The sequence below is a fragment of the Drosophila virilis genome, unplaced genomic scaffold, assembly GCF_030788295.1.
Source record: "Drosophila virilis strain 15010-1051.87 unplaced genomic scaffold, Dvir_AGI_RSII-ME tig00001568, whole genome shotgun sequence".
NCBI classification, from domain to species: Eukaryota; Metazoa; Arthropoda; class Insecta; order Diptera; family Drosophilidae; genus Drosophila; species Drosophila virilis.
This window is the reverse complement of record NW_027212845.1, coordinates 559,578-631,666: the sequence shown is the minus strand read 5'-3', so window position 1 is coordinate 631,666 and position 72,089 is coordinate 559,578. Positions and strand designations below refer to the sequence as shown.

General features: G+C 34.5%; 2 long non-coding RNA genes across 2 annotated transcripts; both read right to left on the bottom strand.

Moving 5' to 3' along the window:
• Positions 1–15,528: 15,528 nt before the first annotated feature.
• On the bottom strand, positions 15,529–22,625 carry LOC116649969 (uncharacterized). Its single transcript, XR_004302939.2, has 2 exons — positions 16,552–22,625; positions 15,529–16,500 (listed from the first exon to the last, which is right to left on the bottom strand). It is a non-coding gene; the product is annotated as an uncharacterized lncRNA (long non-coding RNA).
• Positions 22,626–23,156: 531 nt separating this feature from the next.
• Positions 23,157–24,656, bottom strand: LOC116649968 (uncharacterized). The gene is made up of 2 exons (XR_004302938.2): positions 24,180–24,656; positions 23,157–24,128 (listed from the first exon to the last, which is right to left on the bottom strand). It is a non-coding gene; the product is annotated as an uncharacterized lncRNA (long non-coding RNA).
• Between the last annotated feature and the right edge of the window lie 47,433 nt (positions 24,657–72,089).

The following is a 72,089-nucleotide window of genomic DNA, read 5'->3' as shown; positions in this document are numbered from 1 at the left end:
GCCGAGTTTGGTCAAGATATCTTGATAAACAAAATGTTTTATCATACAAAAACTTAATTTTCGACCGATCGTTCCTATGGCAGCTATATGATATAGTGCTCCGATCTTAATAGTATTTTGCATTTATATGAACAGCATAGTACAGCTAATAAATGTCGAGTTTGATCAAGATATCTTGCAGAACCAAATTTTTTCGCATACAACTTAATTTTCGAACGATAGTCCATATGACAGCTATATGATTTAGTGGTCCGATCTTAATAGAGTTTTGCCTATACATGAAGAGTATAGTAAAACCAATTAATGCCGAGTTTGGTCAAGATATCTTTAAAAACAAAAAGTTTTTTCATTCAACTTGATTTTCGGCCGATCGTTCCTATGGCAGCTCTAATATATAGTGGTCCGATATTAATAAGACTTTGTATACATATGAGGAGTATAGTAAAACTAATAAATGCCAAGTTTGGTCAATATATCTCGAAAAACGAAATGTTTTCTCAAACAACAACTTGATTTTCGATCGATCGTTTCTATGGCAGCTATTTGATATAGTCGTCCGATATTAATAAGATTTTGCATATATGAGGAGTATAGTAAAACTAATAAATGCCGAGTTTCGTCAAGATATCTTGAAAAACCAAATTATTTTTCATAGAACAACTTAATTTTCGACCAATCGTTCCTATGGTAGCTATATGATATAGTGGTCCCATATTAATAAGATTTTGCATATATGAGGAGTATAGTAAAACTAATAAATGCCAAGTTTGGTCAAGTTATCTGGAAAAACAAAATATTTTTTCATAGAATAGCTTAATTTTCGACCAATCGTTCCTATGGTAGCTATATGATATAGTGCTCCGATCTTAATAGGATTTTGCATTTATATGAACAGAATAGTACAGCTAATAAATGTCGAGTTTGATCAAGATATCTTGAAGAACCAAATTTTTTCGCATACAACTTAATTTTCGAACGATAGTCCATATATAGTTTAGTGGTCCGATCTTAATAGGGTTTTGCCTATACATGAAGAGTATAGTAAAACTAATAAATGCCAAGTTTGGTCAAGATATCTTAAAAAACGAAATGTTTTCTCAAACAACAACTTGATTTTCGATCGATCGTTTCTATGGCAGCTATTTGTTATAGTCGTCCGATATTAATAAGATTTTGCATATATGAGGAGTATAGTAAAACTAATAAATGCCGAGTCTGGTCAAGATATCTTGAAAACCCAAATGTTTTTTCGTAAAATAAGTTAACTTTCGACCGATCGTTCCTATGGTAACTATAAGATATAGTGGTGCGATTCTAATAGGATTTTGACTATATATAAGGAGTATAGTTAAAGTAATAAATGCCGTGTTTGGTCAAGATATCTTGAAAAACCAATCGTTTTTTTAAACAACAACTTGATTTTCGATCGATCGTTCCCATGGCAGCTATTTGATATGGTCGTGCGATATTAATAAGATTTAGCATATATGAGGAGTATAGTAAAACTAATAAATGCCGAGTCTGGTCAAGATATCTTGAAAAACCAAATGTTTTTTCATAGAACAACTTAATTTTTGACCAATCGTTCCTATGGTAGCTATATGATATAGTGGTCCGATATTAATAAGATTTTGCATATATGAGGAGTATAGTCTAACTAATAAATGCCGAGTTTGGTCAAGATATCTTGAAAAACAAAATCTTTTTTCATACAAAAACTTAATTTTCGGCCGATCGATCCTATGGCAGCTATATGATATAGTGGTCCGATCTTAATAGGATTTTGCATATATATGAGGAGCTTAGTAAAACTAATAAATGCCGAGTTTGGTCAAGACATCTTGAAAAACAAAATGTTTTTCATACAAAAACTTAATTTTTGACCGATCGTTCCTATGGCAGATATATGATATAGTGGTCCGATCTTTATAGGACTTTGCACATATATGGGGAGTAAATTAAACGTAATAAATGCCGAGTTCCGTCAAGATATCTTGAAAAACAAAATGTTTTTTCATACAAAAACTTAATTTTCGACCGATCGTTCCCATGGCAGCTATATGATATAGTGGTCCGATCTTAATAGGATTTTGAATATATATGAGGAGTAAAGTAAAACTAATTAATGACGAGTTTGGTCAAGATATATTGATAAACAAAATGTTTTTTCATACAAAAGCTTAATTTTTGACCGATCGTTCCTATGGCAGCTATATGATATAGTGGTCCGATCCAGCTTTTCACATATGTGCTGCGTGCAACAGAAAGAGGGAGTTCTGCAAAGTTTCTGTCTGGTTACGCAGCCAAAACATCTGGAGCGACCTCGCAACTGATAAGAGCAGCATCTTAATTTTATCTTATAATACTCGCTCTGCAAAGCAAGTGCCTAAATTTCGCTCTTAAGAATTCATTAACATAGAGCGGCCGCTCTTCGCTGTAACGATCGTTTTATTGCCCTAGCTTTACTTATGCGAAGGGCTCGATGCTGCGCATCGAATTTAGTTAAGTTCGTTCGCTTCATGCATTTGGTACGCATCGGCCACTTGCATTACTCAAAATTATAACTTATAATTGTTTCTCCGCTAAAATTGGCACGTTCTAATTCGGGTTCGCTTGCCTATATACAAACTATTGTTCTTAAATAATAAGCACAGACCAATTCGGGTCTGTCTGCTTTTCGTAACTTTGAGAAATATAAAACAATTTTGAACACAAAAAATAAATAGTTAATTATTTCTATTTGTGAAAGCTATTGAAAAAGCTCAATAGCGCAACATTTGGTGACCCCGACGTGAACTTTATTTTTGTTGTCGTAAGATTATTTGCTTTACATTAAAGCAATAATCTTAAAAGACAACACCTGGCATTTCGTTTTGTGCACTTTATATACATACATACTTATCGCCGTCGCTTTGCCTACTCTCTCGGTCGCTTAAAGTCTCTGCTCATTCGTACGGTACTTATGTAAAAGCTATTGCCGTTGCTTCATTACATAGCTTGACACTTGCGTTCGCCGAAGTTCTTATTGGACAACTATTGTTTTTTGAACGGTTTGCATGTACTAGCGATCACCGTTGTTAGTTACTCAGCTAGTTTCGCACACGCTTTCTGTCTCGCTTCTAATGGCAACCGAAAATAATGCCTCTAGTGCAGTGCCCTCTGCAAACAGGGTGACCTTTCTGAAGCGCAAAGCCATTTCAATTTATGACAGTTTGCAAACACTTCGAAATGCTCTAACTAATTCGCCACTTAGTGCAATTGATGAGTGCGGTCTTAGTGTTAGGCTGAAGCAAATCGACCGGCTTCAGACCTCATTTGATATTCCTCACACTAGCCTCGAAGAACTAGACTTTGATGAAATTGGTAACCAATTGCGTGAGGACTTCGACGAGTTAGCAGTTTTTATGGAAATTTCGGTTCGGAGTGAAATTGCGAAACGTGTCTCAATATTGCCCTGCTCAACATTTCGCGAGCAATCTGTGCTGCCCTCGCAGACAGTTAGAGCTAAGGCACCGCCAACACTACCCTCAATAAAGTTGCCTACGTTCAGTGGTGGTTACACAGAATGGGCCGACTTTTATTCTATGTTCACAACCGTCATAGAAAATCATCCTGATCTAGCAGATATCGAAAAGCTGCAGCATCTTCGATCGTGCCTGAAGGATACAGCGCTGAACGCGATTCGATCATTGGAAATAACAAACGATAATTATGCCATAGCACTTAATTTATTGGAGAAAAGGTTTAATAATAGACGTTTGGTTTTTCAGGCACACATACTTGAGATATTGGGGCTCAAGAGGGTGGCAGGTGGATCGGCCGTGTCGCTAAGGGAGTTATCCGACCAATTCAACGCACATTTTCGCGCGTTAAAGAGCATGGGCAACTCCGAACAAATCGCTGGATGCATCATTGTGCAGATTATTTTACAAAAGCTGGACCCAATATCTGAAGCCAAATGGGAAGAAAGGCTAGAGGATTCGTCGTTCGTTAATTTAATACCATCGTGGGAGCATATGGCTACGTTTCTGGAGCAGAGATGCCGAACAATGGTAACCGTAAATTTTGCGATGGTAAGCTATGCCCCTAGCCAAGAGGTGGGAAAAACTAGAGCAATTAACACCGGTCGCCACTAACCACGACGCCCCTGTCTGCGTCTTTTTGACAGCCCTGGTCATAGTATATATAATTGTTCTCGATTTGGAAATTACGGCTTAGGGAGGCAAAACGAGTTGGATTGTGCTTGAATTGCCTAAAGAAAGGTCATCAATTGCGATCATGCAGCTCTGGATGCTGTCGGACCTGCGTATTTAAACAATTCCGTATCTCCGTCTGGTCAGCTGACTGAGCCTGCAAATTCATCGCCGATAGCCCATGCCTCTTTCGCTAAGTCATCGCCATCTACCTCCACATCTCTTGTTGACCGGTATTTCAGTAGTGATGTTGTCGTCTTGGCTACGGCTATGATCTTTTAAGAAATCGGTCCGGCACTTTGATACCTTGTCGTGCCCTTTTGGATTCTGGTTCTCAGCTTCACCTTATAACGTCGCGTCTTGCTCAACAGCTTCAGCTAAAGAAGCACAAGTCCTCAGCCATTGTCTCTGGTCTAGGAGATTCTCGTTTTGAAATAGAAGGAAACACGGTCACTATCACAATACAGTCTCAAGTATCTGAATACTCAACATGCCTTACAGCTCTGGTAGCGCCTAACATAACTGAAAGTCAACCGAGTTTTACTATCAACACGACGAATTGGAACATTCCCGCTAAATTAAAACTTGCAGATCCGTCTTTCTTTAAACCTCAACGCGTGGACTTGCTACTTGGAGCTAGCCTGGTCTCCCAGGAATACCGTGTTTTCAAAAAACACGGCTTGTTGGGTAGTTTCTGGAGGCGGACCCCGCTTGAGTGGTTCTATGTTAATGGCAAAGCATACTGCGGGCAAACTTGAGTCAAGTTCTGAAGAACGTGCTGATGAATTGGTTCGAAGATTTTGGGAGATAGAATCCTGCTTGGAAAGTACACCTACCACTTCAGAGTCTATAGGACTTTATCAATACTTTCTTCCTCATCACTGTGTCTTTAAAGAAGACAGTTCAACGACAAAATTGCGAGTCGTTTTCGACTGCTCAGCAGCTACCTCGTCAGGTTATTCATTAAATGAACTATTGATGGCTGGACTGGTTATTCAAAGCTCGCTGTTTCATATCCTTCATCGCTTTCGTAATTTCCCGATCACCCTAACAAGAGATATTGGAAAAATGTATCGCTGCGTACGCGTTTCAGCACCGGATGATTTTCTCCAATGCATTCTGTGGTGAGACTCGCCAGAACAGGATATAAAGATTTTTATGCTGGATACAGTTACATACGGAACAAAGCCAGCTTCATTCCTCTCTATCCGTGCTATGCATCAGCTGTCTATGGATGAGGAAACTAATTTTCCAATTGGATCTTGGATTTTGCGGCGTGACCTCTACGTTGATGACCTCATTTCAGGGGATGATTCAATTCAAGAAGCAAAGGAACTTCTTAATCAGACGGCTGGAACCTTGGCAAGTGGGGGCTTCAAGTTGCGAAAGTGGTGCTCAAACAATTCTGCTGTACTGAAAGGGATACCCGTAGAGGACAGAGAATCTTCCCTAAAGTTTGATGATGGTAGCGACATCACCAAAACTCTTGGACTCGCTTGGGACTCAGCGTCGGATCGATTGTTGTTTTCGTTTTCGTCCATTCAGCAGAGATCTAAACCATCAAAAAGGTCAATACTATCGACCATAGCTCGCTTGTATGACCCGCTTGGACTCATAGGGCCGATAATTGCCAAGGCTAAAATCTTTATGCAGCAGATCTGGAAGGAGAAGCTTGAGTGGAACGAGAGCTTGCCATCATCACTGGCAACAGCTTGGCATGATCTTTGCTGCAGTTTTTCGTGTCAATACCTGCAGCAGAGTTAGAAGTTCACGGTTTCTGCGACGCCAGCATCGAAGCATATGGGGCCTGTGTCAACGTCCTTTCTCGACGAACATCAGCCAGTTGTCAGCTGTTATGTTCCAAATCGCGTGTAGCTCCTCTGAAAACAATCACAGTTCCAAAGCTAGACCTCTGTGGTGCCGTCTTATTATCTCATGCGTGAGATATCTAAAATGAATCTGTCTGGAAAATACTACTGTTGGTCGGATTCTTCTGTATGCCTTTCTTGGATAAGGACCGAGCCCTGCAAGCTCAATGTGTTTGTGACTAATCCCGTCACAGCAGTTCAAGAGCTAACTAATGGCATGGAATGGCGTTACGTGCCTACTTCACTCAACCCGGCAGATATACTCTCGAGAGGATCTACTCCCAGTGAATTAGATCAATCGTCACTGTGGTTCAACGGCCCAGAATTTCTAGTTAAAAACAAATTGGACTGGCCTGCTTATTGCTTGTCAGAAAGGTCAAACTCGAACTTAAAAAAAGGGTCCTTATTGCGTCATCTCCCTTCGTTGATATAACTGCCACTTGTAAATACGTCAACTCATTTGATACAATGCAGCGTATATTCGGATATATTTATAAATTCATACACAGAAGCAGGCATCCTGGACTAACAGTGTCTGATATACAACATGGGACCCAACTCTTACTAAGGCTCGTCCAGAGAGCACACCTGTGGGAAGAGATCAAATCATTGCAATCGAGAAGAGTTGTTAAACCGTCCAGTTGTATCGCATCACTTAACCCTTTTTTGGATGATTTCGGAATTCTGAGTTAATGGGCGCTTGAAAAACTCTTCGTTGGATTTCGACGCTCGCCATCCAATAATTCTCCCGTGTCACCACCCCATCACAAACTCGGTCATCACGCGGTTTCACAATCGGGACTTACACGCTGGTCCACAGGCACTTCTTGCTCATATTCGGTTGCAGTATTGGCCGATTGGTGGATGGAAGACCGTATCCAAGGTGGTTGGAAAATGTGTGAGATGCTTTCGTTACAATTCTCGATTAATAGAGCATATAATGGGTGATCTGCCCAAAGAACGTTTGACTGCTTGTCGAACCTTTAAAGTCTCTGGTGTTGACTATTGTGGACCATTTTTCTATAAGCCAGACGTACGAAATAAAGCTCCAGTCAAATGCTACCTGGCTGTCTTCGTATGCTTCGCGACTAAAGCGGTTCACCTGGAACTGGTCAAGGATCTGTCGACAGCTTCTTTCTTGAATGCGCTTAAGAGGTTTATATCGACTCGAGGCAGGCCATCCCAGATATGGTCGGATAACGCTACCAACTTTGTCGGCGCCAAAAACGAGCTTCTGGATCTCAAGCGTCTATTTACAAGTCGTAATCATATTGAGTCTGTGCATAATATTTGCATGGCTGATTCCATTGATTGGAAATTTATACCTCCTCGTTCACCGCATTTCAGCGGCCTTTGGGAAGCAGCAGTGAAGACAACGAAACATCATTTTTATCGTGCTGTTGGATCTCATCGTTCCTTGAACCTGATGTGACGCACCTTCAATTCAATCGTCTGGATGGTTGGCAACGCGTAACATACCTCCAACAACTGTTTTGGTCTCGCTGGCGTGAAGAATACTTTACACTGCTTCAGCAGCGCTCCAAGTGGCGTACTCCGAAACCAAGCCTATGCGTCAACGACATAGTCCTCGTAAAGGATGAAAATCTGGCTCCTCTAAGGTTGCCACTGGCGAGAATCACAGAGCTAATCGTGGGAAAGGATGAAGTCGCTCGAGTAGCCATTTTGCGCACCGCAACAGGGGAAACGAGGAGAGCTGCAAACAAGCTATGCCTATTGCCCATCAGGGAATCTGTTGAAAGCCCATGCCTTCCAACGGGGGGAGAATGTCTGGTTACGCAGCCAAAACAACTGGAGCGACCTCGCAACTGATAAGAGCAGCATCTTAATTTTATCTTATAATACTCGCTCTGCAAAGCAAGTGCCTAAATTTCGCTCTTAAGAATTCATTAACATAGAGCTGCCGCTCTTCGCTGTAACGATCGTTTTATTGCCCTAGCTTTACTTATGCGAAGGCCTCGATGCTGCGCTTCGAATTTAGTTAAGTTCGTTCGCTTCATGCATTTGGTACGCATCGGCCACTTGCATTACTCAAAATTATAACTAATAATTGTTTCTTCGCTAAAATTGGCACGTTCTAATTCGGGTTCGCTTGCCTATATACAAACAATTGTTCTTAAATAATAAGCACAGACTTTGAGAAATATAAAACAATTTTGAACACAAAAAATAAATAGTTAATTATTTCTATTTGTGAAAGCTATTGAAAAAGCTCAATAGCGCAACAGTTTCATTAAGATAGCTTTAAAACTGAGGGACTAGTTCGCATAGAAACAGACAGACGGTCAAGATATCTTGAAAAACAAAATGTTTTTTCATACAAAAACTTAATTTTCGACCGATCGATCCTATGGCAGCTATATGATATAGTGGTCCGATCTTAATAGGATTTTGCATATATATGAGGAGCTTAGTAAAACTAATAAATGCCGAGTTTGGTCAAGACATCTTGAAAAACAAAATGTTTTTTCATACAAAAACTTAATTTTCGACCGATCGTTCCTATGGCAGCTATATGATATAGTGGTCCGATCTTTATAGGATTTTGCACATATATGAGGAGTAAAGTAAACCTAATAAATGCCGAGTTTGGTCAAGATATCTTGAAAAACAAAATGTTTTTTCATACAAAAACTTAGTTTTCCACCGATCGTTCCCATGGCAGCTATATGTAATAGTGGTCCGATCTTAATAGGATTTTGAATATATATGAGGAGTAAAGTAAAACTAATTAATGACGAGTTTGGTCAAGATATCCTGAAAACCCAAATGTTTTTTCGTAAAATAAGTTAATTTTCGACCAATCGTTCCTATGATAGCTATATGATATAGTGGTCCGATATTACTAAGATTTTGCATATATGAGGAGTATAGTAAAACTAATAAATGCCGAGTTTGGTCAAAATATCTTTAAAAACCATATGTTTTTTTATAGAACAACTAAATTTTCGACCGATCGTTCCTATGGTAGCTATATGATATAGTGGTCCAATCTTTACATGATTTTGCATCTATATGAAGAGCATAGTAAAACTAGTAAATGTCGAGTTTGATCTAGATATCTTGAAGAACCAAATGTTTTAGCATACAATTTAATTTTTTGAACGATCGTCCTTATGACAGCTATATGATATAGTGAACCGATCTTAATAAGATTTTGCCTATACATGAAGAGTATAGTAAAACCTATTATTGCCGAGTTTGGTCAAGACATCTTAAAAAACAAAATGTTTTTTCATATAACTTGATTTTCGGCCGATCGTTCCTATGGCAGCTCTAATATATAGTGGTCCGATATTAATAGAATTTTGTATACATATGAGGAGTATAGTAAAACTAATAAGTGCCGTTTGCTCAATATATCTCGAAAAACGAAATGTTTTCTCAAACAACAACTTGATTTTCAATCGATCGTTTCTATGGCAGCTATTTGATATAGTCGTCCGATATTAATAAGATTTTGCATATATGAGGAGTATAGTAAAACTAATAAATGCCGAGTTTGGTCAAGATATCTTGAGAAACCAAATGTTTTTTCATAGAACTACTTAATTTTCGACCAATCGTTCCTATGGTAGCTATATGATATAGTGGTCCGATATTAATAAGATTTTGCATATATGAGGAGTATAGTAAAACTAATAAATGCCGAGTTTGGTCAAGATATCTTGAAAAACAAAATGTTTTTCATACAAAAACTTAATGTTCGACCGATCGATCCTATGGCAGCTATATGATATAGTGGACCGATCTTAATAGGACTTTGCATATATATGAGGAGCTTAGTATAACTAATAAATGTTGAGTTTGGTCAAGATATCTTGAAAAACAAAATGTTTTTCATACAAAAACTTAATGTTCGACCGATCGTTCCAATGGCTGCTATATGATATAGTTGTCCGAGATTTATAGGATTTTGCACATATATGAGGAGGAAAGTAAACCTTATAAGTGCCGAGTTTGGTCAAGATATCTTGAAAAACAAAATGTTTTTTCATAAAACTTAATGTTCGACCGATCGTTCCCATGGCAGCTATATGATATAGTGGTCCGATCCAGCTGGTTTTCACATATGTGCTGCGTGCAACAGAAAGAGGGAGTTCTGCAAAGTTTCATTAAAAATGCTTTAAAACTGAGGGACTAAGTCGCATAGAAACAGACAGACGGACAGACGAACATGGCTATATATACTATATACTTTATGGGGTCGGAGATGTCTCCTTCTATTCGTTACACATTTTACGACAAAATTATAATACCCTATGCAAGGGTATAAAAACCACATGTTTTTTCATAGAACAACTTAATTTTCTACCGATCGTTCCCATATAGGCTATATGATATATACATTAATAGGATTTTGGATACATATGGGGATTATAGTAAAACTAATAAATGCCACGTTTGGTCGATATCTGGAAAAACAAAATATTTTTTCATAAAATAACTTAATTTTCGACCAATCGTTCCTATGGTAGCTATGTGACATAAAGGTCCGATCTTAATAGGATTTTGCGTTTATATGAACAGCATAGTACAGCTAATAAATGTCGAGTTTGATCAAGATATCTTGAAGAACCAAATGTTTTCGCATACAACTTAATTTTCGAACGATAGTCCATATATAGTTTAGTGGTCCGATCTTAATAGGGTTTTGCCTATACATGAAGAGTTTAGTAAAACTAATAAATGCCGAGTTTGGTCAAAATATCTTGAAAAACCAATCGTTTTTTTAAACAACAACTTGATTTTTGATCGATCGTTCCCATGGCAGCTATTTGATATGGTCGTCCGATATTAATAAGATTTTGCATATATGAGGATTATAGTAAAACTAATAAATGCCGAGTCTGGTCAAGATATCTTGAAAACCCAAATGTTTTTTCAAAAAATAAGTTAATTTTCGACCAATCGTTCCTATGGTAGCTATATGATATAGTGGTCCGATATTAATAAGATTTTGCATATATGAGGAGTATAGTAAAACCAATAAATGCCGAGTTTGGTCAAAATATCTTTAAAAACCATATGTTTTTTCATAGAACAACTCAATTTTCGACCGATCGTTCCTATGGTAGCTATATGATATAGTGGTCCGATCTTAATATGATTTTGCATCTATATGAAGAGCATAGTAAAAACTAGTAAATGTCGAGTTTGATCAAGATATCTTGAAGAATTAAATGTTTTAGCATACAATTTAATTTTTTGAACGATCGTCCCTATGACAGCTATATGATATAGTGGACCGATCTTAATAAGATTTTGCCTATACATGAAGAGTATAGTAAAACCTATTAATGCCGAGTTTGGTCAAGATATCTTAAAAAACAAAATGTTTTTTTATACAAAAACTTGATTTTCGGCCGATCGTTCCTATGGCAGCTCTAATATATAGTGGTCCGATATTAATAGGATTTTGTATACATATGAGGAGTAAAGCAAAACTAATAAATGCCGAGTTTGGTCAAGACATCTTGAAAAACAAAATCTTTTTTCATACAAAAACTTAATTTTCGAACGATCGTTCCTATGGCAGCTATATGATATATTGGTCCGATCTTAATAAGATTTTGAATATATATGATGAGTAAAGTAAAACTAATAAATGCCGAGTTTGGTCAAGATATCTTGAAAAACAAAATGTTTTTTCATACAAAAACTTAATTTTCGACCGATCGTTCCCATGGTAGCTATATGATATAGTGGTCCGATATTAATAAGATTTTGCATATATGAGGAGTAAAGCAAAACTAATAAATGCCGAGTTTGGTCAAGATATCTTGATAAACAAAATGTTTTTTCATACAAAAACTTAATTTTCGACCGATCGTTCCTATGGCAGCTATATGATATAGTGGTCCGATCCAGCTGGTTTTCACATATGTGCTGCGTGCAACATAAAGAGGGAGTTCTGCAAAGTTTCATTAAGATAGCTTTAAAACGGAGGGACTAGTTCGCATAGAAACAGACAGACGGTCAAGATATCTTGAAAAACAAAATGTTTTTTAATACAAAAACTTAATTTTCGACCGATCGATCCTATGGCAGCAATATGATATAGTGGTCCGATCTTTATAGGATTTTGCACATATATGAGGAGCTTAGTAAAACTAATAAATGCGAGTTTGGTTTAGACATCTTGAAAAACAAAATGTTTTTTCATACAAAAACTTAATTTTCGATCGATCGTTCCTATGGCAGCTATATGATATAGTGGTCCGATCTTTATAGGATTTTGCACATATACGAGGAGTGAAGTAAACCTAATAAATGCCGAGTTTGGTCAAGATATCTTGAAAAACAAAATGTTTTTTCATAAAACTTAGTTTTCGACCGATCGTTCCCATGGCAGCTATATGTAATAGTGGTCCGATCTTAATAGGATTTTTAATATATATGAGGAGTAAAGTAGAACTAATTAATGACGAGTTTGGTCAAGATATCTTGATAAACAAAATGTCTTTTCATACAAAAACTTAATTTTCGACCGATCGTTCCTATGGCAGCTATATGATATAGTGGTCCGATCCAGCTGGTTTTCACATATGTGCTGCATGCAACAGAAAGAGGGAGTTCTGCAACGTTTCATGAAGATAGCCTTAAAACCGAGGGACTAGTTCGCATAGAAACAGACAGACGGACAGACGGACATGGCTATATCGACTCGGCTGTTGATGCTGATTAAGAATATATATAATTTATGGGGTCGGAGATGTCTCCTTCTATGCGTTACACATATCACGACAAAATTATAATACCCTCTGCAAGGGTATAAAAACCACATGTTTTTTCATAGAACAACTTAATTTTCTACCGATCGTTCCTATATAAGCTATATGATATAATAACGTAGTTATAAGTTTGGAAATAAAAAAACTATATTTCCCGACCGTGAATCTGTATCGGCTTATTATGTTGAATATCTGGAGTGAGACTGAGCTACCAAAAATTGGCTTACGCTATATTTAAAGCTAAATAATAATTGAAGTACGTGACTTTTTGCAAAGGGACAGCGGCTGCAGCTTGTTTATGCTAGCGCCTTTCTATTGATCAGTTTTTGTTTATAAATGATTGTTGACAATATGTGAGCTTGGCTGCAGAAGGCATTCTGCTCTTAGGATTTTTGCTGCTGTTAGCGTTATTTGAATTCGGATGCAGAAGGCATGTTATTGTTATGATTATTCAGTTTGTAAGCACACAATGGGTTATGCCATGCAATTAGCTTATGAATAACAGTGGTTCAAAATGCTGTTGTTGTGAATATGTCACTCCTCCCCACTAAAAATAAAGCGTGAAAAAGGTAAGTATAATAAAAAATATTCTTTAAATGCTATGATACAATTTTGGAAACATATTTGAATTTTCTTGTTCATTTTCAATTTCAAGTTCAACTGGGAGTTGTGCAGGTGGTTGATCAATAACATTTACTTTCTTAATAAATATTTGTTTGGGTATATTTTTAAACTTATATGCTAGATACATTATTATGATTAATATGATGATTACAAATACTGTAATTATTATAATTTGGAATATTTTCATTTTTTTAATATTTTCGAAATTTATTTCTTTTGTTTGAATGTACGAAAGTGGCTTTAATTTAGTAATATTATTTCGTACGTATATACTCTGTGTGTAGTCTGAGTTCAAATTGCTTATAGATATCTCATTAAGTATTGCTGAGAAATTATGAATTTTTATTATGTTATTTCCCTCATTTAATATATCATTTTTAATACAGTTTTGATTCAATGTGATTTTGGGTAAGTTCCATGTTATAAGTATATTTGGTTCGATATAGGTAGTTTGTGTTATTAGATGTGTTTTTGAAAATCTGCAACTAGTGTTAGTTTGTTTTATTATACCTAATATGCATTGGTTAATAGTTAATTTTTTCTTGTCCTTGTTGTATAAATTATTATTATGTGAGTAGTATTTGTATTGTGTTTCGTCTTGTAAAATATTTTTATCATCGTCTGGGTAGGGTAGAATTTCGTATAATGGGGTTTTATTTATTTCTCTAGGAATGTGTGAAATAATCAAAATTTCATTCGTATCTGATCTAAGCCAAGTAGATATTTTTATGTTAAGTAGCTATTCGGAATTAACGTTTGTGAGATAGTCGTGTTTTAATAATTTTGGATTAAAAATTGCCAATCTAGTTAGTTGCATTCCCATTTCTAAATCTTCAATATATTCTGTGAATTGTTGTAAGTTGAATGCAAGTAGTTCCAGTACTTTAAATTCTTCTCTTTCTTCTCTTTCTTTGTTTACTATTTCTATTCCTTGGTTGACCGCTTCAATAACATGGTTGAGTTCGTTTATTTGAATACTATTTTGAGCTATTGAATTCATTTTTTCTTCAAGTTCCTCCTTATCGTTGTTATCTAAAGTTCCAAACAAGTATTTGTATGTTGTTCCTACGAAATTAAGTAATCCTCTCTTACTTCTTTTTACTATTCGGATACCGTTTATTTCTCTTTGCAACTTTTCTGTCAAATATTGAATTTGTATTCTGTCCTTAAATTTGTTTGTTTGTAATATTAATTTGTTATATGTGTCTTCTGTCTTTGTTAAATTTATTGTGAGGCAGTGGTGCTCGTAATTATCGGGTATGTCTATCATGCCTATTTTAAAGAGTAAGTATCCATTATTTGATTAAATAGGGTTAATATCTATAAACTGGTTATTACTTCCTGGTAATAGTGTTGGCATCATTAGTGCCAGAAAAATGAATTTTATATATCCTGTTTTGGAACTTCGTCCTCCTGTAAATATTTGCTCTTATTTAATTTCTTTTGTTTTTGATAATTTGTTTTATAATGCTTAATTTTTCTACCTCTGTTAGTCTCCTCAAAATGATCTTCGTCAATTTGTTTTATTTTCCAGTGGGTTTGTACTGTAATGGTGGGGAGGTTCGGGTTCAGTTTTTCGCCTTTCGTTTGGCCATCTACCAAAAATAAAAACAAACGGCCGTGGCTGTTGCCTAACCGGGTGCATAGGGATTGGAGGTTCGCACTTCTTGCTAATACTCGGACAATAGCTCGTCGGACTGGTCGGGGTTTTTTCCTTTCCCTTTTGCACTTACCATAAACACATAGTTTAAGTGCGATCAAAAAAAAAAAAAAAAATAAAAAAAAACTTATTGATTTAAGTAAATCCATTGAAACAAAAAAAAAAAACCGGATTCTAGTATGGGCACCATTAATGTGTTCCGACCGAACACCCAAATTCAAACTATTCAATTTCGCGTAAGTGAGAGAACTAAGGTGTTGATCGCCTCTCTTTCTCTTTACCCTCCCTACCTTGACAAGCAAAAAAAAAAATGGAATGTGGATGCTTGTCCCTATTTCAGGTTCTTAAACCATCACTATAAATTGCAAGCGGCTAACATGGGTACTTGACAGATAAAACAATTAATTATGGAATTAGGATATCATATCATATAAGCTAATATAATTCGTTTATTCACGCATTGTTCAATTTTGTTGCCAATTAATAGCAAGGTGAGTATAACTCTATTTACAAGAAATAATATACAGTTTCCAAACAAAATTTGAATCCAAAGTTAATATGATGAATGTGCAATAACTAGTTTAAATCCCATAAAGAAATTAAGGGGAAGGAGAAATTCACCAACATTATCTTGAGACTTGACGGATAGTAATTAATTTACCGTCTTGCTAAATTAACTGCATTTAAATGTTCATGTGTGTATATAACTACATATATCTATAGGCATTGGTTTAAACTCTTACTCACGCGATATCCTTCGAAGCAGACGTTGGGCCCAATGTATACGACGATTATGATCGCTATTGCTAAATATTACAAAAGAAATTTATAAGTATATAAACACATGTATATATATATATATATATATATATATATATATGAGCAACGGTCAAGGTCGGTGGTGTAGGAATTTCCTCTCGCTTTAACTTATTTAGGCATATTCATTGCACATTTTGTTTTAAAGAAATTAGTAAAAGAAAAAAAAATTAAAGGAAATAAAAATTAAAACTAAGGATCTATTAGCCGTCCATCTGGGCAACGTTAAACAATTAATGGAATTATATGGCAATGCTGCTAAGCAAGCGAAAGGGGTACACCAAAAGTAATACAGACTCGGCTCCTTTGTTACTCTCTGCAGGTTACACTATATGCTTAGTGCATGCGGTCCCGATGGTGCTGCATAAATAGTAAGCGTTTCACCCGCTTGACGCCGTTTTCCGAGGCTATGCCAGATGTTGTTCTTCGCAAGACAGCGGCTGATAAGTAAAATAGCAACAAAATTGGTTCTGCTGGGTTGCTAAGTGCGACACGTGCTCTTGGTGTTGCCCTTGTCTGGTCCGATCTCCCCCTCTGGTAGTGCCGACTAGTACGTCTAAATCTAGTCAACTGAGCAGGCACGGAAACTGTGGAAGCCTTAATTAGTTCCAAGTCTCAACACTAGCACATATAAATACCTTTTCTTTAAGGGTCACCCCGAATCACAATTAGGTTAGTGGGTCGAGTTGTTATGAAGGTTTTTGGTTTCTATTAGCGTACCAAAAGAACACTTCCAAACTGTACCACAATTGCAGCCTTGGTCGTTGATGTCTTTGCAAAAATTATTTGCAAAGAAAGAAAAAATGTTATGAACTTAACTCGCACGCGCTTCAAATATATCTGACATGCTGAGCTGTACTTTTAACCTTTACTACTTCCCAACGACAAAAAAAAATAAGGAAGCTTTCAAAAGCTCTACATCACGCGATTATATTTTAAAACGGTACTATGGCCTGATCTTATCACCTTTTTCCTCTCTATTCGCCCTATTCGGTTGCGCATGCCCTCAGCTGTGCAATAAACGAAGAATTGGCTTCCAGCGCGGTCGGTAAAGCAGTAACTAAACTAGAGCAGCTGATCAACAAGCAGATTCGTTTGGGGAGTGCAAAGCAGCCACTACACCACAGTTTATGCAGCGCTACTTGCTAGCGGGACATAAACTGAAATAACTATAATAACTGTTGAGTTAGAACTTGTTACTAGTTTGTATATCTTTGAGATGAAAAGTACCGATGCATTTACCTGTTTCATTAGCTAGTTGATAGTAGGCTGGGCTGACTTTTTGTACAACAATCGCCGGAATGAAAACTGGTGCAAGCTTAGAACTAAACTTCTTTTGCGCGTTACTCTGACAAAAATTGCGGGCGAAGACTTTCGTACCGGCAGTAAGACTTATGTTTCGGCTGCGCAAATTATATATCTTAGCATTTCTATTATGTGACTGAGCTACATTGTCTTTAGCTATCTGACGGATTACTTGTAAGGCTGTGGGCCTCTCAATAGCAGTGTCTTCGGACAAGAGGTTAAGTCGCTTTAGCAAGTCATAGTCTTTACCGTTTAACATCATATTCTGTCCAAACGCTAAAAAATATGGAGAGTACCCTGTACTTTGGTGAACGCTGGCTCTCAAGGCAGCACAAATGGCGTACAGCTTTTTATCCCAATTTGAATGATCTTTTCCGATATAGGCTCTAATAGCCGCTAATACTGATCTATTTACTCGCTCACTCGCATTACTTTGTGGCGAGTATATTGCCGTTCGAATGTGGATGATTCCATACCGGGTAAGAAAAGCTTTAAAGACACTAGAAATGAACTGAGAGCCATTGTCGGTCAGAATAGTTTCTGGCACGCCGAAAGTGCAAAACAGTGTGTTTTCTAGATAGTCGATAATTTTGTTGGTAGTAAACGCGCGAAGAGGCCACATAAAATGAAATTTAGTATTGTGGTCTACAACCATCAGGAGACCTATATTGCCGTTCTTGGACCGAGGATATGGCCCTAGAAGATCCATGTAGAGCTTCTGAAATGGCCGTTCTGACGTCATAGGCTTGCCCATTGGAGGTCTCAACACTACATTGGGGCTTTTCGTTTGCCGACAAACTTTACAATTGACTATATATTCATGAATTTGGGCCGACATTTTTGGCCAAAACAAGTATCTCTTGAGTTTCTCTATTGTTTTTCCGATGCCACTGTGTGCAGCGTTAGGGGGATTGTGGGCTCTCTCTATCACTTGTAGGGTGAGAGACGAAGGTATCCAGAGTTTCCAGGATTGTTTCTCCTGAATGCTATATCCCGTCGCTGGCTCAGTACGTTTATATATAAAACCGTCGATTATCTGTAAATCCGGTAATCTGGATTGGTTAGAAGAAATACTGTCTATCAGATCCAGATAGTTTGGCGATTTGAATTCGGGTGAAGACAGGTCAACTATGGGACCTTGCTCCTCGAATTCCGCAAGCTCTGTCTCATTTTGACGCGATAGCGCATCAGCGACAACATTTTGTGTACCGCTACGATGCGAGACTTTAAACTTGAAGCCCTGTAATTTGATCACCCATCTACCTTGACGTCCTCTGAGATCCTTCTGTCTCATGAGCCATTGTAAGGAAGCATGATCAGTTATTACTTCGAAGTCCTGTCCTTCTATATACGCTCTAAATTTAAAAATACCTCTTATTACGGCTAAGCATTCCAGATCGGTCACACTATAATTCCGTTGGGCCTTTGACAGTTTCTCTGACATGTATGCTATTGGAGCCTCCTCTTCCTGTTCATTTAGTTGAGCTAGAACGCATCCTAAACCAGTTGTGCTAGCATCGCAAACTAATCTAAAAGGTTTTGAGAAGTCGGGTGTAGCCAATACAGGTGCAGAAGTTAAAAGTGTTTTTAAGGTGTTGGAAGCGGAATCAGCATCAGTGTTCCATTTCAATACTTTCGATTTCTTTAGCAACTCTGTAAGCGGAAAGCTAACTGTTGCATAATGATTAACGAAACGTCTATACCATCCAGCGAGTCCAAGAAAACGTCTCAGTTGTTTTACACTTTTTGGTACAGGGAATTCGTTAATAGCTTGTATTTTGCTAGGGTCCGTCTTTAGTTGACCATACCCAATTATAAAGCCCAAATATTTAATTTCCCGCATACAAAATTTTGATTTTGCGATGTTGATTGTCAAGTTCGCTTTACGCAAGTGCAGCGCTACTTCCTGCAAAAGCAACATATGCGAATCGAAGTCCTCTGATAGCAGAAGTAAATCATCTAAGTAGACAAATACGCGGGTCCGCAAATGGGCTGGTATCACGCGTTCCATTAGTCTACAAAGCGTTTGAGGAGCGTTACACAATCCAAACGGCATTACTTTGTATTGAAATAATGGACGATTAGGGACTGTAAAAGCGGTATACTGACGTGATTTTTCTTCTAGGGGTATCTGCCAGAATGCGTGCTTCATATCGAGGCCCGTTATATATTTAGCCGGCGGCAGACGACTAAGAATTCCGTCGATATGGGGTAGAGGGTACGCATCTTTACGAGTGTACTTATTTATGACTCGAGAATCTAGACACAGCCTGTTTTTATCCTTTCTTTGCACAAGGACGCAGTTGCTGCTCCAGGGGCTATGCGATACCTCTATTATATCTAAAGCTAGCATTTTCTCGATCTCGTCAAACATTAGCTTTTCAACGGCTGGCGAAATAGGCCAATGTCTTTGTTTGACGGGGGTCACATTATCTATTTCAATGCGATGTTCGATTAACTCAGTGCGTCCTAATCCTTCCTTTTCATAAGAATAGAAATTAGAAATGATCGAATTTAATCGTGACTTTTCTTCAGCGGTTAGCTGATGCATTTTCGCTGTTTCCTGGATATCCTGTTCGTTACTGTTGTCTAATTCATTTACGGACTCATCAGGACGAATTAAATTCGTTAACAGTCCAAAGTCCTGCCAAAAATTTATGCCTAAGTAAACATCTTGTTTCAAATCGGGTATAACATAAAAATCAACATTATGCACTTGTTTTCGAAATTCAACTTTAAGTGTCAGTTTGCCTACCACTGGGCAAATAGCGTTGTTAGCTGTTCGGATTGATCCAGAGCATTTGCGCGCTTTGGGATGTGACAACAGTGACTTAGCTGCAACATTACCGAGGCAACTAATCGTCGCTCCGGAATCTAATAATGCTACATATTTTTCTCCCTCTAGGCTTAACTCAGTGTACAAGCGGTTATCTGAGCTCATAAACACTGATTGAACGAGCTTCTTACGAAGACTTTTAATATTTTTCCAGAATTTCCTAAGTCGAACAGTAGAGCGTTTTGGCCGACTGAGAAATTCGATGGGTTCTATGCTGCTAAAAATTCGTCTTCGTGTGTCAAGATAGTGTTTTACTCTAATATGGTACGGTACGTACTTATTTTCAATATCAGTTTGAGTTGCAGTCTCGGCGACTGAACATGTATTTGCCATATAAGTTGTAAATATAGTATTTGGAGTTGATTGCTCCAAACTACCATATGACTGTATTTCTGGCAAGGACTTTATTCTTTTGTGGGATGCGTCAAACTGGTGTTGGTCTGCGCATCCCGCTTCCGGTTTCCCAAAAGATTGCATTTGCTACAATTGGGTTTAAAAGTATTTTTAGCACCGCAACCGTAGCAGAATATACGCCTTTCTCCCATGCAGTCATCGAATCGGTGTCCCACTTTATCGCAATTCCAGCACACTATTTTCTTGTTCTGTATTTCTGAAATATTATCTTCTATATCATTATTTTCCAGTAACTCAGAGACATTACCTCTACCGTATTTGGTTCGATTGGGAAACGAGCCAGTTTCTCTACAGAAACTTTCATGTTTCTTAACTTCCTCTCTTAATTCTGCTCGAGTTCTAATCTTCAAATGCAATAGTTCGTACCTGAGCGCTGTTCTCGCATTGCGTTTTAATAGGTCAACAAGCTTGTCTTCGCTTATTTCGTTAGATAATTGGCTAACCAGGCCTTCAATCGCTGATTGAAAATCATCAAATGTCTCCTGATCTTTCTGGCGTCTTTTCCTAATTAGTTCCCACAAGTCAAAGTCGTCTTTAACGTCCTCGAATCTAAGTCGGAAATCCGTACAGAAAGCCAACCAGGTATACTGTGGGTTTTTCTTGTGGAAGCTCCAAAACCAATCATTGGCTTTCCCGAAGAAAAGTAAATGAAGATTGTCACAAAGCAGCCTATAGTCGCCGTTCAAATTTTGAGCCGTTAATGAACGAATTCGATACAAGAATTCATCTATCTGCATAGAGTCTTTCGAACCGTCAAATTTAAGTCGCCAGGTTTGCATAATGCTAGCTGCTTTTTCTGAACTCAAACTTGAGTTTGATCGATTGCTACCTCTGGGGCTGTATGGTCCGCAGTCAAGGGGTATGTCAGAGTTCTGGGCACTATTAGGGAGAGTATCAGCACCTAATCCCCTTGGAGACTGAACTAATCTAGAGCGTGTTGATTCAGCTTGCTCACTTCGTACATTTAATGTTGCTAACTTCTCTTGCAGTGATTGTTCAACAGAAGCTTTAATAACGTTTTTGAGTTCTGCTATTAAAGTCCTTTGCTGAGATTGTAGAGCTTCGTTGATATAGGTAATTGTCTCTACATTTGGACCATTGTCCACTGACTTATTTCCGTTGCTGCCTAAAGACATGCAACTACCTAAATATTCTCTATGATTTCGATTCATAGACCTAGTTTGCATACTTCGCTTGGGCGTGGCTCCTCGCCCTTTTCCGAATCGCTGACCTCTCCTGATACCTGTAGTAGTCGAACCATCTTGGCAAGGTAGAGTATTTCGCGATAGAGTTTCGTCTGTTTCAGCATTACCAGCTGAGTGTAACTCCGCTGCCAGTGTATTGTTCATAAATATTAGTTGCCCTGGGTTGCAATCTGCCTCACATACTGGACATTTTGGGGTTGTCTTTAGTGTATTGCTTATGCAAACGTCGTGAAAACGGTGTTGACAAGGAGTAGTCGCAGATAGCTGTTCTGCTTGCAATTGCTCATGGCAAATGCCACAAAATGGATCTTGCGCGTTAATCGCTGCAACTATGCTCTCTGTGCTTCGTCTCACTGCCATAATGAATGCAAACTTTTGCTTGTTTCCAAACAACAAAAGGAAAACTAAATAGGACTTGTATTATTAAGTCTTGGTTATTTATTCTATCTGTCTTTTTCCCACACGTTATTGCTTACAATCCTTAAGCAAACCTGAGTAGTTGAATTTGTGCTATTTATTTTACTGGAGTCTATTTCTGATTTGGATTTTTACTGCTCATGGACTACTAGACAACATCCGAAATATTTCCAGTTTGTTGTAATTCCAAATAGTCCTTGAAACAATTAACCCAAATTTGATTATTATTCCCTCTTTTCCGATCTTACCCGCTGCTTAAAGTACTAGTAATTAATTGTGGTCGACTAATCCAGCAATGCCTGAATTACAATCGCAAATTCCTACAACTAACTACTGTCTGAACACAACGTATTTTCCCGAGAAAGGGGCCTAACAGGGTAATTAAAAAATAATAGGTAGTAATTGATATGGTATAACTTCGAGTTTCGATTGGGGATTGTTGTGCACTAGGTGTTAGTCGTGCTTACGCAAGAAGTAAAAGTTTTACGTTCTTGCTAGGGCCCCACGTTGGGCGCCATATATGTAATGGTGGGGAGGTTCGGGTTCAGTTTTTCGCCTTTCGTTTGGCCATCTACCAAAAATAAAAACAAACGGCCGTGGCTGTTGCCTAACCGGGTGCATAGGGATTGGAGGTTCGCACTTCTTGCTAATACTCGGACAATAGCTCGTCGGACTGGTCGGGGTTTTTTCCTTTCCCTTTTGCACTTACCATAAACACATAGTTTAAGTGCGATCAAAAAAAAAAAAAAAATAAAAAAAAACTTATTGATTTAAGTAAATCCATTGAAACAAAAAAAAAAAACCGGATTCTAGTATGGGCACCATTAATGTGTTCCGACCGAACACCCAAATTCAAACTATTCAATTTCGCGTAAGTGAGAGAACTAAGGTGTTGATCGCCTCTCTTTCTCTTTACCCTCCCTACCTTGACAAGCAAAAAAAAAAATGGAATGTGGATGCTTGTCCCTATTTCAGGTTCTTAAACCATCACTATAAATTGCAAGCGGCTAACATGGGTACTTGACAGATAAAACAATTAATTATGGAATTAGGATATCATATCATATAAGCTAATATAATTCGTTTATTCACGCATTGTTCAATTTTGTTGCCAATTAATAGCAAGGTGAGTATAACTCTATTTACAAGAAATAATATACAGTTTCCAAACAAAATTTGAATCCAAAGTTAATATGATGAATGTGCAATAACTAGTTTAAATCCCATAAAGAAATTAAGGGGAAGGAGAAATTCACCAACATTATCTTGAGACTTGACGGATAGTAATTAATTTACCGTCTTGCTAAATTAACTGCATTTAAATGTTCATGTGTGTATATAACTACATATATCTATAGGCATTGGTTTAAACTCTTACTCACGCGATATCCTTCGAAGCAGACGTTGGGCCCAATGTATACGACGATTATGATCGCTATTGCTAAATATTACAAAAGAAATTTATAAGTATATAAACACATGTATATATATATATATATATATATATATATATATGAGCAACGGTCAAGGTCGGTGGTGTAGGAATTTCCTCTCGCTTTAACTTATTTAGGCATATTCATTGCACATTTTGTTTTAAAGAAATTAGTAAAAGAAAAAAAAATTAAAGGAAATAAAAATTAAAACTAAGGATCTATTAGCCGTCCATCTGGGCAACGTTAAACAATTAATGGAATTATATGGCAATGCTGCTAAGCAAGCGAAAGGGGTACACCAAAAGTAATACAGACTCGGCTCCTTTGTTACTCTCTGCAGGTTACACTATATGCTTAGTGCATGCGGTCCCGATGGTGCTGCATAAATAGTAAGCGTTTCACCCGCTTGACGCCGTTTTCCGAGGCTATGCCAGATGTTGTTCTTCGCAAGACAGCGGCTGATAAGTAAAATAGCAACAAAATTGGTTCTGCTGGGTTGCTAAGTGCGACACGTGCTCTTGGTGTTGCCCTTGTCTGGTCCGATCTCCCCCTCTGGTAGTGCCGACTAGTACGTCTAAATCTAGTCAACTGAGCAGGCACGGAAACTGTGGAAGCCTTAATTAGTTCCAAGTCTCAACACTAGCACATATAAATACCTTTTCTTTAAGGGTCACCCCGAATCACAATTAGGTTAGTGGGTCGAGTTGTTATGAAGGTTTTTGGTTTCTATTAGCGTACCAAAAGAACACTTCCAAACTGTACCACAATTGCAGCCTTGGTCGTTGATGTCTTTGCAAAAATTATTTGCAAAGAAAGAAAAAATGTTATGAACTTAACTCGCACGCGCTTCAAATATATCTGACATGCTGAGCTGTACTTTTAACCTTTACTACTTCCCAACGACAAAAAAAAATAAGGAAGCTTTCAAAAGCTCTACATCACGCGATTATATTTTAAAACGGTACTATGGCCTGATCTTATCACCTTTTTCCTCTCTATTCGCCCTATTCGGTTGCGCATGCCCTCAGCTGTGCAATAAACGAAGAATTGGCTTCCAGCGCGGTCGGTAAAGCAGTAACTAAACTAGAGCAGCTGATCAACAAGCAGATTCGTTTGGGGAGTGCAAAGCAGCCACTACAGTACGGGTTATGTAATTTACCGTGAATTATGGGTGCTTTCCTGAACTTTGTATTTACTGCGAAATAATTTCGGTTTTTATTAAGATTATTTATTCTGGTCCCTTTTATAATTTGGGTATTATAATTAGGTGTACCTGCGTAAATGAAAATGTCAGCTGGAGTTCTTCCAGTAGAGTTATGTTTTAGCTTATGATTATAAGTGTATAAAATTACCTCAATTTTCATGAGTCTATTTTCTTCGTCATCGTCAGTATTTATAATGCGTATTTTTTCATTAATTGTCTTATGTAGTCTTTCTATATCCGCTACACCATTTTTACTTGTTGTTATTTGAATTTAAACTTTTTCCTTATTCAACCATTCTTTCAGGACAAGACTCATAAAAGCACTGCCCCTATCTGCCTTCAGAGTTATAGGTTTTCCCATGTTGTTAAATATTTGGATGAGTCCTCTTTTAACTTCCATCCAATCGTTGCCGTTAAGTTCAATTACATTTGCAAATTTTGAATATAAATCAATACATGTTAAATAGCTGTGGTTTTTTATTGAATAAATGTCTACTACGTAAGTTTCTCTACAGTTTTCTACTTCTGGTGTAATTTTAAATTTACAAGATGTGTTCCTGTGATCAATTTTAGCTAGATTACAAACTTCACATTCGTTAATTATGTTTTGGATTAAATTTTGATAGTCTGGGTAATAATATGTTTCTTTAAAAAGTCTGATGCATCTTTTCGATGCCTGGATGTAAAAGTTTCTTGTGGTTGCTTGTTTCTTTAAATTCTGCATAGATCCTAATGTCTTTCAGCTTAATATTTGTTCGTAATATTCGAGCTGTTTTGGGGTTCATTATTTCTTTAAAGGCTTGTTGTATTATCTCAAAATCGGAATCGTATTCAATGTATAATACGCTTGAATTGTTGCAAAAATGTTTTATCAATATCTGTTTAGCTTTTTCAATGTTTAAGTTTAAATATTCGATTTTTATTCTTAATTTTTTAAAATATGGTGCAACTTCTATTTGCTCGGTATCACTTCTAATCATTTCTATTTGTCTTCTAAAATAGTTTAATGGTTTTTCTGTTAAATGTATTAAATTTTCATTATCTTCTTCAGCGCTATGTGCTGTAGCTTGTGTGTTAATATCTTGTTCGCCTAGCATATTTTCTTCAATTTTGATGCGTGATAAAGCATCTGCTTCGTGGTTTAATTTTCTTTCTAAGTATTTGATTGACAAATTATATTCACTAAGTTTAATACGCCAAAGTTGTAATTTCATGTTGCGTTCTTTAATGTTGTTTAACCAAACGAGTGGCTTATGATCGCTTAAAATGTCAAATGGTCTGCCATCTAAATATGGGCGAAAATATTTTACTGCCCACACTATTGCTAAAAGCGCTTTTTCTATTGTACTGTAATTTTGTTCATGATCGTTTAACGTTCTACTTGAGAAACTAATTGGCTTGTTATCTTGTGACAACACAGCTCCTATTGCAAAATTACTTGCGTCGGTTGTTACCTGAAACTTTTTATTAAAGTCTGGACATACTAATATTGTGTCGTTTATAATTAATATTTTTAATTTTTCAAAGGCTTTATTGTATTCAACATTTTTGATATCAATTTTTTCCGCTTTCTTTAGGTAAAGAGTTATGGGTTTTGCAATTTTTGCAAAATCTGGAATGAACTTTCGATAATAACCACATAAACCTAGAAATGATTTAATTTCCTTTAATTTTTTTGGCAAAGGAAATTCTTGTATTGCTTTTACTTTCAATTTGCTTGGCCGTATGCCTTCTGGACTTATAATATCGCCTAACAATTCTGTTTCCTTTTTTAAAAACTCGCACTTATCTAATTGAAGTTTTAAATTTGCCAGTCTTAATTTTTCAAAAACTTTATTTATTGAATTTAAATGTTCATCAAGTGATGTGGAGAAGACAATAATGTCGTAATTCATGCACCTTTGGAATGTTGCTGGTGCATTTTTAAGTCCAAATGGCATTCGAGTATACTCGGAATGTCCGTATTTGGTAGAAAATGCTGTTTTATTAATTGAGTTCTTGTCCATCTCAATCTGATGGAAACCTTTTGCTAAATCTATTGTTGTAGAGTATGAACATCTTCCTAATTTTCCCAAAATCTCGTCCATGTTTGGAATGGGGAATTTATCATTGATTGTAATGTCGTTTAATCCTCTGTAATCGACCACTAATCTAAATTTTGCCTTTCCTGAGGCGTCTGCCTTTTTTGGTACGATCCATAAGGGACTACAATAAGGCGACTGGCTATGCCGAATAATAATTGGGTTGGCATATCTTTAATTTGCTTTTCGACTTCTTCTTCGAAAGCGAAAGGGTAACCGTATGGTTTCTTGTAAATTGGATTTTCATGATGTGTATTAGTTTCGCGCTTAACAATGCTCGTGAAGGTCAAATTGTCACCTTCTCGATATTGAATGCTTTAAATATGCTTCGAAGTTTTTTTCTGAATTTGGATCCCAAACTAATTTCTTCTGATTGAACGATCTCTCGCTAATTATTATTCTGGCATGAGCGTAGTCAATTATGGCGTTGTTTGCCTTTAATAAATTTCTGCCTAAAAGTATATCATAATGAGGTGCAAAATCATGTATGTAAAATATCTGATCTTGCCTAAAGAGTTTATTAGGTGCAGTGGATACATAATGGTTTAAGTTTGATATCCCTGTCATGGTTCTAATCGAAGTAGGTCTTGTTTAAACTGGTATATTAAGGAAGTTTTCCCTCATCATATTTATTGACGACCCAGTGTCAATGAGACATCTGTAGCGTCTGTTATTAATTTTAATTTCTATGTACTGGCTTGTCCCGAGGCTCCAATTAGAAAATTTTTGTCTTTTATTTCAGTATTCTGAAACACCTCATACCATACTCTTCTTGTACATGGTTACCCTGATATTTTTCGGATTGTTGATAATTTTCATCAACCTGCATTTTTTGGGAACCACTAGTATTTTCTCGTATACGCTTGTACGGTTGATTTGGTATATATCTACCTTGAGAAATATTTTGATTTATGGATTATTTATTTGTGCTTGTTGTAAATTCTGTTTGAATTCTTGAGCTAGTTGCTTATTTTGGTTAGAATAAGTTTGGTTGTTCGGAGGGTGATGTGAAAAATTGTGGCTTTGATTATTGTTACTTATGTAACTTGGGGTAAATTGAGGCTTAGTATTGCCTGTATAATTTATAGCATTGTTAGTATTTTGTTTTTTATTATTTTTATAATAATTTTCCTCATAGTAGCCCTCCATTTGAGCTACTTGTTTCAATTTGGAAATAGTGGATATATCATGTCTTGCGAGTGACATAAAGAGTCTATCTGATAATTTTTTATTTATCAAGTTTTTTACAGTGTTATGCATAGCGTTTGTGTACAATCTGGAATTATCTAAATTCCCTTCTAATTCTAACTTGTCAGTTATTATTATTATCTTAGCCCTTACCTCACTACAAAATTTACGTAAATTACCTTGATAATTGGTATTATATAGTCTTCGCAGTAGTTCTTCCACGGGTGTTTGCGTCTAATATTCGGAGATTAAGGCTTCCCTCAGTTGGGACCAGTTGTTATTTGCAGCATTCTAGGAGCCTTCTGGGCATCTCCGGATGTCTGGAGCTCAATCACCCCGAATATGATGCATTGTTGTCGTTCATTGTGAGTAGAGTACAGTTGAAGCAGGTAATCCATCCTTCTGATAAATGGACCCAGGGTTATAGGGTCTCCCTCAAAGGCTGGCACGTTCCGTATTTGTTGAAGCAATTGGTTTAAATTTTGGTCGTTTAATTTATTCATTGCTGCAAGTGCAGCCACATGAGAGCCTTTTGGTTGCTCCATTTTTTTTTTTTTTTTTTTTGTTTGTGTCACGAAATTTACTTTGTTGCAACGACCGAATTGGATTTATACGTTGCTTGAATTGTTTGCACACGTTAAGTTCTTTTGCGGATAGCGAATTTTGGAGTTGAAATATATTCGATTTAGTTGTAATACTGTGCACAATTACACTTGTTGATCAGATAAGACACCAGTTGTATGGATAAGCCTCTCTTTAAACTTTAATTTATTTCTTTTCACAAAATGCTATCCTACCGGCTGCGCAAATAACGTAGTTATAAGTTTGGAAATAAAAAAACTATATTTCCCGACCGTGAATCTGTATCGGTTTATTATGTTGAATATCTGGAGTAAGACTGAGCTACCAAAAATTGGCTTACGCTATATTTAAAGCTAAATAATAATTGAAGTACGTGACTTTTTGCAAAGGGACAGCGGCTGCAGCTTGTTTATGCTAGCGCCTTTCTGTTGATCAGTTTTTGTTTATAAATGATTGTTGACAATATGTGAGCTTGGCTGCAGAAGGCATTCTGCTCTTAGGATTTTTGCTGCTGTTAGCGTTATTTGAATTCGGATGCAGAAGGCATGTTATTGTTATGATTATTCAGCTTGTAAACACACAATGGGTTATGCCATGCAATTAGCTTATGAATAACAGTGGTTCAAAATGCTGTTGTTGTGAATATGTCACTATATATATATTAATAGGATTTTGCATACATATGGGGATTATAGTAAAACTAATAAATGCCAAGTTTGGTCAAGATATCTGGAAAAACAAAATATTTTTTCATAGAATAACTTAATTTTCGACCAATCGTTCCTATGGTAGCCTCCGATCTTGATAGGATTTTGCATTTATATGAACAGCATAGAACAGCTAATAAATGTCGAGTTTGATCAAGTTGAAAAACCAAATGTTTTCGCATACAACTTAATTTTCGAACGATAGTCCATATGACAGCTATATGATTTAGTGGTCCGATCTTAATAGGGGTTTGCCTATACATGAAGAGTATAGTAAAACTAATAAATGCCAAGTTTGGTCAAGATATCTCGAAAAACCAAATGTTTTCTCAAACAACAACTTTATTTTCGATCGATCGTTTCTATGCAGCTTTTTGATATAGTCGTCCGATATTAATAAGATTTTGCATATATGAGGAGTATAGTAAAACTAATCAATGCCGAGTTTGGTCAAGATATCTTGAAAAACGAAATGTTTTTTCATAAAACAACTTAATTTTCGACCAATCGTTCCTATGGTAGCTATATGATATAGTGGTCCGATATTAATAAGATTTTGCATATATGAGGAGTATAGTAAAACTAATAAATGCCGTCAAGATATCCTTAAAAACCATATGTTTTTTCATAAAACAACTCAATTTTCGAATGATCGTTCCTATGGTAGCTATAAGATATGGTGGTGCGATCCTAATAGGATTTTGCCTATATACTTATAAGGAGTATAGTTAAAGTAATAAATGCCGAATTTGGTCAAGATATCTTGAAAAACCAATCGTTTTGTTAAACAACAACTTGATTTTCGATTTATCGTTCCCATGGCAGCTATTTGATATGGTCGTCCGATATTAATAAGATTTTGCATATATGAGGAGTATAGTAAAACTAATAAATGCCGAGTCTGGTCAAGATATCTTGAAAACCCAAATGTTTTTTCGTTACATAAGTTAATTTTCGACCAATCGTTCCTATGGTAGCTATATTTTTTATTTATTTATTTATTTATTAATGGTCGACACAACGAGTGTCTTTCTTATTATTCAAAAGATTTTACAATAGAATTATATGCCAAAAGCCTAGTTAATGGATACAATTTTCTAAATAGCATCACCGACCGATGGAGGTGTTTTATTTGCCAGTCCGGCCACCTGTGCCCCTTTTCACAGGTAATTTTGTCAGTGACGCTATTAGAGCCTACATCTAAGCAGAAGGTTGTAAGTAGGAAAAAAGAGATCTCAAGTGAAATTAAAAATAATCCTAATTTGCTATATTAATAAAGAAAATACAATAAATAGGAAAAAAGAAAGTAAGAAAATTGTTAATAAAGTAAAGCAATGTAAGTTAGATAAAGAGTGTTAAGTGGATATGATATAGTGGTCCGATATTAATAAGATTTTGCATATATGAGGAGTATAGTAAAACTAATAAATGCCGTGTTTGGTCAAGATATCTTTAAAAACAATATGTTTTTTCATAGAATAACTCAATTTTCGACCGATCGTTCCTATGGTAGCTATATGATATAGTGGTCCGATCTTAATATGATTTTGCATCTATATGAAGAGCATAGTAAAACTAGTAAATGTCGAGTTTGATCAAGATATCTTGAAGAACCAAATGTTTTAGCATACAATTTAATTTTTTGAACGATCGTCCTTATGACAGCTATATGATATAGTGGACCGATCTTAATAAGATTTTGCCTATACATGAAGAGTATAGTAAAACCTATTAATGCCGAGTTTGGTCAAGATATCTTAGAAAACAAAATGTTTTTTCATGCAACTTGATTTTCGGCCGATCGTTCCTATGGCAGCTCTAATATATAGTGGTCCGATATTAATAGGATTTTGTATACATATGAGGAGTATAGTAAAACTAATAAATGCCAAGTTATGTCAAGATATCTTGAAAAATCAAATGTTTTCTCAAACAACAACTTGATTTTTGATCAATTGTTTATATGGCATAGTTAAAGTAATAAATGCCGAGTTTGATCAAGATATCTTGAAAAACCAAATGTTTTTTCAAACAACAACTTGATTTTCGATCGATCGTTCCTATGGCAGCTATTTGATATAGTTGTCCGATATTAATAAGATTTTGCTAATATGAGGAGTATAGTAAAACTAATAAATGCCGAGTCTGCTCAAGATATCTTGAAAACCCAAATGTTTTTTCGTAAAATAAGTTTATTTTCGACCGATCGTTCCTATGGCAGGTATATGATATAGTAGTCCGATCTTTATAGGATTTTGCGCATATATGAGGAGTAAAGTAAACCTAATAAATGCCGAGTTTCGTCAAGATATCTTGAAAAACAAAATGTTTTTTCATACAAAAACATAATTTTCGACCGATCGTTCCTATGGCAGCTATATGATATATTGGTCCGATCTTAATAAGATTTTGAATATATATGATGAGTAAAGTAAAACTAATAAATGCCGAGTTTGGTCAAGATATCTTGAAAAACAAAATGTTTTTTCATACAAAAACTTAATTTTCGACCGATCGTTCCCATGGTAGCTATATGATATAGTGGTCCGATATTAATAAGATTTTGCATATATGAGGAGTAAAGCAAAACTAATAAATGCCGAGTTTGGTCAAGATATCTTGATAAACAAAATGTTTTTTCATACAAAAACTTAATTTTCGACCGATCGTTCCTATGGCAGCTATATGATATACTGTTCCGATCCAGCTGGTTTTCACATATGTGCTGCGTGCAACAGAAAGAGGGAGTTCTGCAAAGTTTCATTATAATAGCTTTAAAACTGAGGGACTAGTCCGCATAGAAACAGACAGAAGGACAGACGGACATGGCTATATCGACTCGGATGTTGATGGTGATTTAGAATATATATTCTTTATGGGGTCGGAGATGTCTCCTCCTATGCGTTACACATTTCACGACAAAATTACAATACCCTCTGCAAGGGTATAACAAAATGTTTTTTCATAGAACAACTTAATTTTCTACCGATCGTTCCTATATTAGCTATATGATATATATATTAATAGGATTTTCAATACATATAGGGATTGTAGTAAAACTAATAAATGCCAAGTTTGGTCAAGATATCTGGAAAAACAAAATATTTTTTCATAGAAAAACTTAATTTTCGACCAATTGTTCCTATGGTAGCTATATGATATAGTGCTCCGATCTTAATTGGATATTGCATTTATATGAACAGCATAGTACAGCTAATAAATGTCGAGTTTGATCAAGATATCTTGAAGAACCAAATTTTTTCGCATACAACTTAATTTTCGAACGAGAGTCCATATGACAGCTATATGATTTAAAGGTCCGATCTTAATAGGGTTTTGCCTATACATGAAGAGTAGAGTAAAACCAATTAATGCCGAGTTTGGTCAAGATATCTTAAAAAAAAAAATGTTTTTTCATTCAACTTGATTTTTGGCCGATCGTTTCTATGGCAGCTCTAATATATAGTGGTCCGATATTAATAGGATTTTGTATACATATGATGAGTATATTAAAACTAATAAATGCCAAGTTTGGTCAATATATCTCGAAAAACGAAATGTTTTCTCAAACAACAACTTGATTTTCGATCGATCGTTTCTATGGCAGCTATTTGATATAGTCGTCCGATATTGATAATGTTTTGCATATATGAGGAGTATAGTAAAACTAATAAATGCCGAGTCTGGTCAAGATATCTTGAAAACCCAAATGTTTTTTCGTAAAACAGGTTCATTTTCGACCAATCGTTCCTATGGTAGCTATATGATATACTGGTCCGATATAAATAAGATTTTGCATATATGAGGAGTATAGTAAAACTAATAAATGTCGAGTTTGATCAAGATATCTTGAAGAACCAAATGTTTTTTCATACCACAACTTAATTTTCCACCAATCGTTCCTATGGTAGCTATATAATATAATGGTCCGATATTAATAAGATTTTGCATATATGAGGAGTGTAGTAAAACTAATAAATGCCGAGTTTGGTCAAGATATCTTGAAAAACAAAATGTTTTTCATACAAAAACTTAAATTTTCGACCGATCGATCCTATGGCAGCTGTATGATATAGTGGTCCGATCTTAATAGGATTTTGCATTTATATGAGGAGCTTAGTAAAACTAATAAATGTCGAGTTTGGTCAAGACATCTTAACAAAAAAATATTTTTTCATACAAAAACTTAATTTTTGACCGATCGTTCCCGTGGCAGCTATATGATATAGTGGTCCGATCTTTATAGGATTTTGCACATATATGGGGAGTAAAGTAAACCTAATAAATGCCGAGTTTGGTCAAGATATCTTGAAAAACAAAATGTTTTTTCATACAAAAACTTAATTCTCGACCGATCGTTCCTATGGCAGCTATATGATATAGTTGTCCGATCTTAATAGGATTTTGAATATATATGAGGAGTAAAGTAAAACTAATTAATGACGAGTTTGGTCAAGATATCTTGAAAACCCAAATGTTTTTTCGTAAAATAAGTTAATTTTCGACCGATCGTTCCTATGGTAGCTATAAGATATAGTAGTGCGATTCTAATAGGATTTTGACTATATATAAGGAGTATAGTTAAAGTAAAAAATGCCGAGTTTGGTCAAGATATCTTGAAAAACCAATCGTTTTTTTAAACAACAACTTGATTTTCGATCGATCGTTCCCATGGCAGCTATTTGATATGGTCGTCCGATATTAATAAGATTTTGCATATATGAGGAGTATAGTGAAACTAATAAATGCCGAGTCTGGTCAAGATATCTTGAAAACCCAAATGTTTTTTCGTAAAACAGGTTCATTTTCGACCAATCGTTCCTATGGTAGCTATATGATATAGTGGTCCGATATTAATAAGATTTTGCATATATGAGGAGTATAGTAAAACTAATAAATGTCGAGTTTGATCAAGATATCTTGAAGAACCAAATGTTTTCGCATACAACTTAATTTTCGAACGATAGACCATATGACAGCTATATGATTTAGTGGTCCGATCTTAATAGGGTTTTGCCTATATATGAAGAGTATAGTAAAACCAATTATTGCCGAGTTACGTCAAGATATCTTAAAAAACAAAATGTTTTTTCATTTAACTTGATTTTCGGCCGATCGTTCCTATGGCAGCTCTAATATATAGTGGTCCGATATTAATAGGATTTTGTATACATATGAGAAGTATAGTAAAACTAATAAATGCCAAGTTTGGTCAAGATATCTTTAAAAACCACATGTTTTTTCATACAACAACTTAATTTTCGACCGATCGTTCCTATGGTAGCCATATGATATATATATATATTAGGATTTTGAATTCATATGAGGATTATAGTAACACTAATAAATGCCAACTTTGGTCAATATATCTCGAAAAACGAAATGTTTTCTCAAACAACAGCTTGATTTTCGATCGATCGTTTCTATTGCAGCTATTTGATATGGTCGTCCGATATTAATAAGATTTTGCATATATGAGGAGTATAGTAAAACTAATAAATGCCGAGTCTGGTCAAGATATCTTGAAATCCCAAATGTTTTTTCGTAAAATAAGTTAATTTTCGACCAATCGTTCCTATGGTAGCTATATGATATAGTGGTTCGATATTAATAAGATTTTGCATATATGAGGAGTATAGTAAAACTAATAAATGCCGAGTTTGGTCAAGATATCTTTAAAAACCCTATGTTTTTTCAAAGAACAACTCAATTTTCGACCGATCATTCCTATGGTAGCTATATGATATAGTAGTCCGATCTTAATAGGATTTTGCATTTATATGAAGAGCATAGTAAAACAAGTAAATGTCGAGTTTGATCAAGATATCTTGAAGAACCAAATGTTTTAGCATACAATTTAATTTTCGAACGATCGTCCTTATGACAGCTATATAGTATAGTGGTCCGATGTTAATAAGATTTTGCATATATATGGGGAGTATTGTAAAACTAATAAATGCCAAGTTCGACCGATCGTTCCTATGGTAGCTATATGATTTATATATTAATAGGATTTCGCATACATATGAGGGATATAGTAAAACTAATAAATGCCAAGTTTGGTCAAGATATCTGGAGAAACAAAATATTTTTTCATAGAATAATATTCGACCAATCGTTCCAATAGTAGCTATATGATATAGTGGTCCGATCTTAATAGGATTTTGCATTTATACGAAGAGCATAGTACAGCTAATAAATGTCGAGTTTGATCAAGATATCTTAGTGAATCAAATGTTTTCGCATACAACTTAATTTTCGAACGATAGTCCATATGACAGCAATATGGTTTAGTGGTCCGATCTTAATAGGGTTTTGCCTATACATGAAGAGTATAGTAAAACCAATTAATGCCGAGTTTGGTCAAGATATCTTAAAAAACAAAATGTTTTTTCATTCAACTTGATTTTCGGCCGATCGTTCCTATGGCAGCTCTAATATATAGTGGTCCGATATTAATAGGATTTTGCATACATATGAAGAGTATAGTAAAACTAATAAATGCCGAGTCTGGTCAAGATATCTTAAAAACCCAAATGTTTTTTCGTAAAACAGGTTCATTTTCGACCAATCGTTCCTATGGTAGCTATATGATATACTGGTCCGATATTAATAAGATTTTGCATATATGAGGAGTATAGTAAAACTAATAAATGTCGAGTTTGATCATGATATCTTGAAGAACCAAATGTTTTTTCATACCACAACTTAATTTTCCACCAATCGTTCCTATGGTAGCTATATAATATAATGGTCCGATATTAATAAGATTTTGCATATATGAGGAGTGTAGTAAAACTAATAAATGCCGAGTTTGGTCAAGATATCTTGAAAAACAAAATGTTTTTCATACAAAAACTTAAATTTTCGACCGATCGATCCTATGGCAGCTGTATGATATAGTGGTCCGATCTTAATAGGATTTTGCATTTATATGAGGAGCTTAGTAAAACTAATAAATGTCGAGTTTGGTCAAGACATCTTAACAAAAAAATATTTTTTCATACAAAAACTTAATTTTTGACCGATCGTTCCCGTGGCAGCTATATGATATAGTGGTCCGATCTTTATAGGATTTTGCACATATATGGGGAGTAAAGTAAACCTAATAAATGCCGAGTTTGGTCAAGATATCTTGAAAAACAAAATGTTTTTTCATACAAAAACTTAATTCTCGACCGATCGTTCCTATGGCAGCTATATGATATAGTTGTCCGATCTTAATAGGATTTTGAATATATATGAGGAGTAAAGTAAAACTAATTAATGACGAGTTTGGTCAAGATATCTTGAAAACCCAAATGTTTTTTCGTAAAATAAGTTAATTTTCGACCGATCGTTCCTATGGTAGCTATAAGATATAGTAGTGCGATTCTAATAGGATTTTGACTATATATAAGGAGTATAGTTAAAGTAAAAAATGCCGAGTTTGGTCAAGATATCTTGAAAAACCAATCGTTTTTTTAAACAACAACTTGATTTTCGATCGATCGTTCCCATGGCAGCTTTTTGATATGGTCGTCCGATATTAATAAGATTTTGCATATATGAGGAGTATAGTAAAACTAATAAATGCCGAGTCTGGTCAAGATATCTTGAAAACCCAAATGTTTTTTCGTAAAACAGGTTCATTTTCGACCAATCGTTCCTATGGTAGCTATATGATATAGTGGTCCGATATTAATAAGATTTTGCATATATGAGGAGTATAGTAAAACTAATAAATGTCGAGTTTGATCAAGATATCTTGAAGAACCAAATGTTTTCGCATACAACTTAATTTTCGAACGATAGACCATATGACAGCTATATGATTTAGTGGTCCGATCTTAATAGGGTTTTGCCTATATATGAAGAGTATAGTAAAACCAATTATTGCCGAGTTACGTCAAGATATCTTAAAAAACAAAATGTTTTTTCATTTAACTTGATTTTCGGCCGATCGTTCCTATGGCAGCTCTAATATATAGTGGTCCGATATTAATAGGATTTTGTATACATATGAGAAGTATAGTAAAACTAATAAATGCCAAGTTTGGTCAAGATATCTTTAAAAACCACATGTTTTTTCATACAACAACTTAATTTTCGACCGATCGTTCCTATGGGTGCCATATGATATATATATATATTAGGATTTTGAATTCATATGAGGATTATAGTAACACTAATAAATGCCAACTTTGGTCAATATATCTCGAAAAACGAAATGTTTTCTCAAACAACAGCTTGATTTTCGATCGATCGTTTCTATTGCAGCTATTTGATATGGTCGTCCGATATTAATAAGATTTTGCATATATGAGGAGTATAGTAAAACTAATAAATGCCGAGTCTGGTCAAGATATCTTGAAATCCCAAATGTTTTTTCGTAAAATAAGTTAATTTTCGACCAATCGTTCCTATGGTAGCTATATGATATAGTGGTTCGATATTAATAAGATTTTGCATATATGAGGAGTATAGTAAAACTAATAAATGCCGAGTTTGGTCAAGATATCTTTAAAAACCCTATGTTTTTTCAAAGAACAACTCAATTTTCGACCGATCATTCCTATGGTAGCTATATGATATAGTGGTCCGATCTTAATAGGATTTTGCATTTATATGAAGAGCATAGTAAAACAAGTAAATGTCGAGTTTGATCAAGATATCTTGAAGAACCAAATGTTTTAGCATACAATTTAATTTTCGAACGATCGTCCTTATGACAGCTATATAGTATAGTGGTCCGATGTTAATAAGATTTTGCATATATATGGGGAGTATTGTAAAACTAATAAATGCCAAGTTCGACCGATCGTTCCTATGGTAGCTATATGATTTATATATTAATAGGATTTCGCATACATATGAGGGATATAGTAAAACTAATAAATGCCAAGTTTGGTCAAGATATCTGGAGAAACAAAATATAGAATAATATTCGACCAATCGTTCCAATAGTAGCTATATGATATAGTGGTCCGATCTTAATAGGATTTTGCATTTATACGAAGAGCATAGTACAGCTAATAAATGTCGAGTTTGATCAAGATATCTTAGTGAATCAAATGTTTTCGCATACAACTTAATTTTCGAACGATAGTCCATATGACAGCAATATGGTTTAGTGGTCCGATCTTAATAGGGTTTTGCCTATACATGAAGAGTATAGTAAAACCAATTAATGCCGAGTTTGGTCAAGATATCTTAAAAAACAAAATGTTTTTTCATTCAACTTGATTTTCGGCCGATCGTTCCCATGGCAGCTCTAATATATAGTGGTCCGATATTAATAGGATTTTGCATACATATGAAGAGTATAGTAAAACTTATAAATGCCAAGTTTGGTCAAGATATCTTTAAAACCACATGTTTTTTCATAAAACAACTTAATTTTTGACCGATCGTTCCTATGGTAGCCATATGATATATATATATTAACATTTTGAATTCATATGAGGATTATAGTAACACTAATAAATGCCAAGTTTGGTCAAGATATCTGGAAAAACAAAATATTTTTTCATAGAATAGCTTAATTTTCGACCAATCGTTCCTATGGTAGCTATATGATATAGTGGTCCGATCTTAATAGGATTTTGCATTAATATGAAGAGCATAGTACAGCTATAAATGTCGAGTTTGATCGAGATATCTTGAGAAACCAAATGTTTTCGCATACAACTTAATTTTCGAACGATAGTCCATATGACAGCTATATGATTTAGTGGTCCGATCTTAATAAGAATTTGCCTATAAATGAAGAGTATAGTAAAACCAATAAATGCCGACTTTGGTCAAGATATCTTGGGAATCAAAATTTTTTTTTACACAACTCGATTTTCGGCCGATCGTTCCTATGGCAGCTCTAATATATAGTGGTCCGATATGAATAGGATTTTGCATACATATGAGGAGTATAGTAAAACCAATAAATGCCGAGTTTGGTCAAGATATCTTGAAAAACCAAATGTTTTCTCAAACAACAACTTGATTTTCGATCAATTGTTTCTATGGCATAGTTAATGTAATAAATGCCGAGTTTGATCAAGATATATTGAAAAACCAAATGTTTTTTCAAGCAACAACTTGATTTTCGATCGATCGTTCCTAAGGCAGCTATTTGATATAGTCGTCCGATATAAATAAGATTTTGCTAATATGAGGAGTATAGTAAAACTAATAAATGACGAGTCTGGTCAAGATATCTAGAAAACCCAAATGTTTTTTCGTAAAACAAGTTAACTTTTGACCAATCGTTCCTATGGTAGCTATATGATATAATGGTCCTATATTAATAAGATTTTGCATATATGAGGAGTATAGTAAAATATAAATGCCGAGTTTGGTCAAGATATCTTTTAAAAATCATATGTTTTTTCATAGAACAACTCAATTTTCGACCGATCGTTCCTATGGTAGCTATATAATATATATATATTAATAGGATTTTGCATACATATGAGGATTATAGTAAAACTAATAAATGCCAAGTTTGGTCAAGATAAACAAAATATTTTTTTATAGAATAACTTAATTTTCGACCAATCGTTCCTATGGTAGCTATATGATATAGTGGTCCGATATTAATAGGATTTGGCATTTATATGACGAGTATAGAAAAGCTAATAAATGTCGAGTTTGATCAAGATATCTTGAAGAACCAAATGTTTTCGCATACAACTTAATTTTCGAACTATAGTCCTTATGACAGATATATGATATAATGGTCCGATATTAATAAGATTTTGCATATATTAGGAGTATAGTAAAACTAATAAATGCCGAGTTTGTTCAAGATCTCATTGAAAAACCAAATGTTTTTCATAGAAAAACTTAATTTTAGACCAATCGTTCCTATGGTAGCTACATGATATAGTGGTCCGATCTTAATACGATTTTGCATTTATATGAAGAGCATAGTATAGCTAATAAATGTCGAGTTTGATCAAGATATCTTGAAGAACCAAATGTTTTCGCATACAACTTAATTTTCTTATGACAGCTATACGATTTAGTGGTCCGATCTTAATAGGATTTTGCCTATACATGAAGAGTATACTAAAACCAATAAATGCCGAGTTTGGTCAAGATATCTTGGAAAACAAAATGTTTTTTCATACACCTTGATTTTCGGCCGATCGTTCCTATGGTTGCTATATGATATAGTGGTCCGATATTAATAAGATTTTGCATATATGAGGAGTATTGTTAAACTAATAAAAGCCAAGTTTAGTCAAGTTTCTTAAACTCCAAATATTTTTTCAGAGAACAACTTAAATTTCGACCAATCGTTCCTATGGTAGCTATATGATATAGTGGTCCGATATTAATAAGATTTTTCATATATGAGGAGTATTCTAAAACTAATAAAAGCCAAGTTTAGTCAAGTATCTTGAAAGTCCAAATGTTTATCATAGAACAACTTAAATTTCGACCAATCGTTCCTATGGTAGCTATATGATATAGTGGTCCGATATTAATAGGATTTGGCATTTATATGACGAGTATAGTAAAGCTTATAAATGTCGAGTTTGATCAAGATATCTTGAAGAAACAAATGTTTTCGCATACAACTTAATTTTCGAACGATAGTCCATATGACAGCTATATGATTGAGTGGTCCGATCTTAAGAAGATTTTGCCTATACATGAAGAGAATAGTAAAACCAATAAATGCCGACTTTGGTCAAGATATCTTGGGAATCAAAATTTTTTTTTACACAACTCGATTTTCGGCCGATCGTTCCTATGGCAGCTCTAATATATAGTGGTCCGATATGAATAGGATTTTGCATACATATGAGGAGTATAGTAAAACCAATAAATGCCGAGTTTGGTCAAGATACCTTGAAAAACCAAATGTTTTATCAAACAACAACTTGATTTTCGATCAATTGTTTCTATGGCATAGTTAATGTAATAAATGCCGAATTTGATCAAGATATATTGAAAAACCAAATGTTTTTTCAAGCAACAACTTGATTTTCGATCGATCGTTCCTAAGGCAGCTATTTGATATAGTCGTCCGATATAAATAAGATTTTGCTAATATGAGGAGTAAAGTAAAACTAATAAATGACGAGTCTGGTCAAGATATCTAGAAAACCCAAATGTTTTTCGTAAAACAAGTTAATTTTCGACCAATTGTTCCTATGGTAGCTATATGATATAATGATCCGATATTAATAAGATTTTGCATATATGAGGAGTATAGTATAATATAAATGCCAAGTTTGGTCAAGATAAACAAAATATTTTTTTATAGAATAACTTAATTTTCGACCAATCGTTCCTATGGTAGCTATATGATATAGTGGTCCGATATTAATAGGATTTGGCATTTATATGACAAGTATAGAAAAGCTAATAAATGTCGAGTTTGATCAAGATATCTTGAAGAACCAAATGTTTTCGCATACAACTTAATTTTCGAACTATAGTCCTTATGACAGCTATATGATATAATGGTCCGATATTAATAAGATTTTGCATATATGAGGAGTATAGTAAAACTAATAAATGCCGAGTTTGGTCAAGATATCTTTAAAAACCCTATGTTTTTTCAAAGAACAACTCAATTTTCGACCGATCATTCCTATGGTAGCTATATGATATAGTGGTCCGATCTTAATAGGATTTTGCATTTATATGAAGAGCATAGTAAAACAAGTAAATGTCGAGTTTGATCAAGATATCTTGAAGAACCAAATGTTTTAGCATACAATTTAATTTTCGAACGATCGTCCTTATGACAGCTATATAGTATAGTGGTCCGATGTTAATAAGATTTTGCATATATATGGGGAGTATTGTAAAACTAATAAATGCCAAGTTCGAGCGATCGTTCCTATGGTAGCTATATGATTTATATATTAATAGGATTTCGCATACATATGAGGGATATAGTAAAACTAATAAATGCCAAGTTTGGTCAAGATATCTGGAGAAACAAAATATATTTTCATAGAATAATATTCGACCAATCGTTCCAATAGTAGCTATATGATATAGTGGTCCGATCTTAATAGGATTTTGCATTTATACGAAGAGCATAGTACAGCTAATAAATGTCGAGTTTGATCAAGATATCTTAGTGAATCAAATGTTTTCGCATACAACTTAATTTTCGAACGATAGTCCATATGACAGCAATATGGTTTAGTGGTCCGATCTTAATAGGGTTTTGCCTATACATGAAGAGTATAGTAAAACCAATTAATGCCGAGTTTGGTCAAGATATCTTAAAAAACAAAATGTTTTTTCATTCAACTTGATTTTCGGCCGATCGTTCCTATGGCAGCTCTAATATATAGTGGTCCGATATTAATAGGATTTTGCATACATATGAGGAGTATAGTAAAACTAATAAATGCCGAGGTTGGTCAAGATATCTTGAAAAACCAAATGTTTTTTCATAAAACAACTTAATTTTCGACCAATCGTTCCTATGGTAGCTATATGATATAGTGGTACGTTATTAATTAGATTTTGCATATATGAGGAGTATAGTAAAACTAATAAATGCCGAGTTTGGTCAAGATATCTTTAAAATCCATATGTTTTTTCATAGAGCAACTCAATTTTCGTCCGATCGTTCCTATGGTAGCTATAAGATACAGTGGTGCGATCCTAATAGGATTTTGCCTATATATTAGGAGTATAGTTAAAATAATAAATGCCGAGTTTGGTCAAGATATCTTGGAAAACCAAATGTTTTTTTAAACAACAACTTGATTTTCGATTGATCGTTCCTATGGCAGCTATTTGATATAGTCGTCCGATATTAATATGATTTTGCATCTATCAGGAGTATAGTACAACTAATAAATGCCGAGTCTGGTTAAGATATCTTGAAAACCCAAATGTTTTTTCGTAAAACAAGTTAATTTTCGACCAATCGTTTCTATGGTAGCTATATGATATAATGGTCCGATATTAATAAGATTTTGCATATATTAGGAGTATAGTTAAACTAATAAATGCCGAGTTTGGTCAAGATCTCATTGAAACACCAAATATTTTTCATAGAAAAACTTAATTTAAGACCAATCGTTCCTATGGTAGCTATATGATAAAGTGGTCCGATCTTAATAGGATTTTGCATATATATGAAGAGCATAGTACAGCTAATAAATGTCGAGTTTGATCAAGATATCTTGAAGAAACAAATGTTTTCGCATACAAATTAATTTTCGAACGATAGTCCATATGACAGCTATATGATTGAGTGGTCCGATCTTAAGAAGATTTTGCCTATACATGAAGAGAATAGTAAAACCAATAAATGCCGACTTTGGTCAAGATATCTTGGGAATCAAAATTTTTTTTTACACAACTCGATTTTCGACCGATCGTTCCTATGGCAGCTCTAATATATAGTGGTCCGATATGAATAGGATTTTGCATACATATGAGGAGTATAGTAAAACCAATAAATGCCGAGTTTGGTCAAGATATCTTGAAAAACCAAATGTTTTATCAAACAACAACTTGATTTTCGATCAATTGTTTCTATGGCATAGTTAATGTAATAAATGCCGAATTTGATCAAGATATATTGAAAAACCAAATGTTTTTTCAAGCAACAACTTGATTTTCGATCGATCGTTCCTAAGGCAGCTATTTGATATAGTCGTCCGATATAAATAAGATTTTGCTAATATGAGGAGTATAGTAAAACTAATAAATGACGAGTCTGGTCAAGATATCTAGAAAACCCAAATGTTTTTTCGTAAAACAAGTTAATTTTCGACCAATTGTTCCTATGGTAGCTATATGATATAATGATCCGATATTAATAAGATTTTGCATATATGAGGAGTATAGTATAATATAAATGCCGAGTATGGTCAAGATATCTTTTAAAAATCATATGTTTTTTCATAGAACAACTCAATTTTCGACCGATCGTTCCTATGGTAGCTATATAATATATATATATTAATAGGATTTTGCATACATATGAGGATTATAGTAAAACTAATAAATGCCAAGTTTGGTCAAGTTAAACAAAATATTTTTTTATAGAATAACTTAATTTTCGACCAATCGTTCCTATGGTAGCTATATGATATAGTGGTCCGATATTAATAGGATTTGGCATTTATATGACAAGTATAGAAAAGCTAATAAATGTCGAGTTTGATCAAGATATCTTGAAGAACCAAATGTTTTCGCATACAACTTAATTTTCGAACTATAGTCCTTATGACAGCTATATGATATAATGGTCCGATATTAATAAGATTTTGCATATATGAGGAGTATAGTAAAACTAATAAATGCCGAGTTTGTTCAAGATCTCATTGAAAAACCAAATGTTTTTCATAGAAAAACTTAATTTTAGACCAATCGTTCCTATGGTAGCTACATGATATAGTGGTCCGATCTTAATACGATTTTCCATTTATATGAAGAGCATAGTACAGCTAATAAATGTCGAGTTTGATCAAGATATCTTGAAGAACCAAATGTTTTCGCATACAACTTAATTTTCGAACGATATTTCTTATGACAGCTATACGATTTAGTGGTCCGATCTTAATAGGATTTTGCCTATACCTGAAGAGTATACTAAAACCAATAAATGCCGAGTTTGGTCAAGATATCTTGGAAAACAAAATGTTTATTCATACACCTTGATTTTCGGCCGATCGTTCCTATGGTTGCTATATGATATAGTGGTCCGATATTAATAAGATTTTGCATATATGAGGAGTATTGTAAAACTAATAAAAGCCAAGTTTAGTCAAGTTTCTTAAACTCCAAATATTTTTTCAGAGAACAACTTAAATTTCGACCAATCGTTCCTATGGTAGCTATATGATATAGTGGTCCGCTATTAATAGGATTTAGCATTTATATGACGAGTATAGTAAAGCTTATAAATGTCGAGTTTGATCAAGATATCTTGAAGAACCAAATGTTTTCGCATACAACTTAATTTTCGAACGATAGTCCATATGACAGCTATATGATTTAGTGGTCCGATCTTAATAAGATTTTGCCTATACATGAAGAGTATAGTAAAACCAACAAATGCCGAGTTTGGTCAAGATATCTTGGAAAACAAAATGTTTTTTCATACAACTTGATTTTCGGCCGATTGTTCCTATGGTTGCTATTTGAAATAGTGGTCCGATATTAATAAGATTTTTCATATATGAGGAGTATTCTAAAACTAATAAAAGCCAAGTTTAGTCAAGTATCTTGAAAGTCCAAATGTTTATCATAGAACAACTTAAATTTCGACCAATCGTTCCTATGGTAGCTATATGATATAGTGGTCCGATATTAATAGGATTTGGCATTTATATGACGAGTATAGTAAAGCTTATAAATGTCGAGTTTGATCAAGATATCTAAAAAGAACCAAATGTTTTCGCATACAACTTAATTTTCGAACTATAGTCCTTATGACAGCTATATGATTTAGTGGTCCGACCTTAATAGGATCTTGCATATATATGAGGAGTATAGTAAAACTCATAAACTCCGAGTTTGGTCAAGATATCTTGAAATACAAAATGTTTTTTCATTCAACTTGATTTTCGGCCGATCGTTCCTATGGCAGCTCTAATATATAGTGGTCCAATATTAATAGGATTTTGCATATATGAGGAGTATAGTAAAACTAATAAATGCCGAGGTTGGTCAAGATATCTTGAAAAACCAAATGTTTTTTCATAAAACAACTTAATTTTTGACCAATCGTTCCTATGGTAGCTACATGATATAGTGGTACGTTATTAATAAGATTTTGCATATATGAGGAGTATAGTAAAACTAATAAATGCCGAGTTTGGTCAAGATATCTTTAAAATCTATTCGTTTTTTCATAGAGCAACTCAATTTTCGTCCGATCGTTCCTATGGTAGCTATAATATACAGTGGTGCGATCCTAATAAGATTTTGCCTATATATTAGGAGTATAGTTAAAATAATAAATGCCGAGTTTGGTCAAGATATCTTGGAAAACCAAATGTTTTTTTAAACAACAACTTGATTTTCGATCGATCGTTCCTATGGCAGCTATTTGATATAGTCGTCCGATATTAATATGATTTTGCATCTATCAGGAGTATAGTACAACTAATAAATGCCGAGTCTGGTCAAGATATCTTGAAAACCCAAATGTTTTTTCGTAAAACAAGTTAATTTTCGACCAATCGTTTCTATGGTAGCTATATGATATAATGGTCCGATATTAATAAGATTTTGCATATATTAGGAGTATAGTTAAACTAATAAATGCCGAGTTTGGTCAAGATCTCATTGAAACACCAAATGTTTTTCATAGAAAAACTTAATTTTAGACCAATCGTTCCTATGGTAGCTATATGATAAAGTGGTCCGATCTTAATAGGATTTTGCATATATATGAAGAGCATAGTACAGCTAATAAATGTCGAGTTTGATCAAGATATCTTGAAGAAACAAATGTTTTCGCATACAACTTAATTTTCGAACGATAGTCCATATGACAGCTATATGATTGAGTGGTCCGATCTTAAGAAGATTTTGCCTATACATGAAGAGAATAGTAAAACTAATAAATGCCGAGTTTGGACAAGATATCTTTAAAAACCATATGTTTTTTCATAGAACAACTCAATTTTCGACCGATCGTTCCTATGGTAGCTATATGATAAAGTGGTCCGATCTTAATGGGATTTTGCATATATATGAAGAGCATAGTAAAGCTAATAAATGTCGAGTTTGATCGAAATATCTTGAAGAACCAAATGTTTTCGCATACAACTTAATTTTCGAACGATAGTTCTTATGACAGCTATATGATTAGTGGTCCGATCTTAATAAGATTTTGCTTATACATGAAGAGTATAGTAAAACCAATAAATGCCGAGTTTGGTCAAGATATCTTGGAAAACAAAATGTTTTTTCATACAACTTGATTTTCGGCCGATTGTTCCTATGGTTGCTATTTGAAATAGTGGTCCGATATTAATAAGATTTTTCATATATGAGGAGTATTCTAAAACTAATAAAAGCCAAGTTTAGTCAAGTATCTTGAAAGTCCAAATGTTTATCATAGAACAACTTAAATTTCGACCAATCGTTCCTATGGTAGCTATATGATATAGTGGTCCGATATTAATAGGATTTGGCATTTATATGACGAGTATAGTAAAGCTTATAAATGTCGAGTTTGATCAAGATATCTTGAAGAACCAAATGTTTTCGCATACAACTTAATTTTCGAACTATAGTCCTTATGACAGCTATATGATTTAGTGGTCCGACCTTAATAGGATCTTGCATATATATGAGGAGTATAGTAAAACTCATAAACTCCGAGTTTGGTCAAGATATCTTGGAAAACAAAATGTTTTTTCATTCAACTTGCTTTTCGGCCGATCGTTCCTATGGCAGCTCTAATATATAGTGGTCCAATATTAATACGATTTTGCATATATGAGGAGTATAGTAAAACTAATAAATGCCGAGGTTGGTCAAGATATCTTGAAAAACCAAATGTTTTTTCATAAAACAACTTAATTTTTGACCAATCGTTCCTATGGTAGCTACATGATATAGTGGTACGTTATTAATAAGATTTTGCATATATGAGGAGTATAGTAAAACTAATAAATGCCGAGTTTGGTCAAGATATCTTTAAAATCTATTCGTTTTTTCATAGAGCAACTCAATTTTCGTCCGATCGTTCCTATGGTAGCTATAATATACAGTGGTGCGATCCTAATAAGATTTTGCCTATATATTAGGAGTATAGTTAAAATAATAAATGCCGAGTTTGGTCAAGATATCTTGGAAAACCAAATGTTTTTTTAAACAACTTGATTTTCGATCGATCGTTCCTATGGCAGCTATTTGATATAGTCGTCCGATATTAATATGATTTTGCATCTATCAGGAGTATAGTACAACTAATAAATGCCGAGTCTGGTCAAGATATCTTGAAAACCCAAATGTTTTTTCGTAAAACAAGTTAATTTTCGACCAATCGTTTCTATGGTAGCTATATGATATAATGGTCCGATATTAATAAGATTTTGCATATATTAGGAGTATAGTTAAACTAATAAATGCCGAGTTTGGTCAAGATCTCATTGAAACACCAAATGTTTTTCATAGAAAAACTTAATTTTAGACCAATCGTTCCTATGGTAGCTATATGATAAAGTGGTCCGATCTTAATAGGATTTTGCATATATATGAAGAGCATAGTACAGCTAATAAATGTCGAGTTTGATCAAGATATCTTGAAGAAACAAATGTTTTCGCATACAACTTAATTTTCGAACGATAGTCCATATGACAGCTATATGATTGAGTGGTCCGATCTTAAGAAGATTTTGCCTATACATGAAGAGAATAGTAAAACTAATAAATGCCGAGTTTGGACAAGATATCTTTAAAAACCATATGTTTTTTCATAGAACAACTCAATTTTCGACCGATCGTTCCTATGGTAGCTATATGATAAAGTGGTCCGATCTTAATGGGATTTTGCATATATATGAAGAGCATAGTAAAGCTAATAAATGTCGAGTTTGATCGAAATATCTTGAAGAACCAAATGTTTTCGCATACAACTTAATTTTCGAACGATAGTTCTTATGACAGCTATATGATTAGTGGTCAGATCTTAATAAGATTTTGCTTATACATGAAGAGTATAGTAAAACCAATAAATGCCGAGTTTGGTCAAGATATCTTGGAAAACAAAATGTTTTTTCATACAACTTGATTTTCGGCCGATCGTTCCTATGGTTGCCTTATGATATAGTGGTCCGATATTAATAAGATTTTGCATATATGAGGAGTATTGTAAAACTAATAAAAGCCAAGTTTTGTCAAGTTTCTTAAACTCCAAATATTTTTTCATAGAACAACTTAAATTTCGACCAACCGTTCCTATGGTAGCTATATGATATATAGCTCCGATTTTAATAGGATTTTTCATTTATATGACGAGCATAGTAAAGCTAATAAATGTCGAGTTTGATCAAGATATCTTGAAGAACCAAATGTTTTCGCATACAACCTAATTTTCGAACGATGATTTAGTGGTCCGATCTTAATAAGATTTTGCCTATACATGAAGAGTATAGTAAAACCAATAAATGCCGAGTTTGGTCAAGATATCTTGGAAAACAAAATGTTTTTTTTATACAACTTGATTATCGGCCGATTGTTCCTATGGTTGCTATTTGATATAGTGGTCCGATATTAATAAGATTTTTCATATATGAGGAGTATTGTAAAACTAATAAAAGCCAAGTTTAGTCAAGTATCTTGAAAATCCAAATGTTTATCATAGAACAACTTAAATTTCGACCAATCGTTCCTATGGTAGCTATATGATATAGTGGTCCGATATATAGGATTTGGCATTTATATGACGAGTATAGAAAAGCTAATAAATGTCGAGTTTGATCAAGATATCTTGGAAAACAAAATGTTTTTTCATACAACTTGATTTTCGGCCGATCGTTCCTATGGTTGCCTTATGATATAGTGGTCCGATATTAATAAGATTTTGCATATATGAGGAGTATTGTAAAACTAATAAAAGCCAAGTTTTGTCAAGTTTCTTAAACTCCAAATATTTTTTCATAGAACAACTTAAATTTCGACCAACCGTTCCTATGGTAGCTATATGATATATAGCTCCGATTTTAATAGGATTTTTCATTTATATGACGAGCATAGTAAAGCTAATAAATGTCGAGTTTGATCAAGATATCTTGAAGAACCAAATGTTTTCGCATACAACCTAATTTTCGAACGATAGTCCATATGACAGCTATATGATTTAGTGGTCCGATCTTAATAAGATTTTGCCTATACATGAAGAGTATAGTAAAACCAATAAATGCCGAGTTTGGTCAAGATATCTTGGAAAACAAAATGTTTTTTTTATACAACTTGATTTTCGGCCGATTGTTCCTATGGTTGCTATTTGATATAGTGGTCCGATATTAATAAGATTTTTCATATATGAGGAGTATTGTAAAACTAATAAAAGCCAAGTTTAGTCAAGTATCTTGAAAATCCAAATGTTTATCATAGAACAACTTAAATTTCGACCGATCGTTCCTATGGTAGCTATATGATATAGTGGTCCGATATATAGGATTTGGCATTTATATGACGAGTATAGAAAAGCTAATAAATGTCGAGTTTGATCAAGATATCTTGAAGAACCAAATGTTTTCGCATACAACTTAATTTTCGAACTATAGTCCTTATGACAGCTATATGATTTAGTTGTTCGACCTTAATAGGATCTTGCATATATATGAGGAGTATAGTAAAACTAATAAACTCCGAGTTTGGTCAAGATATCTTGAAAAACAAAATGTTTTTTCATTCAACTTGATTTTCAGCCGATCGTTCCTATGGCAGCTCTAATATATAGTGGTCCGATATTAATAGGATTTTGCATACATATGAAGAGTATAGTAAAACTATTAAATGCCAAGTTTGGTCAAGATATCTTGAAAAACCAAATGTTTTCTCAAACAACAACTTGATTTTTTATAGATCATTTCTATGGCTACTATTTGTTACAGTCGTCCGATATTAATAAGATTTTGCATATATGAGGAGTATAGTAAAACTAATAAATGCCGAGGTTGGTCAAGATATCTTGAAAAACCAAATGTTTTTTCATAAAACAACTTAATTTTCGACCAATCGTTCCTATGGTAGCTATATGATATAGTGGTACGTTATTAATTAGATTTTGCATATATGAGGAGTATAGTAAAACTAATAAATGCCGAGTTTGGTCAAGATATCTTTAAAATCCATATGTTTTTTCATAGAGCAACTCAATTTTCGTCCGATCGTTCCTATGGTAGCTATAAGATACAGTGGTGCGATCTTAATAGGATTTTGCCTATATATTAGGAGTATAGTTAAAATAATAAATGCCGAGTTTGGTCAAGATATCTTGGAAAACCAAATGTTTTTTTATACAACAACTTGATTTTCGATCGATCGTTCCTATGGCAGCTATTTGATATAGTCGTCCGATATTAATATGATTTTGCATCTATCAGGAGTAGAGTACAACTAATAAATGCCGAGTCTGGTCAAGATATCTTGAAAACCCAAATGTTTTTTCGTAAAACAAGTTAATTTTCGACCAATCGTTCGTATGGTAGCTATATGATATAATGGTCCGATATTAATCAGATTTTGCATATATTAGGAGTATAGTAAAACTAATAAATGCCGAGTTTGGTCAAGATCTCATTGAAAAACCAAATGTTTTTCATAGAAAAACTTAATTTTAGACCAATCGTTCCTATGGTAGCTACATGATATAGTGGTCCGATCTTAATACGATTTTGCATTTATATGAAGAGCATAGTACAGCTAATAAATGTCGAGTTTGATCAAGATATCTTGAAGAAACAAATGTTTTCGCATACAACTTAATTTTCGAACGATAGTTTTTATGACAGCTATATGATTTAGTGGTCCGATCTTAAGAAGATTTTGCCTATACAGGAAGAGTATAGTAAAACTAATAAATGCCGAGTTTGGACAAGATATCTTTAAAAACCATATGTTTTTTCATAGAACAACTCAATTTTTCGACCGATCGTTCCTATGGTAGCTATATGATAAAGTGGTCCGATCATAATAGGATTTTGCATACATATGAAGAGCATAGTAAAGCTAATAAATGTCGAGTTTTATCGAGATATCTTGAAGAACCAAATGTTTTCGCATACAACTTAATTTTCGAACGATAGTTCTTATGACAGCTATATGATAAGTGGTCCGATCTTAATAAGATTTTGCCTATACATGGAGAGTATGGTAAAACCAATAAATGCCGAGTTTGGTCAAGATATCTTGGAAAACAAAATGTTTTTTCATACAACTTGATTTTCGGCCGATCGTTCCTATAGTTGCTTTATGATATAGTAATCCGATATTAATAAGATTTTGCATATATGAGGAGTATTGTAAGACTAATAAAAGCCAAGTTTAGTCAAGTATCTTGAAAATCCAAATGTTTTTTCATAAAACAACTTAAATTTCGACCATTCGCTCCTATGGTAGCTATATGATATAGTGGTCCGAAATTAATAGGCTTCGGCATTTATATGACGAGTATAGTAAAGCTAATAAATGTCGAGTTTGATCAAGATATCTTGAAGAACCAAATGTTTCCGCATACAACTTAATTTTCGAACTATAGTCCTTGTGACAGCTATATGATTTAGTGGTCCGATCCTAATAGGATCTTGCATATATATGAGGAGTATAGTAAAACTAATAAACTCCGAGTTTGGTCAAGATATCTTGGAAAACAAAATGTTTTTTCATTCAACTTGATTTTCGGCCGATCGTTCCCATGGCAGCTCTAATATATAGTGGTTCGATATTAATAGGATTTTGCATACATATGAGGAGTATAGTAAAACTAATAAATGCCAAGTTTGGTCAAGATATCTTGAAAAACCAAATGTTTTCTCAAACAATAACTTGATTTTCGATCGATCGTTCCTATGGCAGCTATTTGATATAGTCGTCCGATATTAATAAGATTTTGCATATATGAGGAGTATAGTAAAACTAATAAATGCCGAGTCTGGTCAAGATATCTTGAAAACCCAAATGTTTTTTCGTAAAACAGGTTCATTTTCGACCAATCGTTCCTATGGTAGCTATATTATATAATGGTCCGATATTAATAATATTTTGCATATATGAGGAGTATTGTAAAACTAATAAAAGCCAAGTTTAGTCAAGTATCTTGAAAATCCGAATGATTTTTCATTGAACAACTTAAATTTCGACCAATCGTTCCTATGGTAGCTATATGATATAGTGGTCCGATATTAATAAGATTTGGCATTTATATGACGAGCATAGTAAAGCTAATAAATGTCGAGTTTGATCAAGATATCTTGAAGAACCCAATGTTTTCGCATACAACTTAATTTTCGAACGATAGTCCTTATGACAGCTATATGATTTAGTGGTCCGATCTTAATAGGATCTTGCATATATATGAGGAGTATTGTAAAACTAATAAACTCCGAGTTTGGTCAAGATATCTTGGAAAACAAAATGTTTTTTCATAGTACAACTTGATTTTCGATCGATCGTTTCTATGGCTGCTATTTGTTACAGTCGTCCTATATTAATAGGATTTTGCATAGATATGAGGAGTATAGTCAAACTAATAAATGCCAAGTTTGGTCAAGATATCTTGAAAAACCAAATGTTTATTCATAAAACAACTTAATTTTCGACCGATCGTTCCTATGGTAGCTATTTGATATAGTCGTCCGATATTAGTACAGTACAGGAGTACAGTAAAACTAATAAATGCCGAGTTTGGTCAAGATATCTTCAAAAACCATTTGTGTTTTCATGGAACTACTTAATTATCGGCCGATCGTTCCTGTGGTAGCTATAAGATATAGTTGTGCGATCCTAATAGGATTTCGCCTATATATTAAGAGTATAGTTATAATAATAAATGCTGAGTTTGATCAAGATATCTTGAAGAACCAAATGTTTTCGCATACAACTTAATTTTCGAACGACCACTAAATCATATAGCTGTCATAAAGACCAGCTATATGATTTAGTGGTCCGATCTTAATAGGATCTTGCATATATATGAGGAGTATAGTACAACTAATAAATGCCAAGTTCGGTCAAGATATCTTGAAAACAAATTTTTTTTTCATTCAACTTCAATTTCGGCAGGTCGTTTCTATGGCAGCTCTAATATATAGTGGTCCGATATGAATAGGATTTTGCATACATATGAGGTGTATAGTAAAACTAATAAATGCCAAGTTTGGTCAAGAAATCTCGAAAAACCAAATGTTTTCTCAAACAACAACTTGATTTTCGATCGATCGTTCCTATGGCAGCTATTTGATATAGTCGTCCGATATTAATAAGATTTTGCATATATGAGGAGTATAGTAAAACTAATAAATGCCGAGTTTGGTCAAGATATCTTTAAAAACCATATGTTTTTTCATAGAACAACTCAATTTTCGATCGATCTTTCCTATGGTAGCTAAATGATATAATGATCCGATCTTATTACGATTTTGCATTTATATGAAGAGCAAAGTAAAGGTAATAAATGTCGAGTTTGATCAAGATATCTTGAAGAACCAAATGTTTTCGCATACAACTTAATTTTCGAACGATAGTCCTTATGACAGCTATATGATTTAGTTGTCCGATCTTAATAGGTTCTTGCAAATATATATGAGGAGTATGGTAAAACTAATAAACTCCGAGTTTGGTCAAGATATCTTTAAAAACCACAATTTTTTTTCATAGAACAACTTAGTTTTCGACCGATCGTTCCTATGGTTGCTATATGATATAGTGGTCCGATATTAATAAGATTTTGCATATATGAGGAGTATTGTAAAACTGATAAAAGCCAAGTTTAGTCAAGTATCTTGAAAATCCAAATGTTTTCTCATAGAACAACTTAAATTTCGACCAATCGTTCCTACGGTAGCTATATGATATAGTGGTCCGATATTAATAGGATTTGGCATTTATATGAAGAACATAGTACAGCTAATAAATGTCGAGTTTGATAAAGATATCTTGAAGAACCAAATGTTTTCGCATACAACTTAATTTTCGAACGATAGTCCTTATGACAGATATATGATTTAGTGGTCCGATCTCAATAGGATCTTGCATATATATGAGGAGTATAATAAAACTAATAAATGCCAAGTTCGGTAAAGATATCTTGGAAAACAAATTTTTTTTTCATTCAACTTGAATTTCGGCAGATCGTTTCTATGGCAGCTCTAATATATAGTGGTCCGATATTAATAGGATTTTGCATACATATGAGGAGTATAGTAAAACAAATAAATGCCAAGTTTGGACAAGATATCTTGAAAATCCGAATGTTTTCTCAAACAATTTAATTTTCGACCGATCGTTCCTATGGTAGCTATATGATATATATATATTAATTGTATTTTGCATACATATAAGGATTATAGTTAAACTAATAAATGCCAAGTTTGGTCAAGATATCTGGAGAAACAAAATATTTTTTTATAGAATAACTTAATTTTCGACCAATCGTTCCTATGGTAGCTATATGATATAGTGGTCCGATCTAAATAGGATTTTGCATTTATATGAAGAGCATAATACAGCCAATAAATGTCGAGTTTGATCAAGATATCTTGAAGAACCAAATGTTTTCGCATACAACTTAATTTTCGAACGACCACTAAATCATATAGCTGTCATAAAGACCAGCCATATGATTTAGTGGTCCGATCTTAATAGGATCTTGCATATATATGAGGAGTATAGTACAACTAATAAATGCCAAGTTCGGTCAAGATATCTTGGAAAACAAATTTTTTTTTCATTCAACTTGAATTTCGGCAGATCGTTTCTATGGCAGCTCTAATATATAGTGGTCCGATATTAATAGGATTTTGCATACATATGAGGTGTATAGTAAAACTAATAAATGCCAAGTTTGGTCAAGAAATCTCGAAAAACCAAATGTTTTCTCAAACAACAACTTGATTTTCGATCGATCGTTCCTATGGCAGCTATTTGATATAGTCGTCCGATATTAATAAGATTTTGCATATATGAGGAGTATAGTAAAACTAATAAATGCCGAGTTTGGTCAAGATATCTTTAAAAACCACATGTTTTTTCATAGAACAACTTAATTTTCGACCGATCGTTCCTATGGTAGCTATATGATATATATATATTAATTGGATTTTGCATACATATAAGGATTATAGTTAAACTAATATATGCCAAGTTTGGTCAAGATATCTGGAAAAACAAAATATTTTTTTATAGAATAACTTAATTTTCGACCAATCGTTCCTATGGTAGCTATATGCTATAGTGGTCCGATCTAAATAGGATTTTGCATTTATATGAAGAGCATAATACAGCTAAAAAATGTCGAGTTTGATCAAGATATCTTGAAGAACCAAATGTTTTCGCATACAACTTATTTTTCGAACGATAGTTCTTATGACAGCTATATGATTTAGTGGTCCGATCTTAATAAGATTTTGCCTATACATGAAGAGTATAGTAAAACCAATAAATGCCGAGTTTGGTCAAGATATCTTGGAAAACAAAATGTTTTTTCATACAACCTGATTTTCGGCCGATCGTTCCTATGGTTGCTATATGATATAGTGGTCCGATATTAATAAGATTTTGCATATATGAGGAGTATAGTAAAACTAATAAAAGCCAAGTTTAGTCAAGTATTTTGAAAATCCAAATGTTTTTTCATAGAACAACTTAATTTTCGACCAATCGTTCCTATGGAAGCTATATGATATAGTGGTCCGATATTAATAGTATTTTGCATTTATATGACGAGCATAGTAAAGCTAATAAATGTCGAGTTTGATCAAGATATCTTGAAGAACCAAATGTTTTCGCATACAACTTAATTTTCGAACGATAGTCCTTATGACAGCTATATGATTTAGTTGTCCGATCTTAATAGTATCTTGCAAATATATATGAGGAGTATGGTAAAACTAATAAACTCCGAGTTTGGTCAAGATATCTTTAAAAACCACATGTTTTTTCATAGAACAACTTAGTTTTCGACCGATCGTTCCTATGGTTGCTATATGATATAGTGGTCCGATATTAATAAGATTTTGCATATATGGGGAGTATTGGTAAACTGATAAAAGCCAAGTTTAGTCAAGTATCTTGAAAATCCAAATGTTTTCTCATAGAACAACTTAAATTTCGACCAATCGTTCCTATGGTAGCTATATGATATAGTGGTCCTATATTAATAGGATTTGGCATTTATATGACGAGCATAGTTAAGCTAATAAATGTCGAGTTTGATAAAGATATCTTAAAGAACCAAATGTTTTCGCATACAACTTAATTTTCGAACGATAGTCCTTATGACAGATATATGATTTAGTGGTCCGATCTCAATAGGATCTTGCATATATATGAGGAGTATAATAAAACTAATAAATGCCAAGTTTGGTCAAGATACCTTGGAAAACAAAATGTTTCTTTATACAACTTGATTTTCGACCGATCGTTCCTATGGTAGCTCTAAGATACAGTGGTGCGATGCTAATAGGATTTTGCCTATATATTAGGAGTATAGTTGAAGTAATAAATGCCGAGTTTGGTCAAGTTATCTTGAAAAACCAAATGTTTTTTCAAACAACAACTTGATTTTCGATCGATCGTTCCTATGGCAGCTATTTGATATAATCGTCCGATATTAATATGATTTTGCATATATGAGGAGAAAAGTAAAAATAATAAATTTCGAGTTTGGTCAAGATATCTTTCAAAACCACATGTTTTTTCATAGAACATCTTAATTTTCAACCGATCGTTCCTATGGTAGCTATATGATATATATATAATAATTGGATTTTGCGTACATATAAGGATTATAGTAAAACTAATAAATGCCAAGTTTGGTCAAGATATCTGGAAAAACAAAATAATTTTTTATAGAATAACTTAATTTTCGACCAATCGTTCCTATGGTAGCTATATGATATAGTGGTCCGATCTAAATAGGATTTTGCATTTATATGAAGAGCATAATATAGCTAATAAATGTCGAGTTTGATCAAGATATCTTGAAAAAACCAAATGTTTTTCATAAAACAACTTAATTTTCGACCAATCGTTCCTATGGTAGCTATATGATATAGTGGTCCGTTATTAATAAGATTTCGCCTATACATGAAGAGTATAGTAAAACTAATAAATGCCGAGTTTGGTCAAGATATCTTTAAAAACCATATGTTTTTTATAGAACAACTCAATTTTCGACCAATCGTTCCTATGGTAGCTATATGATATAGTGGTCCGATCTAAATAGGATTTTGCATTTATATGAAGAGCATAATACAGCTAATAAATGTCGAGTTTGATCAAGATATCTTGAAAAACCAAATGTTTTCGCATACAACTTAATTTTCGAACGATAGTCCATATGACAGCTATATGATTTAGTGGTCCGATCTTAATAAGATTTTGCCTATACATGAAGAGTATAGTAAAACCAATAAATGCCGAGTTTGGTCAAGATATCTTGGAAAACAAAATGTTTTTTCATACAACCCGATTTTCGGCCGATCGTTCCTATGGTTGCTATATGACATAGTGGTCCGATATTAATAAGATTTTGCATATATGAGGAGTATAGTAAAACTAATAAAAGCCAAGTTTAGTCAAGTATCTTAAAAATCCAAATGTTTTTTCATAGAACAACTTAAATTTCGACCAATCGTTCCTATGGTAGCTATATGATATAGTGATCCTATATTAATAAGATTTGGCATTTATATGACGAGCATAGTAAAGCTAATAAATGTCGAGTTTGATCAAGATATCTTGAAGAACCAAATGTTTTCGCATACAACTTAATTTTCGAACGATAGTCCTTATGACAGCTATATGATTTAGTGGTCCGATCTTAATAGGATCTTGCATATATATGAGGAGTATAGTAAAACTAATAAACTCCGAGTTTGGTCAAGATATCTTGGAAAACAAAATGGTTTTTCATTCAACTTGATTTTCGGCCGATCGTTCCTATGGCAGCTTAATATATAGTGGTCCGATATTAATAGGATCTTGCATACATATGAGGAGTATAGTAAAACAAATAAATGCCAAGTTTGGACAAGATATCTTGAAAATCCGAATGTTTTCTCAAACAACAATTTAATTTTCGACCGATCGTTCCTATGGTAGCTATATGATATATATATATTAATTGGATTTTGCATACATATAAGGATTATAGTAAAACTAATAAATGCCAAGTTTGGTCAAGATATCTGGAAAAACAAAATATTTTTTTATAGAATAACTTAATTGTCGACCAATCGTTCCTATGGAAGCTATATGATATAGTGGTCCGATCTAAATAGGATTTTGCATTTATATGAAGAGCATAATACAGCTAATAAATGTCGAGTTTGATCAAGATATCTTGAAAAACCAAATGTTTTTTATAAAACAACTTAATTTTCGACCAATCGTTCCTATGGTAGCTATATGATATAGTGTTCCGATATTAATACGATTTTGCATATATGGGGAGAATAGTATAAATAGTAAATTTCGAGTTTGGTCAAGATATCTTTAAAAACCACATGTTTTTTCATAGAACAACTTAATTTTCGACCGATCGTTCCTATGGTAGCTATATGATATATATATATATTAATTGGATTTTGGATACATATAGGGATTATAGCTAAACTAATAAATGCCAAGTTTGGTCAAGATATCTGGAAAAACAAAATATTTTTTTATAGAATAACTTAATTTTCGACCAATCGTTCCTATGGTAGCTATATGATATAGTGGTCCGATCTAAATAGGATTTTGCATTTATATGAAGAGCATAGTACAGCTAATAAATGTCGAGTTTGATCAAGATATCTTGAAGAACCAAATGTTTTCGCATACAACTTAATTTTCGAACGATAGTCCATATGACAGCTGTATGATTTAGTGGTCCGATCTTAATAAGATTTTGCCTATACATGAAGAGTATAGTAAAACTAATAAATGCCGAGTTTGGTCAAGATATCTTAAAAAAACCATATGTTTTTTCATAGAACAACTCAATTTTCGACCGATCGTTCCTATGGTAGCTATTTGATAAAGTGGTCCGATCTTAATAGGATTTTGCATTTATATGAAGAGCACAGTAAAGCTAATAAATGTCGAGTTTGATCAAGATATCTTGGAAAACAAAATGTTTTTTCATACAACTTGATTTTCGGCCGATCGTTCCTATGGTTGCTATATGATATAGTGGTCCGATATTAATAGGATTTGGCATTTATATGACGAGCATAGTAAAGGTAATAAATGTCGAGTTTGATCAAGATATCTTGAAGAACCAAATGTTTTCGCATACAACTTAATTTTCGAACGATAGTCCTTATGACAGCTATATGATTTAGTGGTCCGATCTTAATATGATCTTGCGTATATATGAGGAGTATAGTCAAACTAATAAATGCCGAGTTTGGTCAAGATATCTTGGAAAACAAAATATTTTTTCATTCAACTTGATTTTCGGCCGATCGTTGTTATGGCAGCTATAATATATAGTGGTCCGATATTAATAGGATTTTGCATACATATGAGGAGTAAAGTAATACTAATAAATGCCAAGTTTGGTCAAGATATCTTGAAAAACCGAATGTTTTCTCAAACAACAACTTGATTTTCGATCGATCGTTCCTATGGATGCTATTTGATATAGTCGTCCGATATTAATAAGATTTTGCATATATGAGCAGTATAGTAAAACTAATAAATGCCGAGTTTGGTCAAGATATCTTGAAAACCCAAATGTTTTTCATAAAACTTAATTTTCGACCAATCGTTCCTATGATAGCTATATGATATAGTGGTCCGTTATTAATAAGATTTTGCATATGTGAGGAGTATAGTAAAACTAATAAATGCCGAGTTTGGTCAAGATATCTTTAAAAACCATATGTTTTACATAGAACAACTCAATTTTCGACCGATCGTTCCTATGGTAGCTATAAGATACAGTGGTGCGATCCTAATAGGATTTTGCCTATATATTAGGAGTATAGTTAAAGTAATAAATGCCGAGTTTGGTCAAGATATCTTGAAAAACCAAATGTTTTTTCAAACAACAACTTGATTTTCGATTTTTCGCTCCTATGGCAGCTATTTGATATAGTCGTCCGATATTAATAAGATTTTGCATATATGAGGAGTATAGTAAAACTAATAAATGCCGAGTCTGGTCAAGATATCTTGAAAATGTTTTTTCGTAAAACAAGTTAATTTTCGACCAATCGTTCCTATGGTAGCTATATGATATAGTGGTCCGATCTAAATAGGATTTTGCATTTATATGAAGAGCATATTACAGCTAATAAATGTCGAGTTTGATCAAGATATCTTGAAGAACCAATTGTTTTCGCATACAACTTAATTTTCGAACGATAGTCCTTATGACAGCTATATGATTTAGTGGTCCGATCTTAATATGATCTTGCATATATATGAGGAGTATAGTCAAACTAATAAATGCCGAGTTTGGTCAAGATATTTTTAAAAACCATATGTTTTTTTCATAGGACAACTTAATTTTCGACCGATCCTTCCTATGGTAGCTATAAGATATAGTTGTGCGATCCTAATATGATTTTGCCTATATATTAAGAGTATAGTTAAAGTAATAATTGCTGAGTTTGGTCAAGATATCTTGAAAAACCAAATGTTTTTTCAAACAACAACTTGATTTTCGATCGATCGATCCTATGGCAGCTATTTGATATAGTCGTCCGATATTAATAAGATTTTGCATATATGAGGAATATAGTAAAACTAATAAATGCCGAGTTTGGTCAAGATATCTTTAAAAACCATATGTTTTTTCATAGAACAACATAATTTTCGACCAATCGTTCCTATGGTAGCTATAAGATGCAGTGGTGCAATCCTAATAGGATTTTGCCTATATATTAGGAGTATAGTTAAAGTAATAAAAGCCAAGTTTGGTCAAGATATCTTGAAAAACCAAATGTTTTTTCAAACAACAACTTGATTTTCGATCGATCGTTCCTATGGCAGCTATTTGATATAGTCGTCCGATATTAATAAGATTTTGCATATATGAGGAGTATAGTAAAACTAATAAATGCCGAGTTTGGTCAAGATATCTTTAAAAACCACATGTTTTTTCATAGAACATCTTAGTTTTCGACCGATCGTTCCTATGGCAGCTATATGATATAGTTGTGCGATCCTAATAGGATTTTCCCGATATATTAAGAGTATAGTTAAAGTAATAAATGCTGAGTTTGGTCAAGATATCTTGAAAAACCAAATGTTTTTTCATAGAACAACTCAATTTTCGATCGATCGTTCCTATGGTAGCTATTTGATATAGTCGTCCGATATTAATAAGATTTTGCATATATGAGGAGTATAGTATAACTAATAAATGCCGAGTCTGGTCAAGATGTCTTGAAAACCCAAAAGTTTTTTCGTAAAACAAGTTCATTTTCGACCAATCGTTCCTATGGTAGCTATATGATATAGTGGTCCGATATTAATAAGATTTTGCATATATGAGGAGTATAGTAAAACTAATAAATGCCGAGTTTGGTCAAGATATCTTTAAAAGCCATGTGTTTTTTCATAGAACAACTCAATTTTCGATAAATGTCGAGTTTTATCAAGATATCTTGAAGAACCAAATGTTTTCGCATACAACTTAATTTTCGAACGATAGTCCTTATGACAGCTATATGATTTAGTGGTCCGATCTTAATAGGATTTTGCATATATGAGGAGTATAGTAAAACTAATAAACTCCGAGTTTGGTCAAGATATCTTTAAAAACCACATGTTGTTTCATAGAAAAACTTAGTTTTCGACCGAACGTCCTATGGTTGCTATATGATATAGTGGTCCGATATTAATAAGATTTTGCACATATGAGGAGTATTGTAAAACTGATAAAAGCCAAGTTTAGTCAAGTATCTTGAAAATCCAAATGTTTTTTCATAGAACAACATAAATTTCGACCAATCGTTCCTACGGTAGCTATATGAAATAGTGGTCCGATATTAATAGGATTTGGCATTTATATGATCAAGATATCTTGGAAAACAAAATGTTTTTTCATACAACTTGATTTTCGGCCGATCGCTCCTATGGTTGCTATATGATATAGTGGTCCGATATTAATAGGATTTGGCATTTATATGACGAGCATAGTAAAGGTAATAAATGTCGAGTTTGATCAAGATATCTTGAAGAACCAAATGTTTTCGCATACAACTTAATTTTCGAACGATAGTCGTTATGACAGCTATATGATTTAGTGGTCCGATCTTAATATGATCTTGCATATATATGAGGAGTATAGTAAAACTAATAAATGCCGAGTCTGGTCAAGATATCTTGAAAATGTTTTTTCGTAAAACAAGTTAATTTTCGACCAATCGTTCCTATGGTAGCTATATGATATAATGGTCCGATATTAATAAGATTTTGCATATTTGAGGAGTATAGTAAAACTAAGAAATGCCGAGTTTGGTCAAGATATCATTGAAAAACCAAATGTTTTTTCATAGAAAAACTTAATTTTCGACCAATCGTTCCTATGGTAGCTATATGATATAGTGGTCCGATCTAAATAGGATTTTGCATTTATATGAAGAACATAGTACAGCTAATAAATGTCGAGTTTGATCAAGATATCTTGAAGAACCAAATGTTTTCGCATACAACTTAATTTTCGAACGATAGTCCATATGACAGCTATATGATTTAGTGGTCCGATCTTAATAAGATTTTGCCTATACATGAAGATTAAAGTAAAACTAATAAATGCCGAGTTTGGTCAAGATATCTTTAAAGATTTCTTGATCAAGATATCTTGAAGAACCAAATGTTTTCGCACACAACTTAATTTTCGAACGATAGTCCTTATGACAGCTATATGATTTAGTGGTCCGATCTTAATAGCATCTTGCATATATATGAGGAGTATTGTAAAACTAATAAACACCGAGTTTGGTCAAAATATCTTGGAAAACCACATGTTTTTTCATTGAACAACTTAGTTTTCGACCGATCGTTCCTATGGCAGCTATAATATATAGTGGTCCGATATTAATAAGATTTTACATATATGAGGAGTATTGTAAAACTAATAAAGGCCAAGTTTAGTCAAGTATCTTGAAAATCAAAATGTTTTTTCATAGAACAACATAAATTTCGACCAATCGTTCCTACGGTAGCTATATGAAATAGTGGTCCGATATTATTAGGATTTGGCATTTATATGAAGAGCATAGTAAAGCTAATAAATGTCGAGTTTGATCAAGATATCTTGAAGAACCAAATGTTTTCGCATACAACTTAATTTTCGAACGATAGTCCTTATGACAGCTATATGATTTAGTGGTCCGATCTTAATAGGATTTGCATATATATGAGGTAGTAAACTAATAAATGCAAAATTTTGTCAAGATATCTTGGAAAACAAAATGTTTTTCACACAACTTGATTTTCGGCCGATCGTTCCTATGGTTGCTAAATGATATAGTGGTCCGATATTAATAGGATTTTGCATACATATGAGGAGTATTGTGAAACTAATAAATGCCAAGTTTGGTCAAGATATCTCGAAAAACCAAATGTTTTCTCAAACAACAACTTGATTTTCGATCGATCGTTTCTATCGCAGCTTTTTGATATAGTCGTCCGATATTAATAAGATTTTGCATATATGAGGAGTATAGTAAAACTAATAAATGCCGAGTTTGGTCAAGATATCTTGAAAAGCCAAATGTTTTTTCATAAAACAACTTAATTTTCGACCAATCGTTCCTATGGTAGCTATATGATATAGTGGTCCGATATTAATAAGATTTTGCATATTTGAGGAGTATAGTCAAACTAATAAATGCCGAGTTTGGTCAAGATATCTTTAAAAACCATATGTTTTTTCATAGACAACATAATTTTCAACCAATCGTTCCTATGGTAGCTATAAGATGCAGTGGTGCAATCCTAATAGGATTTTGCCTATATATTAGGAGTATAGTTAAAGTAATAAAAGCCAAGTTTGGTCAAGATATCTTGAAAAACCAAATGTTTTTTCAAACAACAACTTGATTTTCGATCGATCGTTCCTATGGCAGCTATTTGATATAGTCGTCCGATATTAATAAGATTTTGCATATATGAGGAGTATAGTAAAACTAATAAATGCCGAGTTTGGTCAAGATATCTTTAAAAACCACATGTTTTTTCATAGAACAACTTAGTTTTCGACCGATCGTTCCTATGGTAGCTATATGATATAGTTGTGCGATCCTAATAGGATTTTGCCGATATATTAAGAGTATAGTTAAAGTAATAAATGCTGAGTTTGGTCAAGATATCTTGAAAAACCAAGTGTTTTTTCATAGAAAAACTCAATTTTCGATCGATCGTTCCTATGGTAGCTATTTGATATAGTCGTCCGATATTAATAAGATTTTGCATATATGAGGAGTATAGTAAAACTAATAAATGTCGAGTCTGGTCAAGATGTCTTAAAAACCCAAAAGTTTTTTCGTAAAACACGTTCATTTTCGACCAATCGTTCCTATGGTAGCTATATGATATAGTGGTCCGATATTAATAAGATTTTGCATATATGAGGAGTATAGTAAAACTAATAAATGCCGAGTTTGGTCAAGATATCTTTAAAAGCCATGTGTTTTTTCATAGAACAACTCAATTTTCGATAAATGTCGAGTTTTATCAAGATATCTTGAAGAACCAAATGTTTTCGCATACAACTTAATTTTCGAACGATAGTCCTTATGACAGCTATCTGATTTAGTGGTCCGATCTTAATAGGATTTTGCATATATGAGGAGTATAGTAAAACTAATAAACTCCGAGTTTGGTCAAGATATCTTTAAAAACCACATGTTTTTTCATAGAAAAACTTAGTTTTCGACCGAACGTCCTCTGGTTGCTATATGATATAGTGGTCCGATATTAATAAGATTTTGCACATATGAGGAGTATTGTAAAACTGATAAAAGCCAAGTTTAGTCAAGTATCTTGAAAATCCAAATGTTTTCTCATAGAACAACTTAAATTTCGACCAATCGTTCCTACGGCAGCTATATGATATAGTGGTCCGATATTAATAGGATTTGGCATTTATATGAAGAGCATAGTACAGCTAATAAATGTCGAGTTTGATCAAGATATCTTGAAGAACCAAATGTTTTCGCATACAACTTAATTTTTTAACGATAGTCCTTATGACAGCTATATGATTTAGTGGTCCGATCTAAATAGGATCTTGCATATATATGAGGAGTATAGTAAAACTAATAAACTCCGAGTTTTGTTGAGATATCTTTTAAAACCACATCTTTTTTCATAGAACAACTTAGTTTTGACCGATCGTTCCTTTGGTTGTTATATGATATAGTGGTCCGATATTAATGGGATTTTGCATATATGAGGAGTATAGTAAAACTAATAAATGCCGAGTTTGGTCAAGATATCATTGAAAAACCAAATGTTTTTTCATAGAAAAACTTAATTTTCGAACAATCGTTCCTATGGCAGCTATATGATATATATATATTAATAGGATTTGCATACATATGAGGATTATAGTAAAACTAATAAATGTCAAGTTTGCTCAAGATATCTGGAATTACAAAATAATTTTTTATAGAATAACTTAATTTTCGACCAATCGTTCCTATGGTAGCTATATGATATAGTGGACCGATCTAAATAGAATTTTGCATTTATATGAAGAGCATAGTACAGCTAATAAATGTCGAGTTTGATCAAGATATCTTGAAGAACCAAATGTTTTCGCATACAACTTAATTTTCGAACGATAGTCCATGTCTGGTTACGCAGCCAAAACAACTGGAGCGACCTCGTAACTGATAAGAGCAGCATCTTAATTTTATCTTATAATACTCGCTCTGCAAAGCAAGTGCCTAAATTTCGCTCTTAAGAATTCATTTACATAGAGCTGCCGCTCTTCGCTGTAACGATCGTTTTATTGCCCTAGCTTTACTTATGCGAAGGGCTCGATGCTGCGCATCGAGTTAGTTAAGTTTGTTCGCTTCATGCATTTGGTACGCATCGGCCACTTGCATTACTCAAAATTATAACTAATAATTGTTTCTTCGCTAAAATTGGCACGTACTAATTCGAGTTCGCTTGCCTATAGAGAAACTATTGTTCTTAAATAATAAGTACAGACCAATTCGGGTCTGTCTGCTTCTCGTAACTTTAAGAAATATAAAACAATTTTGAACACAAAAAATAACGGTACTTATGTAAAAGCTATTGCCGTTGCTTCATTACATAGCTTGACACTTCCGTTCGCCGAAGTTCTTATTTTACAACTATTGTTTTTTGAACGGTTTGCATGTACTAGCGATCACCGTTATTAGTTACTCAGCTAGTTTCGCACGCGCTTTCTATCGCGCTTCTAATGGCAACCGAAAATAATGCCTCTAGTGCAGTGCCCTCTGCAAACAGGGACCTTTCTGAAGCGCAAAGCCATTTCAATTTATGACAGTTTGCAAACACTTCGAAATGCTCTAACTTATTCGTCTTTTAGTGCAATTGATGAGTGCGGTCTTAGTGTTAGGCTGAAGCAAATCGAGCGGCTTCAGACCTCACTTGATATTATTCACACTAGCCTCGAAGAACTAGACTTTGATGAAATCGGTAACCAATTGCGTGAGGACTTCGACGAGTTAGCAGCTTCTATGGAAATTCCGGTTCGGAGTGTAATTGCGAAACGTGTCTCAATATTGCCCTGCTCAACATATCCCGACCAATCTGTGCTGCCCTCGCAGACAGTTAGAGCTAAGGCACCGCCAACACTACCCTCAATAAAGTTGCCTACGTTCAGTGGTGGTTACACAGAATGGGCCGACTTTTATTCTATGTTCACAACCGTCATAGAAAATCATCCTGATCTAGCAGATATCGAAAAGCTGCAGCATCTTCGATCGTGCCTGAAGGATACAGCGCTGGACGCGATTCGATCATTGGAAATAACAAACGATAATTATGCCATAGCACTTAATTTATTGGAGAAAAGGTTTAATAATAGACGTTTGGTTTTTCAGGCACACATACTTGAGATATTGGGGCTCAAGAGGGTGGCAGGTGGATCGCCCGTGTCGCTAAGGGAGTTATCCGACCAATTCAACGCACATTTTCGCGCGTTAAAGAGCATGGGCAACTCCGAACAAATCGCTGGATGCATCATTGTGCAGATTATTTTACAAAAGCTGGACCCAATATCACAAGCCAAATGGGAAGAAAGGCTAGAGGATTCGTCGTTCGTTAATTTAATACCATCGTGGGAGCATATGGCTACGTTTCTGGAGCAGAGATGCCGAACAATGGAAACCGTAAATTTTGCTATGGCAAGCTATGCCCCTAGCCATCAGGTGGGAAAAACTAAAGCAATTAACATCAGTAGATCGTCATTTATCGCCACTAACCACGACGCCTCTGTCTGCGTCTTTTGTGACAGCCCTGGTCATAGTATATATAATTGTTCTCGATTTGGAAATTTGACCCCTGCATTACGGCTTAGGGAGGCAAAACGAGTTGCATTGTGCTTGAATTGCCTAAAGAAAGGCCATCAATTGCGATCATGCAGCTCTGGATGCTGTCGGACCTGCGGGGCGAAACATCATTCTCTGCTGCATTTAAACTATTCCGTATCTCCGTCTGGTCAGCTGACTAAGCCTGCAAATTCATCGCCGATAGCCCATGCCTCTTTCGCTAAGTCATCGCCATCTACCTCCACATTTTTTGTTGCCCAGTATTTCGGTAGTGATGTTGTCGTCTTGGCTACGGCTATGATCTTTGTAAGAAATCGCTCCGGCACTTTGATACCTTGTCGTGCCCTTTTGGATTCTGGTTCTCAGCTTCACCTTATAACGTCGCGCCTTGCTCAACAGCTTCAGCTAAAGAAGCACAAGTCCTCAGCCTTTGTATCTGGTCTAGGAGATGCTCGTTTTGAAACAGAAGGAAACACGGTCACTATCACAATACAGTCTTAAGTCTCTGAATACTCAACGTGCCTTACAGCTCTGGTAGCGCCTAACATAACTGATAGTCAACCGAGTTTTACTATCAACACGACGAATTGGAACATTCCCGCTAAATTAAAACTTGCAGATCCGTCTTTCTTTAAACCTCAACGCGTGGACTTGCTACTTGGAGCTAGCCTGTTCTCCCAGGACTTCCGTGTCTTCAAAAAACACGGCTTGTTGTGTAGTTTCTGGAGGCGGACCCCGCTTGAGTGGTTCTATGTTAATGGCAAAGCATACTGCGGGCAAACTTGAGTCAAGTTCTGAAGAACGTGCTGATGAATTGGTTCGAAGATTTTGGGAGATAGAATCCTGCTTGGAAAGTACACCTACTACTTCAGAGTCTATAGGACTTTATCAATACTTTCTTCCTCATCACTGTGTCTTTAAAGAAGACAGTTCAACGACAAAATTGCGAGTCGTTTTCGATTGCTCAGCAGCTACCTCGTCAGGTTATTCATTAAACGAACTATTGATGGCTGGACCTGTTATTCAAAGCTCGCTGTTTCATATCCTTCTTCGCTTTCGTAATTTCCCGATCGCCCTAACAGGAGATATTGGAAAAATTTATCGCTGCGTACGCGTTTCAGCACCGGATGATTTTCTCCAATGCATTCTGTGGTGAGACTCGCCAGAACAGGATATAAAGATTTGTAAGCTGGATACAGTTAGAGCTTCATTCCTCTCTATCCGTGCTATGCATCAGCTGTCTATGGATGAGGAAACTAATTTTCCAATTGGATTTTGGGATTTGCGGCGTGACTTCTACGTTGATGACCTCATTTCAGGGGGTGATTCAATTCAAGAAGCAAAGGAACTTCTTAATCAGACGGCTGGAATCTTGGCAAGTGGGGGCTTCAAGTTGCGAAAGTGGTGCTCAAACAATTCTGCTGTACTGAAAGGGATACCCGTAGAGGACAGAGAATCTTCCCTAAAGTTTGATGATGGTAGCGACATCACCAAAACTCTTGGACTCGCTTGGGACTCAGCGTCGGATCGATTGTTGTTTTAGTTTTCGTCCATTCAGCAGAGATCTAAACCATCAAAAGGGTCAATACTATCGATCATAGCTCGCTTGTATGACCCGCTTGGACTCATAGGGCCGATAATTGCCAAGGCTAAAATCTTTATGCAGCAGATCTGGAAGGAGAAGCTTGAGTGGGACGAGAGCATGCCATCACCACTGGCAACAGCTTGGTATGATCTTTGCTGCGGTTTTGAGAAGGCACAGTTTCTTAAATTTCCTCGTCTCGTGTCAATACCTGCAGCAGAGTTAGAAGTTCACGGTTTCTGCGACGCCAGCATCGAAGCATATGGGGCCTGTGTCTACGTCCTTTCTCGACGAACATCAGCCAGTTGTCAGCTGTTGTGTTCCAAATCGCGTGTAGCTCCTCTGAAAACAATCACAGTTCCAAAGCTATAGCTCTGTGGTGCCGTCTTATTATCTAATCTCATGCGTAAGATATCTAAAATAAATCTGTTTGATGGAAAATTCTACTGTTGGTGGCTAATCGCGTCACAGCAGTTCAAGAGCTAACTAATGGCATGGAATGGCGTTACGTGCCTACTTCACTCAACCCGGCAGATATACTACTCGTCACTGTGGTTCAACGGCCCAGAATTTCTAGTTAAAAACAAATTGAACTTGGCTGCTTCTTGCTTGTCAGAAAGGACAGAACTCGAACATAAAAAAGGGTCCTTATTGCGTCATCGCCCTTCGTTGATATAACTGTCACTTGTAAATACGTCAACTCATTTGATACAATGCAGCGTATATTCGGATATATTTATAAATTCATACACAGAAGCAGGTATCCTGGACTAACAGTGTCTGATATACAACATGGGACCCAACTCTTACTAAGGCTCGTCCAGCGAGCACACCTGTGGGAAGAGATAAAATCATTGCAATCGAGAAGAGTTGTTAGACCGTCCAGTTGTATCGCATCACTTAACCCTTTTTTGGATGATTTCGGAATTCTTAGAGTTGATGGGCGCTTGAAAAACTCTTCGCTGGATTTCGACGCTCGCCATCCAATAATTCTCCCGTGTCACCACCCCATCACAAACTCGGTCATCACACGGTTTCACAATCGGGACTTACACGCTGGTCCACGGGCACTTCTTGCTCATATTCGGTTGCAGTATTGGCCGATTGGTGGAAGGAAGAGCGTATCCAAGGTGGTTGGAAAATGTGTGAGATGCTTTCGTGCCAAGCCTCGATTAATAGAGCATATAATGGGTGATCTGCCCAAAGAACGTTTGACTGCTTGTCGAACCTTTAAAGTCTCTGGTGTTGACTATTGTGGACCATTTTTCTATAAGCCAGACGTACGAAATAAAGCTCCAGTCAAATGTTACATGGCTGTCTTCGTATGCTTTGCGACTAAAGCGGTTCACCTGGTACTGGTCAAGGATCTGTCGACAGCTTCTTTCTTGAATGCGCTTAAGAGGTTTATATCGACTCGAGGCAGGCCATCTCAGATATGGTCGGATAACGCTACCAACTTTGTCGGCGCCAAAAACGAGCTTCTGGATCTCAAGCGTCTATTTATAAGTCGTAATCATATTGAGTCAGTGCATAATTTTTGCATGGCTGATTCCATTGATTGGAAATTTATACCTCCTCGTTCACCGCATTTTGGCGGCCTTTGGGAAGCAGCAGTGAAGACAGCGAAACATCATTTTTATCGTGCTGTTCGATCTTGTGTTCTCAACTTCGAAGAGTTTCGCACCCTAGTCTGCAACATAGCATCGATAATTAATTCCAGGCCATTGTCTTCTCTTTCAGAAGATCCAGCAGATCTAGATGTGCTCACGCCAGCTCATTTCTTGATTGGTGGACCTAGCTCATCGTTTTTTGAACCGGATGTGACGGACCTTCAATTCAATCGTCTGGATAGTTGGCAACGCGTAACGTACCTCCAACAACTGTATTGGTCTCGCTGTCGTGAAGAATACTTAACACTGCTTCAGCAGCGCTCCAAATGGCGTACTCCGAAACCAAGCCTATGCGTCAACGACATAGTCCTCGTAAAGGATGAAAATCTGGCGCCTCTAAGGTGGCCACTGGCGAGAATCACAGAGCTAATCGTGGGTAAGGATGAAGTCGCTCGAGTAGCCATTT